Source organism: Labrus mixtus, chromosome 3 (assembly GCF_963584025.1).
Source record: "Labrus mixtus chromosome 3, fLabMix1.1, whole genome shotgun sequence".
In the NCBI taxonomy this organism is placed as follows: Eukaryota; Metazoa; Chordata; class Actinopteri; order Labriformes; family Labridae; genus Labrus; species Labrus mixtus.
This window is the reverse complement of record NC_083614.1, coordinates 14,238,157-14,299,104: the sequence shown is the minus strand read 5'-3', so window position 1 is coordinate 14,299,104 and position 60,948 is coordinate 14,238,157. Positions and strand designations below refer to the sequence as shown.

General features: G+C 39.5%; 4 protein-coding genes across 14 annotated transcripts; 3 read left to right on the top strand and 1 right to left on the bottom strand.

The window, feature by feature from the left end:
• Positions 1 to 250: 250 nt before the first annotated feature.
• On the bottom strand, positions 251 to 10,476 carry atcaya (ATCAY kinesin light chain interacting caytaxin a). 5 transcript variants are annotated; one of them, XM_061032832.1, is made up of 13 exons: positions 9,492 to 10,476; positions 7,863 to 7,962; positions 5,818 to 5,876; positions 5,457 to 5,702; positions 5,059 to 5,232; positions 4,773 to 4,875; positions 4,457 to 4,588; positions 4,080 to 4,166; positions 3,603 to 3,752; positions 3,354 to 3,389; positions 3,145 to 3,216; positions 2,959 to 3,017; positions 251 to 608 (listed from the first exon to the last, which is right to left on the bottom strand). In XM_061032832.1, the coding sequence occupies exons 2-12, from the start codon at positions 7,937 to 7,939 to the stop codon at positions 2,984 to 2,986; spliced, it is 1,170 nt and encodes a 389-aa protein (XP_060888815.1). In that variant the 5' UTR covers positions 7,940 to 7,962; positions 9,492 to 10,476; the 3' UTR covers positions 251 to 608; positions 2,959 to 2,983. The 5 variants fall into 5 exon arrangements, with proteins under 5 accessions (XP_060888815.1, XP_060888799.1, XP_060888822.1 ...); XM_061032816.1 differs by having other exon boundaries at positions 251 to 612; positions 9,492 to 10,471; XM_061032839.1 differs by having other exon boundaries at positions 251 to 612; positions 3,603 to 3,701; positions 9,492 to 10,458.
• Positions 10,477 to 11,126: 650 nt separating this feature from the next.
• Positions 11,127 to 31,587, top strand: zfr2 (zinc finger RNA binding protein 2). Of its 6 annotated transcripts, none has more exons than XM_061032804.1 (19): positions 11,127 to 11,282; positions 14,003 to 14,243; positions 15,116 to 15,230; positions 15,778 to 16,005; positions 17,020 to 17,360; positions 17,656 to 17,844; positions 18,947 to 19,187; positions 19,981 to 20,168; positions 20,749 to 20,868; positions 22,004 to 22,161; positions 22,741 to 22,867; positions 22,963 to 23,171; positions 23,900 to 24,068; positions 24,955 to 25,129; positions 27,829 to 27,917; positions 28,534 to 28,629; positions 29,131 to 29,242; positions 29,496 to 29,593; positions 29,880 to 31,587. In XM_061032804.1, exons 1-19 carry the CDS (start codon positions 11,230 to 11,232, stop codon positions 30,051 to 30,053), a joined length of 3,123 nt encoding a protein of 1,040 aa, XP_060888787.1. In that variant the 5' UTR covers positions 11,127 to 11,229; the 3' UTR covers positions 30,054 to 31,587. The 6 variants fall into 6 exon arrangements, with proteins under 6 accessions (XP_060888787.1, XP_060888777.1, XP_060888750.1 ...); XM_061032794.1 differs by having other exon boundaries at positions 15,113 to 15,230; XM_061032767.1 differs by having other exon boundaries at positions 14,003 to 14,258.
• A 198-nt stretch (positions 31,588 to 31,785) lies between these two features.
• On the top strand, positions 31,786 to 45,016 carry matk (megakaryocyte-associated tyrosine kinase). 2 transcript variants are annotated; one of them, XM_061032746.1, is made up of 13 exons: positions 31,786 to 32,009; positions 32,278 to 32,307; positions 32,987 to 33,100; positions 33,215 to 33,327; positions 33,726 to 33,945; positions 36,719 to 36,812; positions 36,918 to 36,983; positions 37,540 to 37,639; positions 37,851 to 37,935; positions 41,810 to 41,883; positions 41,986 to 42,181; positions 42,588 to 42,674; positions 44,306 to 45,016. In XM_061032746.1, the coding sequence occupies exons 2-13, from the start codon at positions 32,299 to 32,301 to the stop codon at positions 44,531 to 44,533; spliced, it is 1,386 nt and encodes a 461-aa protein (XP_060888729.1). In that variant the 5' UTR covers positions 31,786 to 32,009; positions 32,278 to 32,298; the 3' UTR covers positions 44,534 to 45,016. The 2 variants fall into 2 exon arrangements, with proteins under 2 accessions (XP_060888729.1, XP_060888721.1); XM_061032738.1 differs by having other exon boundaries at positions 31,788 to 32,009; positions 33,212 to 33,327.
• Positions 45,017 to 50,502: 5,486 nt separating this feature from the next.
• Positions 50,503 to 57,851, top strand: rx1 (retinal homeobox gene 1). The gene is made up of 4 exons (XM_061032727.1): positions 50,503 to 51,912; positions 52,825 to 53,143; positions 55,700 to 55,953; positions 56,994 to 57,851. The coding sequence occupies exons 2-4, from the start codon at positions 52,840 to 52,842 to the stop codon at positions 57,516 to 57,518; spliced, it is 1,083 nt and encodes a 360-aa protein (XP_060888710.1). The 5' UTR covers positions 50,503 to 51,912; positions 52,825 to 52,839; the 3' UTR covers positions 57,519 to 57,851.
• Positions 57,852 to 60,948: the final 3,097 nt, after the last annotated feature.

Genomic DNA, 60,948 nt, shown 5'->3' with positions numbered 1-60,948 from the left:
GTAATGTTGCTCTTCGATATCCATGGACTCGCATCGTTTAAATCTTTTATACATATGTACACGTCACTAACATAAGGCTGAAACCTTTAAGTCTAAAATGGTCAGATTTTTATCACATCCTGAATTTGGGTGCAAAACCCAACCTGTTTTTCAATTATTTGAGTATATTTGTTTGATATTAAAAAAGTACAACTGTAACATTTGATCAACTAAAAGTAAAGCCCCTAGTTTTTCTAATTTAGTTTAGTTTAAATAGTTCCATCCAACAACGCTAAAATCAAAGGCCTCTGAAAAGTGTTTCATTGTGGGGTACACTAACATTTTTGTTAAAGTCCTTGCCTTGGCTCTTGATGATGAAATATTACAGTATGAACACATACACAGAGCAACTTAAAGCTGCCAACAGTTTCCATGGTGACATACTTCTTGTAACAGAGCAGTAAACCTCTGACAGGAAGGAAGAAGTAGAATAAGCGATCACCATCTTGATCAGTAGTAATGACAACACTAATTGTCAATTGGATGCTGGTAAAACAAGGAAGCACGTGTTGACTTGTTGGACCACTTCTTTGAATCTGTTTCTGTGAAAGGGTTCATGATCCATGCGTCTGTCTGAAGAGAGGGAATATTTTCAGGATTGGTAAAGTATATAACATGACAATAAAAACATGTTGTTGATCATTGAACTTGAACTGATAATTCAAAGAAACTATATATGTGCAACGTTGTCTCTGCCTGGTGCAAAATGGTCTCCAAGCAGTTTTCTGCACCAATTCTTAAAGGGATACTTCACCCATTTGCATTAAGCTTTGTATCATTAGAAACCTGGTAGTATTTTTGAATGGTCGTGCATCCCGCCCTCATTTTCCCTGAGATGGGAAATCTTTGTATTTCTAAGTCTGAAAAGGAGCTTCCAGTGACGCAAAATGACGATTTTTGCGTCATTGGAAGCTGTTGCGGTTAGCGGTGTGAAACTACAACGCTAGTTCCTCATATTTTAAACCACTGAAGCTACAGACCAATCACAGATCAGTAGGTGGGAACTAACTCCCAGAATCTAAACTAAACGTCCGCCATATTGCTTTGAAGCTATGCTAACAGGCTCTATGGAGAAAGCTGATGATGGCGAAAAAATATAAATATAGCGGCGAGACGGCTGCTGCCAACAGGCTGGTCTTGTGTCTTGGCTGCTGCCGCCGCTGGCTGCCCTGGCCGCCCTGGCCGAGAAACAAAACCAGCCTGTTGGCAGCAACCGTCTCGCGGCTATATTGCTATATTGTTGGACGCCGCCGGCCACTGCCAGCTCTGCTAGCCGCCAGGGCCGCAAGCTGCCGCTAGCCGCCCCTGGAGAAACTGTAACGATCGAATTTCCCTCTGGGATTAATAAAGTATTTCTGATTCTGATTCTGAACTAGAGGACCTTAGTGGGAGTGGCCTGCGGTGCTGTGCATTCTGGGATTTGGTGTCTTTCATCCACATGAGCCAAAAAGACACTTTCTGCCCTTTCACGGCCAAGAAGGCACCAACTTCAAAATTTATTTCACATTTCTACAACATATATGACCCAATGTCAATACAGATTCATGTTTCAACAGGTGAAGTATCCCTTTAAGGGTTTAAAAGCATTAACGTTTTGAATTTGTATTCCTATTTTTAATAAACACAATTTGTATACATTTTTGTCAAAAAGTGATCTCTTTTTCAATATCTTTTTAAAAAATGAATCACACATACAATCCGCCTTTAAAGTCCTTGAAATATAATAAATGCCGAAGTCAAAACCTGCCTGATGTGGATTGAATGTTTAATGAATTGAAGCAGACGCAGAGTCAGATTGATTCTGATCCCTTTCATCAAAGTCAAAGTCTTAGTTTGCCTTTTTGTCTGTGACTGTTATTGTAGAATATCATTGCTGTTTGAGTCCTATGATCATTATTAGAGGCTGACAGCTTTCCAGTTCCACTGTGCTTCTGTTACTAACCCTCTGCAAGCTGCCTTCAACCAGCTCATGAATTATGTTGGTCATCAACTCTCTGGCTCTGAAGGGTGCTGCTGGTATCAAATACTTACACTATATGTTTTATGAAGATATAATTTAACAATAAACCTTAGTCACAGTTTTCTCATTTGAACCGGTCAATTAACAGTGCAAAGTATTTGTTATCAGCTTCTTCTTTATAGAAAACAGTTTTTTAATAAAATCTTGGTTTGTTGGTAGAATCACTGTTACAGTTAATACGGGACTCTTGTATAATAAGGTCAGAAGAGTAATAACGTAAAGAGAAGGGAAGCTACTCCAAAAGGCTCAGAACTGATATTCTTCCTGACAACGGGGGACTATCAAGTCGATGAATGTGAGACAGGATTTAAATGAAAGTTTGAAAAGATTCCAGTTCAAACCTCTTACATGTACCTACAGACAAATCCGTTTCTTTATATTCAAGGTGTCTGCTCCTCTGATAATAGAAGAGTTTTTGTCTTCTTAGGTCTTTGTGCTCACACAAATGTGATGGATCTTTTTGCAGTGAATTCTACTTTAAACATTGCTGCACATGCAGACTTCTTTTTATTAACTGACAGGATAGCTTCCTTTTCCTCTATGAACCCGCACAGTCTTTTAAATAAGTTACTTATTATGTTTGTTTAAGGTAATAAATATGTTGTAGTATTTCTTATCACTCAATACCAGTACATTGCTTTATAAAGCATGTTAATGACACAAGTTAATGTAACAAAGGATTCATTTTTACTTGTGTAATTCTTTAGCATAGTTTATTTATTTACTTGTTTATTTAACATGGACATACAGTAACTTTGGTACTGTAACTTTTAACCATGCACAAGTCCCAGATGCACTGTTTTTAGGATTAATAGCAAAATGCTCATTTGCATCACCTGTCCACAGGAGACAAATACACATTAAGACACCAATAAGAAATACAAAGGTATTGATATTACCTTTAGCTGCAAAGCTCGGTCCTCCTCATAATCCTTGATCTGCTATCACAGACTTCGGCCTGAAAATAAAAATAAAATAGTAGAAACTTAATTGAGAACTTTTTTAAGTTGAAATGATGTCAATGTGTAAAAAAAAAAAAAGATTAATAAACTAGAATTGTATTAAAATAAAGGGCATACTTTTACCTCTCTGACTTTTTAATTGGCTGCTGTGGTACTGACTGCTGCTGTTCCTGCTGTCTGCACTCCTGCTCCATCCTACACACACACACACACACACACACACACACACACACACACACACACAATCTATTGGCATGTAGTGGAACTATATAGTGGTAGTAGTGAATTTAATGCATAATCAAATTTAGAGAAGAAATAAAAATGTACTTTACCTTTCCTTGCGTGCTTTAATCCTCTCGTCGTCAAATCTGAAAATAATTTATCATGTCAGATCTTCAGTTAATCCTTCCATCCAGGTAAGAACTTAAGTACTCATCTTCACATTTTCTCAGACACATCAGAAGTCACATTAGATTTGTTCTTCTGGGATAGACTAACATGAATAATCCTATTTATTTAATGCAGCAGATTTGGGGTCAGCGCTGCAGCTGTGTCTCCATCTAGTGGTCAGAGATACTTACTGCACCACACACTCAGGAACATGGACGTGCTCCATGGGAACGATTTCTGCCAGTTCATCCAGACTGTGGACGTACTGGATCTTATTCATGAACTTCACACTGCAGAAGGTGACAGGGCGACAACAACAACAACACAAACACTGTAACAGTCTGTAAGTCACAGATGTCACAGTGATACGTACAATATTATACTTTAATGAAACTTTTCTATAGGATGCTTTCTTTCACATACAAATAAATCAGAATTTTAATCATAGCTCCTTGTATAAAAGGATCAGATGTTGTTTGATTAAATGCTGAGCACTAATAAGGCAAATATGAAATCAGAGTCGGGAAAAAGTGCCCAAAGGGTCAATACAAAATCAAAAATGAATGCATTTAAAGAGCAAATATATGACACAACAAAACCTGGTCTTCATCAGTTATCTGATGTTCTCTCAAATGTATATGATGGATATAAAAAAATTACAATATTACCTGATAAAGGGCCTAGAAATAGCTAGGACAGTGCGTATGAACCAAGTGGGATGAGCGATGACCAAAGACTTCAGGTTCTTCCTTAATCTGCCATCACAACACAACACGAAACAAAACGGCCATCCACAGTTTAGTAAGTATTGTTCACAACTTCAGCTTCAGCTAAAATGCGTTAACTACTATTAAAATAACAATTCTACAGTTCTGCTGTGTATGAAGCCTGTGAGTCTTCCACTGACTGACAGCAAGTGACATATCTATCCATTTTATGTTCGTCAGCATTTGCATTCAGAAATTAAACTAGCAATGCAGATTCTAATTCATGTTCAACATGTCACATGTTTGAGTAGTTTCTACACTGTTTCTCCTTTTCTCACCTTCTGTCAATCATTTGGTAACATTTCTTTAGCCAGCTGATCCCGGGCATCTTATTCCGTGGCGTGCCTCCGTTCATGTAGATGATCAGGTAATCTTCGGCAACCAGCATCTCCAGACTGCTCACCACATACCTGAATGAAAGGGGACAGTGTCATTGATGGACTGTGAGACAACAGACGAGGACACAGACATGTAAAAATAATGTGGAACCAAGACAACATGATCCAGATGTTCCTAATAATTACAAATGAGCAGTATGATAAGTTATCTAATTATCTATCCTATCAAACTAAATGTCAGCAGTGGCACACTCACAGGAAGAGGTTTTCCATGATATAGTGGTAGTCTGGACAGCTGCTGTCAGGAAGGTAACAGGCAGAGAAAACAATAATGGCATTGAGGCCCTCTCCATAATAACCTGACGGGAAAGAGTTTATGTCCGTGTTAGATAATGCGTCAGACCATTAACAGCAACAACAATAAAGACGAGATGCTATTTATGACCTCTTTAAATGAAGGCTGGTCTTATTGTCTGTTTGACTTAAAAATAGTATGACAAAGGTTGTTTATTTTGTAGGTTGATCCAGGTCCCTTCACTGACCTCCATGTGTGATGACCCGCATGTACGGTCTAATGACTTGCATGTCAATACGATGCTCCTGCTCCCCGATGATCACCGTCCTCCAGAGACGACCACTGTTTGCATTTCCGTCCTCATCAGCTTGTCCTGAGCCAGCACCAGGACCTGCTTTGGCTGAGGCCACAGGTGTGTCATCTGAACAGCCACGGAGACAGATTAGGTTATTAACTGTATCCTGAAATATTTATCACACTGCATATTGCTGGTACCAAGGAAGAGTGACAATTAACATTAAGGATTAGGACTGGACTGTGTTTAAAAAACGATTAAAAGTCAGTGCTGTGGCTTACCATTATGAGAAATAAAAGATTAGAAATAATCTGCAATAATCGGTCATGCTGTTGCATTGAACAACTTGCCTTCCCACTCCAGCTCATTGCCATTGGTGATGAACTCCAGCGAGTCCGTCTCGTCAGGGGTATCAATGTCATCAACATTTATGTCCAGGTCATCAGGCGTATCCAGGAAGTCATCTGACAGCAAAGAACCCTCACTCTGGTCCAGTGAGAGGTTCATCTCAGGGGCAACCAAAGTACGCCGTTTTCGGTGGGATGAGGAGACACCGCCTCCTCCGGGTGGGCTCATGTTCAGTGTGTTAGAGGGGGCTGCAGCAAGACCAGTGGACGAAAACAGTTTAGGAAACTAAGCGTGTAAATGTCGTTAAATGAGGAAATTATGATCTAACCCTTATTTGACCCTTTATTCCACTCTGTTACTTACATGCCCTGTCGTCCGTGAGACCACAGGAGGGATCCATGTCTCCGTACTCTGGTAGTGGTCTAGAGGTAAACATACACAGATAAGCTTTCATTACATATAGAGTATAACATACAAATAAAGCCATTCAAATTTTTTCCAGGATCGATACGTTTGGGTTATCAGCAAATACAATAGATTTTTTTTTTCAGTTTAGACACTGCACAGACATAACGTCATATAATTATAAACAGTTTGGGACCTAGCACTGAACCTTCTGGAACCTTGTTTTACCATAAGTAGCCTTATGGTAAAATGCAACACAGTGATAAGGATGATGCTCAACGGACCAGTCAAAGTGTGGGTGTTGTCAATGATCTGCATAAGCACTGAAAAGAGGGGCACACAGAGAAGGATGGAGATGGTAATTAACTTCTCTCTGGGGAGAGATGAAGATTACAGGGCTGCCAGGCAGAGGACCTCGATGGGAGAAGAAAAGAGGGGTGATAACAGAGAAGAGGGAGGAAATCTAGTCTGCATACTGAAAAAATGGTAAAGCTATTAACACGCTGCCTGTTTTTTACTGCACATAAGGAGGAGCAGAAAGGATGTAAGAAATATGTGTGCTAATCAGTGTTTCTTTTAAGATGCACATTAGATGCTTTTACTTGCATGTTTGCGTTGTTTTTTTGTTTACAACACCTGAAAAAGAAACCCAAAAACTTGAAACCACATTTGACCTCTTAATGGGTAAAAATCCAAAGGGCACATAAAGCCCAAACACAGTATCTTAGCTGCATTTATGTGAAAGCCAACTCCCATCAAGAGGAGGACAGTTCGTGATAGTGTGTGTGCCTCTACTGAGCCAACAACACTGGCTTAAGCCCCAAGACACAGGCACTGATGAACAGCTCGACCCGTTCCCCTGGGGACGCCTGCAGTGTTTACTGGTGCAACACTCCTTTATAAGAAAGGAAGCCCTTTTTATATACATTACAGATTAATGGATTTATTTATTCTCTTAACAGAGACATAATAATCTTCTTTGACTGTATTAAGACTACATTTTCCTTTAGCTACAAACATATCAGGATGAAGCAGTGATGCTTACCTTCAGGAAATAGCAAACAGATGATTCAGCTGAGCTTTATAACCTCACACACCTTTGCATTTGGTTTGCCAACTCATCCCCTGAATTCTCAGCTGATAACAAACAGAGAGTCCAGAGCAGAGCATCTCTTGCAGACTACCTTAATAACCCATTTGCTGCGCCTCTGTCTGTCTTTAACCAAAACCTGCCTCCATTTTCCTAGCGATGCTCTGTTGTTGATCTGCGACTGCTGTAGCGTCACATGACGTAGCCTGAGACCGTTTACAGACTGAGCTGCACCTGCTCCCTGGCTTCCTGCCTCCCAATCCGACAGAGGAGGAGGGAGGAGGAAAAGGGGGAGGAGGGAGCAGAGTACCGAGTGTCATCACACCTCTTTCCTGCTCTTTTTCTGCCCATCAAGCTCAGCATCTTCAGGATTAACTTCACACAATTTAACTAACGTTTTTTCCCCCCTACATTTATCTTTCTCACGATTACACGTCTGTCTCTGGGGAATTATCGATATCGAAGCTTTCTTATTATAGAGCGTCTCATTGTGCTCAAAATGCTACACATTAAAGTGATAATTAGCAAAACCTTAAGACACAAAGCAAATCACTGCTAAAGCTTTTAAAGAAGAACTGAAGCCTTTCATAAAGTTAGGTAAAATAAAAATAGTGCCAATATTACATACATGATTAATGATTCTGTTATAAATTCTGCCCAGAAAAACATGTAGCAGAAGTTATCCACTTCAGATGTTTGGCATTTAAAATTCAAATTGATTTTTAATTTGAGGTATTTATGCATAAACTAAAATGTGCTGCAGTGCATAAACAAGAACATGCCCTGTAGCTGGAGGCAACACACAGCTCCAGAGATGCATCCTTTTTTTTGAAAGATGTGTCACAGTACTTACATTTAAAAATCAACCAACTAGTTTAGATGATGATTACAAAGAAAAATATGTTTACTTCACCTGGGGAAGTCTTCATCCTGCCACTCGTCTTTTACCTCCATGTTCTCCATTCGTAGCGTCGCCTCGGTGGTGCCCATCCCTCAGAGAGGAGAGCCGGGGCCTGGAGGTATGAGCAGAACATTTATTAATGAAAAGCAACAACAACAGAGGAATATTGTCAAAAAGTCAGTGCACTTACTAGACGAACACTTCCATGGCCGCACTAAAGAAACACATGCCATCATCCTAGGAGGTATCATTTTCATCACAATTTGGGGGCTGCTGATCACATGGTTTTTATCCCCTTGCCCGGTGAAGCACATGTGAGAGGCATGTGACTGACTCGGACAGAGCTCACTTTCTGAGCTCAGATTTCTTTCAAGTGTAATATTATTTCCATATTCCTCTCGGGTGGAATTCAGGAGGCCAATGAGTCGGATGACATGTGGACCTAATCTCCCCCATTGATCCCTAATCCCACTGCTGCTTTTTTGATGTCTACTCACACTGATGCTTTATGTAACTGATTATATTATAAGACAAATGTCTAATTCATTTGTTTGTGCCAAAGAGATTGGAAACCATTTTTAATCTGATTAATGCCTAGAATACAATGACTGTATAATAAATGGTGGCATTACGATGGACTCCACTCAACTGCTCCTCTAAATTATAGGATTTTACACTCACTCATTATTGCAACACACAAAAAAACTGAAGCTGGTGGCTGCAAAACTGCATGGGAGAATCATTTTTTCCACTAATACTGTTTTCTTTTTTGCTCTCCAGTCACGTCTAAAAATCCACATTGATGGTTGACAGAGGATTCAAATGTTTTGTCTAAGGTTTCACTTCAAAGCAGAGATGCAAAGTGTTTGTCAAAAGAATATACAAAAAACAACAAACCTAGTGTGATCCTTACACTCTTGCCGGCAATGCAAAATGTTCCTCAAAGTAAGATGAGAATCAACATGAGCTACTGCTATAATTACAAGAAGGAGTATAGTGGCTTTGGTGGTTTTGGCAGCAACACTTGTGGCTGAGTATGAACAAGCAGACAACCAAGCCTCACAGAGGAAATCATTTTTATATGACACATGATTGTAACATGGAGCCAAACCCACGATCACATAACTTAATTGTTTGTAGCAGGTCCTATCAGATTCCACTTTGACAACATCCTTGAAAAATAAAACATCAGAATGCTGCACTATGTCAGATAAGCACGACGGATGAGAAGAATACAAATAAATAATCATCATTTTACAGACAGTGGGGTTCTATCTTTCTCAACTCATGTGTGACAAGCAACATTAATAAATGTAACGGTGAGTGATAATGTTCCTATTAAGCTTTGTATAAAAAAAGACCCTGTTCCTCTCCTGGTATTGTGGCTTCCATGTCAGCCTAAAATTACATATATAGGCTACAACATGAATCCCTACCAAATGTGCAGCACCTCACCTTCACAGAGTAAAATGTCCCCAAAGCCTTTCTAGGTCACCCAAAATGGACGAGCCAATCCACAAACCAGAACTGATTCCACATGTAACTGTACTATCAAATGTGCATCAAATCTGTCTGAGGTGTCTCGCTTGTGCATAGAGCAGAATGTAAATGCATGCATGTTAAGTCAGGGAATATACTCACATGGGCTACGTGAGATCCTACAACCTCTTGCTTATCTGCGTCCTTCCCCCTCCTCCTCCTCAGTCAAAGACGCAAAGTATCTCGTGGAGAAGGTGCTGATCCCCCTCACTAACAGCAAACAGGGTTCAGGCTGAAATATCCCTCCTCATTCGCATGCACACACACTTGTGCACAGACACAGTCATACAGTGTCCCCAATGTCAGCGGCTAGCCAGCAGCAGGTGTCTGAAGACAGGCAGCACCTCTGTGCTGAACCCCCTCTCCTCTCCTCCGCCTCTGGCCATGAACCGTTGTTGGTGAAAGACTGGCCGTGAAGAGTGAGCCGGCAGCCTGCCTCTCCACTCCTACGTCCACACCACAGAGACACAAAATTCCTTTAACCAAAATGCATCTGCTCTGGCACCGTGATCTCCCTCCCCCTATCTCCCATTTTCTCTGCTTGCAGCTCCAAATGCATTTTGAGTGACTCTTTCCACTTCCACGCATCAAATCAAACCCTTTTTCAATTTCCCTCTGTATCCAATTCTCTCTTTGGAGAAAGCCTTTATATCCCTTCAGCAACTTCAGAAAAATAAGCCCAAGTCTATGTGTCCCTCACTCCATTAGACAGTCCTGCTGTTGTTTCAGTGGTCCTCTATGTGGCTGCTGTTCCCTGGCAACAGCATCTCTCTCTCTCTCTCTCTCTCCATCCACAGCTTCACCCCTCCTTCTCTGCCTCCTCATCCCAGCCTTCTCTACAACCTACCCACTATACCCCAACTCTCAACACACATATAAAATATCTAATTTCTAAGTTCACATGCGCCCAACCATATTATCACCCCTGCTCAGTTTTCAGCATCAAATATACAATTTCTGTTCCACACATAATTAGGTCCTGGTAGCTGTGCTAATCCTACAAGCTGCAGTAGTAATTCTATTCGGGTTAATTATTTTATCTGACGTTTTTATCCCTCTTAATATTTACAGCCTAATTTCCCCTCGGCCGTTCTCAGTTTTGTTCTGCCCTTGGGTTGACGCCTTATAATTCAAGGTCGTTTTTGTAAGCTATTTGCAATATTAAGATTTCCAGACACTTAGTGGACAACGGCCTGCCTCCTTCACTGACTGACTGACTGACTGCCTGGTAGTTGGGTTAACATAAACCAGTATCTTCAAAATCAGTGTAAGCGTGACTGACACACGCAGCATTCCGCAGAAACCGCAGGTAAATAAATTACACGCGAAGCAAGAGCATGCTCTGTAGCATACCTCCGCTTCCGCGTAAACATCGTTTACGATAGTTTCTTCCCAACTGAAGAGCTAAATACAACACAAAACTCTCCCTTGCTTTGTTCTATCCTTTGTTTGTTTTATTGTTAATTCTGAACTCTGCATTTACACTTTGCATAATGTTTCAATTGTTATTTTTGTCTCACAAGCAAAACAGCGTCCTTCTCTTAGACGCTTGTATTTCCACTGCGCATGCGTTAAATGTCATGCAGAATAACAATAATAGCATGGAAATAAATGTATGACAAAAAATGTTTAAATCAGTCGGCATAATACGCTTAAATATAAATTCCTGGTTGTGTGTATAGCGCACTCAGTACGTGTGTTAAATGTGTGTGTGTCGTTCGCAGTTCCGGTGTCTCAGACGACTGTTTCCATTGGCTGCAGTAAAGCAGTGAACTATCTTGACCGTCAGGTTTTCACTGCTGTCTGTCTGCCAGTGCTGTGCTGTACTGGTGATGCCAAGATGGCTGCAAGCAACTATTTCGGCTTCACACATGGTGCCGGCCCGCAGTACAGGTAATTCCGGTGTTGTGGGTTGATGTCAGCGTGTGTTATGGGGGCATATATATCAGTCGCTGGTGTAATGTGGTAGAGATTAAGTCACTGGAGCGGTGTCACTGCGTAGCGGGTTAGCTTGTCCCGCTAGTTCTTTCAGCTAACGTTAGCTAGCTGAGCTTTGCAGGCCAACGCTGATTGACATTAGGTTACCCCGGTACGGTCAAAAGGCTGATATTACCGGGTCTTACGGTAAGAATAAACAAACAACAAATGTTAGTGTTTGAAAGTGTCATGCTGCTGGTTTGGACTGTCTGGGTGCAGCTGTTGTGGGTGAGATTGCAGCCGGTGTTTAGGATTAATGGTCATGATCAAGCTTTACTGAAGGTCCAGTGTCTCTCAATTAGTGCTTCTGCATGTTTAATAACCTGATGCTACCACAAGAGAAGCCTACCAACATGCTTTTATGAAGGAAGAGAATAATAATAACTCTGGTCACCTTGTACAATCTTGCAAAGGTTGGTGTTTTTGTCAATGGTGTGTGACAGACAGGTAAACCATAAAACATTTTATCAGATATAATTAACATTTCTTTTAAGCTTAATGAGCACTATTGTAGTTAATGAAGTCTGAAAGGTTTCCGCTTTTGTGAGTTGTTGTTTTGGTATGTTGGCAATCATTCAAACCAGCAATCCTGACAAACAGGACTGGTCTGTTTCCTCTACACCACATATTCCTTCATGTATATCTCTGTGCATGTTTCACCCAGTTTCACCAAAGTCTATTCTTCTAATGATTTGAATTAGTCTCAGGCAGGCAAAAAAAATAAAATAATTCAACACAGTCAAATAAGTTAATGATATTAATAATAACTTTATTTATAAAGCGCTTTAAATCAAAGTGCTGTACAAAGCAATACAGTTAAAATACAGGAAAAAACATACAGAGAAATCATGACTCATACTCAACAGTAAACAGATGGGTCTTTAACTTTAAAAACCTCAACAGAACAAGCCTGCCTAATGTCCAGAGGTAAACTGTTCCAAAGTGTCGGTGCACGGAAAGGTCTTTCTGACCTTTGGGACACTCAGAAGACCCGTATTTTATATTATGTATATATATATATATATTAAGCTACATTCAGTACAGATTGGGTTTTCGCGGTGTCATATGATGCTGACTATAAGCAGGATCACTTCATGGTGGAGGACAAGGGCAACCGACCTCCACTTGCAGCAAATCCAGTGCAGCAAATCCAAAAAAACGTGCTTAATTCAAAAGCAGATGCAAAAGTCCAAAACAAATGCTATGACGGAAATGTGCTGTAAATGAAGGAATGTGCTTCAAAAAGCAGAAATAACAGCATTAACATCAAACACGCTGCTGCTAATACTTAAGTAGTACACAATGAAAAATAAATCTACTCAGAAAACATCGGCATTAAGTGAAATACTTCAATGAAAGTGCTCCAAGCACTCCGTTGAACAGTTTATTATTGAAGTGGGAGACGAGTGGGAAGACGCTTCTACTACCAAAGTCTATACTTCTTCTGATATGAAGTTATCTTAATCCTTAAATCCTGATTGAAAAAAAAATCGACATTGTCAAATTAGTCAGTGATTTGGTACATACAGTACAGAGACGTTTCATTGTCATGATGCTCACTTTTAACAGGATTACCTACGGTGGCTGACGAGGGTAACCCACCTGCAACAGCAGAGAGGACATACATACAGGAATAACGTTCAGCAAATTCAGTGTAACAGTTTATAACAAATTAGTTTTATATAGTGCTTTTCTAGAAACTCAAAGATGCTTTGACAAGGGAAAAAACAACTTCAATATCACTTCTATAGTACACATAGATGACAGAAATACCCAGATATTTAATTACAGTACCTTTTGATATTTTTTTAATAATGTGTAAATTTATTTTGTATTGGTTAAGAACAAACTGACCTCAAAATGTGTTTAACCAACATTGTTTAGTCAAGTGGGCCTTTGTTCACCGCAAATCCCGGTATGGTGGTATCCACAGCGTCTCCTCATGAGATGGGCTTCATTCATTACATTGGACATAATCGATTTCAGGATTTTCTGAATCCATATTGAATTGGGATAAAAAAAAATATTTTAATGCATTGATGAATCGATGTATTGATATTAAAAACTTGATATCCAGTATTGCATAGCCCCAATATGATTCATTCACAGGGCATGACAAATAAAACCTAGTGACGCTACGAATCCCTTCACTTCAACTTTCAAATTTGTTGTTATGAGACTATGATTTCATCAACTATTGGATGGATTAGCAGTGAAATTTAGTAGATGGTAAAACTAGTCATGTCTTGCTTATTATTGAGTGCTTACTTTGGCATTTCCCTGACTTTTTAAGCTGTCAAACATTAGCATTTAGTTAAAGCACATCTCTAATTTATTGAAATATTACAGAGCCACTATGGTAGTTTTTGTTTGAAATTACAGAATTTTAATATCAGGATCAATCAGAAAGGACACTGGATTCTTGTTGAAGTAGGGTAGAGCAGTAAAGACTTTTGGTTTGTTTTTGACTTTTATTAATGTGAATTGATTTACCCAAAGTAAAGACTCAGGAAGTCCCCACACACAAGACATCTGACTTCTCTAAAGTTTAATGTTGTTCATGAAGTTCCTATGACAGCAGTTCTAAAGTTTACCTTCTTGTTTCACTTAACTTCTTCTCCTCTCTTCTTCATCAGTACTCAGCCTCCCCCGGCCTATTCCCATCCCTCCACAGCCAGTTACAGCGTCCAGCAGGCTCCGGCTGTTGCTCATGCTGTGACTGCCTCCTACTCTCCAGCTCCTGTCCAGGCAGCCAGGCCTGTGGTCTCTGCCCCTTACCCTGCCTATCAGAGCCACCAGGCCCCCCCGGATTATGCCTACAGGCAGCCAGACCCCCCCGCACCACCGCAGCCAACCACCACCCCACAGACGTACCAGGTATACTCGGACACGGTCAGTCTGCTTTCTGATTTTTTATTCTCGTCTTGCATGATTTGGTTGTTTTGGATTTAATGTATGTTGTTTTGAGTCATTTAATACTCAAGATTCTTAGCCAAAAAAAAAACAAGCAGACAACAAGGCCTGCCCCTTTTCCACCAGCTTTCAAAAACATTGTGTAATTTTTCCCTAAACAAGCACAGCACATGTCACTCCACTGTTCATCTCCCTCCACTGGCTACCAGTTACTGCTTGCATCAAATTTAAAACCCTGCTGCTCGCTTACAAAGCCTAAACTAACTCATCCAGGTCTACACTCCCTCCCGCCCACCACGTTCTGCCAATGTAAGGCATCTGATCCAACCTTCACAACAGCTCCCTACGTCTCTCACTCTTCTCCTCTCTCACCCTTGATAGTGGAACAAACTACCAAACTCCACTCAACCTGTAGAGTACCTTTGCACCTTTAAGAAAAAAAGCTGATGCTTGATGATGACGATATGTTTTTTGTGCTGATTAGAACTGTCAAGAGCAGCTGTCGATGTTGTTGATGATGATATATTAACTTTGATGAAAAAACAAACAACTGTACTTTGCCTCTGTGCAGTGCGTGTCAGCGCCGTGTGTCCGATCAGACGTAAGCTGTTCATTTGCACTTACTGACGTTGTTTCCTCCTCTCTAGATCTTGCTTGTGTACTTGCACTCTGATGTATGTCGCTTTGGACAAAAGCGTCTGCTAAATGAATCGTAGAATTGTAGAAACAACAATGTTTTCCATCTTATGTAAATGATGCTATCAGATCAGACACAGTGGCTATAATGAAAACTATGTTTCTTTACCACTGTTTACCAATGCTTCTAACACCAGCAGGACAACTACAGCTATGGGCGCCCTGCAGCTGTCACTACCTATGACAATAAACAGTACTACCAGACGAGTATAGCACCGGCTCAGAGGACACCCACAGAGAATTACTACCAGACAGGTGAGTTCGTTTATTGTTACTCTAATGACTTTATGTCAGGGCTAAGTCATGAAGGATTTTACATATCAAGTTTGTCTTCAAGTCTTGGGGAGTGCTGCTTCACAGGGGCCTATTTAAAATCTGATAACTTGCCGTGAGTGATGTCACGAGGCGGCATCCTTATGTCTACTTGAGGCTATTAGTTTGAGACTACATTATCAGCCGCTACTAGCATAAGACACCAAATATCTCTGACCCATGGATTGTTTATAAGAAGTGAGCGTAACCTCTTGGTTTCAGATGTGAAGCCCACACAGAACTGTTTTAAAGCTGCATTCTTTCTCATGGCCAGCAGGAGGCGACTGCAATGGGTCTGAAGCAGATTAAAAGACTTAATCGGTATATTATATAGTGGCGAAACAAGGCATGGATCATTTGTGTTGCTTTTGTCCCCTTTTTTAGTCGTCTCTGCTCGAATTCAAACTGTGAGAGTGTCTTAAGAAGTCGTGTGTCCATGTTTCTGCTTAATCATGACTCATCTCTCTCTACCCACAATGTTGTGTTTCAGTAGGGGTAAAGAGTGCTTACAGTCCAGCTCCTTCCACTGTGTACAACCAACCTCCTCCTCCCCAGAGGCAGGTAACAGCACTTAAACCTCTGGTTCCCTCCAGCCCTGTTTCCACCAGCTATAACATCTACCCAGTGTCCACCAGTGTCCAGCAGCCTCCCACACCCATTTCATCATACACCCTTGGATCCTCCTTTGGATCCACTGTTTCTGCCACCACCTATTCAGGTAATGTTTGTTAAGACAAAAGATAAAATGGATTACTAGTCATCAAAAAAATAAAAAAAATTTGTGACCAATATGCTTACTATACAAACTATATTAGATACTGTATGTGTTTATAGAGGTGTCATGTGACTGGCACAAAAGATCAGGAAAGTGGTTGCCACCATTGATCAATCTGTGGAGCTACAGCAGAGGCTTGTTCAATGACAATCTCTTCAGAATGACACAGGTTTACATCACCTGACAAGCGCAGAAAAACGGAGATATTATGATCAACTGCAGGTTTTGAGCACTTGTAACCACTTATACCGCAGGGTTTTATTTGTCAAATGGGATACTTTAGAAGTACAACCCAGGCTTGTCTCCTCATCAGTTAGTGATTCCAATTGAACAACAACCTTCTTTTGTTAAAAAAAACAACAAAAAAACAAAACTGGTTAAAATATGTCGGAGGCAACTTAGACTGGCAATCTAATCTCTCTGTAGCGTGCAGCAGTAGGAAGCATTTCTTGCCCTATATTCTCCTGCAACGCTGCTTCAGTATAAGTAGACTTATGTATGAAATAATCTCAATTTTTGTTGCATAGTTACTTGCACACAGTAGTTGATGCATTACTTCTTTATATTGGTTGTGCTTAAGGTCCAAGGGTGGTACAAAATGTTTTTCTAAGAACTTGCTAACACGGTGGCTTACAGAGTTTGTAGGTTAACCACTAAAGCAGGCAGGGATACTTCTAACATGCACAGCAGAAGCTCTTTGAGTTAACTTCTATGAACTCTGAACTGGACAGTTCTTGCCCCTGGCATCATTTTATTTAGTTAGGATAAGGGTGAAGGAGTTTGCAGATTGATGCCTTACTGGAGTTAAATTTGGAGTTGCTTATTACTTGCTTGATGCTGTTTCAAAGACCATGTTAGGAATGTGCTTCTTGGTGCAGCTTATTGCCTCATGGCTGCTGGCTGTTTGAGTTTGACCCACATCTTATGTGCTCTCTCTCTTCTCTCTCTCTCCCTTAGGCATTAGCTACTCCACTTATGACTCAACTGGCTACACCTCCACCTCCACCCCCTCCTATTACCAGCCGGCCCAGCAGACTCTCACCCAGCCGCAGCCTCCACCTCAACAGCCACAGCAGCCACAACAGCCTCAACCCCAGCCCCCCATCCAGCTCCCACCCAAGCAGCTCACAAGCTCTTCCTGGAGCAATTCAGGCAGCAACATGGTGACAGCTCCAGCTGTGAACACCTACAAAAAGCCAATGTTTCACCAAAACAAGCTGCAGAAGCCTAAAGGGCCCCCTAAACAACCCCAGCTCCATTACTGTGACATTTGCAAGATCAGCTGTGCAGGCCCTCAGGTAGGATCATTTTATTTAGTTTCTAAAAGGCTTTTGATATAAAAGCTTTATTATGTTGTGAAGTAGAAAAAAGTCCACAGAAAATACAATATTAACCTTTAGGTGCAGAATACAACATTTTATTGTCAATGCAAACATTCAACATACTTGCATAGTTGGTTGACATTGTTAAGTATATGATATTGTCTGTTTGGATTTTATTTCATTGAGTCCCATCTCATCAGAAAAATAATGAAACGTAACACATTCATTAGTTTTTGGGAGTGTACTAACTGGTTTTCATTTACCACATTAGACGTATCGGGAGCACCTTGAGGGCCAGAAACATAAGAAAAAGGAGGCAGCTCTGAAATCTGGGGGTCAGGCGGGTCCAAGTAATGGTCCACGAGGAGTTCAGACTCAGTTACGCTGTGAGTTATGTGATGTCTCCTGCACCGGAGTGGACGCCTACGCCGCCCACATCCGTGGGGCCAAACACCAGAAGGTTAGTTCTGCTATGATCCTTTTATATTTAAAGGGATACTTCACCCATGGAAACATGAATCTGTATTGACATTGGGTCATATATGTTGTAGAAATGTGAAATACATTTTGAAGTTGGTGCCTTCTTGGCCGAGAAAAAGCAGAAAGTGTCTTTTTGGCTCATGTGGATGAAAGACACCAAATCCCAGAGTGCACAGCACCGCAGGCCACTCCCACTAAGGTCAGGTTTACAGACATATTTATTTCAACACATAAGGCCGTTTCCTCAACTGATGCCGAGATTTCTTCCTGAAGGAATTGGTATCTTGGAAATTCCTGGCAGAAAACAGACTCTATGTCTGTGTCCATAGGCAAACAGTGAGAGCACCGATACTACCAGTCCGCCCCGGTTCCTCGTCCTCACCGCAGCCGCCGACAGGCAGGCCTTATGTCTCGGCTGCTGGCGGCCAGGGCCCCTGCGGCCAGCGGCGGCAGCAGCCAAGACACAAGACCGGCCTGTCGGCAGCAGTCGTCTCGCCGCTGTATTTATATTTTTTCGCCATTATCAGCTTTCTCCATTGAGCCTGTTAGCATAGCTTCCAAGCAATATGGCAGACGTTTAGTTTCGATTCTGGGAGTGAGGTCCCACCCACTGATCTGTGATTGGTCTGTAGCTTCAGTGGTTTAAAATATGAGGAACTAGCGTTGTAGTTTCACACCGCTAACCGCAACAGCTTCCAATGACGCAAAATGACGATTTTTGCGTCATTTCCTTTTCAGACTTCAAAATACAAAGATTTCCCATCTCAGGGGGAAATGAGGGCGGGATGCACGGCCATTCAAAAATACTACCAGGTTTCTAATGATACAAAGCTTAATGCAAATGGGTGAAGTATCCCTTTAAGTGTTTCAATACTTATTTAAGAAAATACTGGCAGTCGTAGATGCTATTGTCGTAACATGATTTCTGTATTCGACAGGATTTTAGTGTCCTCATGTAATGTTCCTTCTGAGCTGTCAAGCCTTGGAACAAAATCCCACCCAAGAGATTTGTGGTGGGATTAAGTATCAGATGCCTTAAATGGTTGAGTCTGCTATTGTGTGTCTTCTTTAAACATGGAAAGGTGGTGAAACTTCACACCAAGCTGGGAAAACCTATACCTTCAACTGAGCCAGTGCTGGTGAATTCTGCTCCAGTTGTCACAACCTCGACAGCTGGCAAACCTCAAGTCTCCACGTCCACTCCTTCCTCTGTATCAACCACTACAACTCCCAGTGTGACCCCCAAACAGGTGGCTGTAAATACCACGACCAAAACAACAGCACCAGTCAGGAAACCAGCTCCATCCAAAATAACTGTCATTTGTAAGTCCACTCGTGTCTTTTCAGATGACAAGGCATGCTTTTTTTTACCCATATAGTATTAAATAACTGCTGTTCAATGACCCATCAGATGTAAATGTTGACATTAATGTACTACTTACCCACCCTGTATGTTTAAATTACAACGCAACTTATTTTTTAGTTAGGTTTGATTTACTTCAGACATACTGTATATCTTATGACAAAGTGTTTCTCCACCTTAGAAATAAGGTTCTGCTGAACAGTTGCAAGGTGAAAGGTTTACCCTGGTGCTAAACTTCAGTGATGTGCCGGTTTGTTTGAACAAGATTAAGTAGGCGCTGTTCATCCTCTACTTAGGTCATCACCAAATGGCAGACCCTGGTACAAATCCGCTCCCAGGTTTATTTTGATGAGCGCACTTACAGTGCAGCATATGATGCTTTTGATGTTAGTCTATTGTCAACGCCGCAGCTTTGCTTGCCTTTTCGGTTGTTGACTGCTTGCAGACACTCATATAATTAATGAGCTCCTTCAAAATATACGGTACTGGAACACTTGAATCAATCAATTGATGATTGAGGCTGGAGGATACAGTGTATCAGTTATTCTTAAATTAAAGCAATCTTATCTTAAAGAAACGGGAGGGGGGGACTGTTAAAATTGTATGCCTTTAAGTTAAAAATTAATGTTTTTTTGACAGTATTTATTTAAGTGCCTGAAAGATCTCTTCATCAACCTTTGGAATATGATACAAGAGAGAAATTACAAATACTTTTTGTTCTCTCTAATCTGTTTAATTGTGTCTGCCGTCTAGCCAATAAGCCTGCCAGCGCTCCTGTGGCTGCAGTGACGGCAGCACCAGCTGTGGTCGTTGTGGCTGCCAAGGTGGAGGAGCCCATGCAACAGTCAGCTCAGAAGTTAGAGCCTCAGAGTGACGACGAGGATGGTGACAGAGCTGGCCAGGGAGACATCCAGCCAGTGGGACACGACTATGTAGAGGAGGTAAGAAAAAAAAAAAGGGTGTCATATAAATTGATACATAGACAAATTAATTACTATAACTACAGTATCAGAGGAATGTAGCTTAATAAGCAGATACAAATACTTGTTGCACATTATGATTTAATAATGGTTGAGTTAATCATACAGGGCTTTCACAGTTGCAGAAAATTCATTAGTTCATTACTATAGAAACATTTTGTTTGATCGTTACATGCTTTGTTTAGGGGTTTCCTTTTTTTAAAAATGAGTCTACAACTGTGTCTTTATAGTATCACAGCTGATATTTTAAAGACGTTTGTGCAAAGTTCTTTAAATGAATACAGTCCTGTAGTTTGTAAAGCATTTTCCTCACAGAAGCTTGGTCTCTTACATTTTTAAAAACACATGTATACTGTATTTCCATTTGACCCAGTGGACTAGTTTTGATCAAGATTTTATTTATTTATTATTCAAGTATCAAGAATAATTCTGACAAGGACTAAATTGTAGTCATTTATTAAGTATTCTGTATTTATAGTTAGAGTATGAGATCATTTATGTTGTGTTAGTTGTCTGTATCTGAACAGTCTGTGTGTCTCAGGTTCGTAATGATGATGGCAAGGTGATCCGCTTCCACTGTAAACTGTGTGAGTGCAGCTTCAACGACCCCAACGCTAAAGACATGCACCTGAAAGGAAGGAGGCACCGACTGCAGTACAAAGTAAGAGAGTAGAAACATCAGTGGTGCATATTTTTAAAGATTTTGTATTTTAAAAAGCAACAAATGTCCGACTGTGTTCTTGTCCACAGTATCATTCAAATAGTATAGACATACACAAAGGTTGCTCTGCCTTTTCTCAGCACACATTCTGTGTTTTTGCTAATTAAGTGAAACACACAAACCAGGTGTCCTCAGTTACATATGTATATCTTTTTTTCAAATGATTACACTTGATTCAACTATTTATTTACCAGAGTTCACACATGCTTACAATTTAACCAAAGCTCACAAAATATATTTTTAACAGCTACATTCAGACAGTAAATCATGTTGTCAATTAAAGGATAGAAGTGTGTTATTGACCTTATGATGCACAAAGTTTACAGTGAAGGAGATTGTCTTAAGGGGCCCTGCAATGTTAAACTAGGTGTTAAACTCTGCAGCCCTTAAGAGCTGTGTATGGAAGCACTGGGGTGAGAACTCAGATGCTCACAGCAAAGTGATTTACAGCCCAATCAATGATATCCCACCACTCTACTGATCAGCAGAATGCAGCAATATGCCGATTTATTCTGTCATTTACCAGCAAAGCCAGGAAGTCTTTTTTAATTGCAAGCTAGTTAACATAGATTTTAAAAAATCATGAAAAATTCTTTAAAAAATTGCTTTGTAGGGGCGCAGATGGCCTAGTGGTCAGGTCTTGCCCCATGTACAGAGGCAAAAGTCCTGCAAGCAGGAAGCCCAGGTTCAAGTTCAAGTCTACTGTATCCACTGTCTTATAGATAAGGCATAAAGCCCCCTAAAATAATTATTGTAAAAAAAATTGCTTTGTGGCAATTTTACGAGGAAGGACATTGAATGAGAAAACAGTAGCTGAGAGAATGACTGGCTTGTCCCTGAAGGTTGTCATTTTTTGAGTTTGTAAATTGATCTGTTTATTGTCTTTTTAATGTCGTCATAAGGGGTAAATATACTAACTTTGAATTGATGAAAGCCAAGATCTAAAGGTCATACTTTTTTTTAACCAGATTGGAAATTGCCTGAGAATCAGCAGGTTCATATGTGAACTGACTTTCACTAAAGTCTTGCTAAATAACCCTGATATTTTTTTGTCTTTCTTTCTATGTCTCTTTAGAAGAAAGTAAACCCAGAGCTACCTGTGGAAATTAAGCCCAGTAACCGAGCGAGGAAGCTGCAGGAGAGCAAGCTGAAGAAGCAGAAGCAGAAAGCAGTGCTGAAGAGGCAGAGAGACGACGAGCAGCGCTGGCACATTGAGATGAGGTTAGACTCATGGTAAAAGTTATTAAACTACGTTTTATGTCAAGGTAATATTAGTAAAGAGGGAATCATAAAAACAGACTATCTGACTGTCTGCATGTACAGATGGATGTTCAAGGAAATTCATGCCTCATTTAAAAGGCTCCTTTCCTTTTTTCCTACCTTTTTCTGACCCCGCTCCATCACAAGGGCTCTTCCATCAACAACAATATACATTCTCTCAACAGCCTGAGGAAATTCATATGAATTGAGTCACTTGAGGATTTTATCATGGAATCTGCACAGACATATTTAAGGCCCCTGATGTAAATTTCTACATGTTCATGATATTTTTCACCCTCAGGTCCTCTAATTGAACTTTTGTGTTACAAGTAGTAATGCAATTCTTGGTAACACTGGATTCAACTCAGCTTTTGACACAGAGCCTACGGATGATAATAATAATAATTTTCTATGATCAAAGGTAGATTAGAGTAAATGTTTTTGTCATTTGCTCTTTAATGAAGTAATGTGTACTTTTAATGACAGCCATAACATTTCCCTGTGGAACTAAATGACTTGATGTAAAAGATGAAGCCTCCCCTTCTCCTGCAGGAGATATGAGGAGGATATGTACTGGAGGAGGATGGAGGAGGAGCAGATGTACTGGGGGGAGCAGAGACGCAGGATGGCACCTCCACCGCTGATGAGCCGGCCTGGTATGCCGGTGCCCCCTCTACTGGTGAGCCATGCAGCTGCAGTGTTTGATATGTTTAGAATCCTGAAAGACATTGAAAGTCACTTTAACAAATCATTTGTTCCCACTTTTCCCTGAAGACATGTGTGCGTCGACCAGACTCTCCTGATGACCGTCACATCATGGCTAAACATTCAACCATTTACCCCGTGGAGGACGAGCTGCAGGCTGTTCAGAGGATCGTCTCTCACTCTGAAAGAGCACTTAAACTGGTGTCAGACTCCCTGCTGGATAAGGAGACACCAGTTGTTGCCCCTGCTGCCGCCACTGAAGGAGGAGATGAAAAAGGGTAAAGAGTGCAATTGAGCAGAAAATTCACATTTTCATCAAGGAATGCTGGAAAATACAAGTTAGTTGAAGCTTTAGGATAACTTGAGCTGCACTTAAAATCAGGACACATTATACAGACAACGTACATGTAATGGAAACTGAAACCATTATTGAAGGCAAACAGGTAACACCTTAAAGAAGCCTTTTCAAGTGTTTTTCTTTGGAGGTGCTGTGGTTTTCAGCTGAAAAGCTCTGGTTGTGTCATGTTGCTATGTTCGTACATATCCTCAGAGGTTTCCTTTTTCTCCTCTAAAGCACATAAGAGGTGATGGAGCTGCATGTTTATGAAATCATCACAATTAGTGGTTAAAGAAACACGTTTGCAGAGTACTATGATTTATTTTTCTTTGTTGTGAGTGACAGTCAAGAGTATCTTAATCAAAAGAGAACATTTTCAACTCCCCCAAAAAAACAAAAAAAAACTAAAACATGTTGTATGGACTTGACGCTCTGTCTAACTACTGGTGCTCTGGAGTGTAAAAACATGATGCAAGAAAATGAAGCATGTCTGTGGAAAACACACTTTTAATTCTGTTTGTCAACCAAACGCTTTATCCTATGAAAAGGCAAATGATCACATATCAGTTGTAGAATATTCACCTAGTCGCCTCAACAGGCACTCAAATATTAGGCAGACTGTAAAATCAGTCCTTCATGTCTTTAATTTGGCCTCTTCCCTCTTGACAGTTTAGAGAACTCAGCACGGCTGCTTAAAGGCGTGATGCGGGTGGGAATTCTGGCCAAAGGCCTCCTGCTCCGCGGGGACAGAAACGTTGAGCTTATCCTGCTGACTGCCAAGAAACCCACCATCTCTTTACTGAAGAACATCGCAAAACAGCTGCCCAATGAGCTTGAGGTAAGAAAACCTCCCCCGTTACAAACTGTTGATTTAAGGCATTGGTTGAGGTTGAGGGGTGGAAGAATAAAGGTAAACTGCGATCACAACACGTTATGTTTTATCTTAAACTATTAGAGGATTTCCTGGCGATTGGATCTTAAAGTGTCAATATAACCCAATACAAGGAGAAACACCTTTCTTTGCTAGTTTAGGCATTAAACTGTTTTTGTAAAATATCATCATTGCAGCTGCTGTAGATTTGTTTTTAAGTAAATCATTTTTTATCTGCTGCTTTATGATTTGTGTCACAAGATCCAGATAAGAACTTTCCCCTCTGACGCTAAACAACCCAAATACCAAACCAGAAAACTCCCCTGCCAAATCACATGACATCCTCAAAAAGCAGCTCATTTGTCTTTAGTGACCATGAACGTCTGTCCTCCACAGCCAGACACACTTCTTAAAGATATGGTGGGACCTAGAGACAAAACACTGCTAGCATTTAAGGCCAACAAAAGGTTGTGATGTGTTGTGATTCCTAACTCTTCCTCCCTCCAGCATTAGCTGTAATGAATGTTTGATTAAAGGTGCTTTTGACTGATCTTTAGATTCACTGCCTGGTTATGACACCTGAATCCTACAGAGTGAGATGGGGCTCCTCTTCCTTAACTGCCCCTTTACTTCCTAGATATCACAATTAATAAGACATAATGCATTATGGAGAAATATATATTCATGTTAATGTCACGACCCCATTTGAATTAGAGAAATAAATTGCACAACCAAAAGATTTTAAAAAAAAAGAACAGTATTGCCCCCACTTCCTTGTCATACAAGGCTAGTCTTTGCCCACACACCCTCCTCCTCTGTAGTGAGTAATCCCAAGTGTCCTTTTAACTGGCAGACTTTTTCTGAAGATCAGTATGAGGTGCAGGCTCACCCCGAGGAGGCGAACATCGTGATATTTTCAAGCAAGGAGCCCAAAATGCAGGTGACCATTTCTCTCACCTCGCCGCTGATGAGGGAGGACACTGCTGCTGAGAAGGACAAGCAGGCAGGAGGAAAATCGGCTGAGAAAGGTTAGAGAAGCCAAAGCTTTCAGTACCAGACAACAAAATGTAAGCAATGTGTCTAATACACCTATATATACATATATAGATATATATATATACCCTTTGCTCCGCCCTTCCACTCAGTTACAGCCTAAATTTTAGGCCGAAAAGCTTCAAAATGAGACGTGGGACTTTTAACCAAGCCCACTCTAAAGTTTTTTTTTTTTCTTTAAGCCCTGAAATAAAACTTAACACGCATTCATTTGTCCCACTCCTTTCATTTCCCCCATTTCCTGCACTCACAATAGTCCCCAATTTCTTTATTTCTGTTACCACAACATGGGAACCAAAAGCCGGGCTCTCCGACCTTTCTGTGCCATGAGGGTGTGTGTTTATCTGGTGAACACATGCTCAGATCAAACCTTTGAGAAGCTTTGAGAATAAACTGAAGTGATAATCAGTGTTCAGATAATGCCCAGGGATGAACCTGCTTCAAATGGTGTCAGTTTCTGCTTCTTTATTAGACCGTTGAGAAAAGTTTTTTTTAAATGTGTGGCCATGAAACCTGCGAGGGGATTTTGAGGTCCAGAGACTTCCATTCCCTCGTTTGTCATCCCTGCATCATTTGTGGCATTATCAGTGATAAGGTGTTGGAGTGTCATTTTATTGCCTCACAATGATCTGTTTTTTTTTAAAGAATAAGATCCCCAGTCATGACTTCCCCTGCCATGTACCAGTCAAGATCATTGTATGTTGCAAGCACTCCTCTGCCTGCTCCAATAACTGTTCGTATTTTAATGTGTTTTTCACATTTGGAAAACATGTTAGAAATGTTTTCTGTGGCCTTTGTGTTTTATTTTTTCAAATTTTGTTTGGGTTTGTTGATCAATTCCCCTAATTCTGTATCAGCAGACCTAGGCAAGCCAGTGGCTAACCTGAAGACCACACTTGTTCACATACCACTAAGAACAGAGCATTTAAAGAACCAGGCTGCCCATTTTTGTTCACCTTTTCCAGAGACGGAAACCCTGTTCCTCTCCATCATCTGAGGGACTCGGGTGCTTCCAGCTCTAAGAGGCATGATAAATATGGGTATTTGATTCTCAGTGGTATGGTAGTGTAGACTTCACAATATGGCTTTGTTTTTCTCATGTATTTGCCGTGTAAGAAAGCTAACGTCATCTGTTGTTGCTACAGCTCTAGTGAACAAAGAAGTGTGGAAAGCCCCAGGGCTGATCTGGTGAAATATGAGCTCATCGCAGTCATGAGTGACCACGTTGATGTTTATGACAAACCTGTCATTTGTCATCTTTGTAAATGTGTCTTACATCTTTTTCAGTTACTGAATATCTGAATCCAACAAAAAAAGGAGCAATATGTGCTTTTTTGTTCTTTACAAAATAACTTTTTATTCTCTCTAACGGAGTACATCTTAAGCTTTTGTCTTCTTCTTTAAGAGACTTTATTGCGCTTCACTTGGTTTGCATTTGAAACTTTATATTTGATTTGCTTGGCATGTTTCCTTAGTTCCTGATGAGAAAAGAAACCATTATCTATTAATTCAAAGTAGAATTGATGGAAATAATCATGCTAATGATTGAGACAAACCCGAAGGTATTTAGGCATAAAATATTTAAAAATTGTGGAAAAGTATGTTCTAGGATCTAAAACCTCCTTTTTTTTTGTCAGTCAAATGCAAAAGAGAGGAAATCCACAACACTCAGTTTGACTTTAAGCATATTCTAAATGTGAATAGCTTTACATTTTTACTGAATAAATGATACAACTTTTTAAAGTTTTTAATGCAAAGAGAAAGTGGACAAACGGTCTAAACATGGGTCCTGAACAGGGTAACTGTTAAAACATAGTTTAGAAATGTTTGGAGTGAAGAGCCTGAATACAGTAAGAGGAAGCATGTTTCACTGAGCCGGATTGAAGGAGGGTAGATATACTCATATTATGAAGGAGTAAGGAAAACAGACCATATGAAGAACAACCGTCATGAAAGATAAGGAGCCCCTTTTCCATCCATGCCACAAAAAATATAGGACAGTATTTTGATCTGTCTTGGATCTTTTAGAGGCAAAGAGAAAGTGTGCACACTTCTCCTTTTAAAAATTCAACGAGGTTCATAGCCTTTAATAAAAAAAAGTCTTTTCACCTCTCACAGCAGACATTCTGACTTGTCATTAAGGATTTATGAGCCCCCATTTCAGGCCTTAAAATAGACCATGAATGTTTCTCAGGGCCTTCATAGATGTAATAATGCTTTAAGTCACACATTAGGGAAATCTTGTTTGATAAGTCAAAAGGTTAGCTAATGTAAGTATTCTCGTGATGTTGCACAAATATGTATGTGGTTTATTCACTGTTCTGAACACCATGGATTTCCTTCTTGATTTTGCACTTTTCTTTGACTCTTAAATAAACACACAAGTGAATGTCATCTTTGTCCTCTCAGCACCTGTAAAAACATAAAAACACTCAGTTTTTCTTATTGAATGGTGAAATGTGTGGTCCCCTTCTGATGTTCCCCATAAACTAGAAGTGTGAAAGAAGCCGTACTATGTTAGGTTATAAGAGATAAACACCAGCATCCAGAGTTATAGAATTCCATCCCTGATTGGTTTCTCTACATAAACCACAAAACGTAAATGAATTGCTGTGATCTGATTTAGCATTAGTGGGACTGTAACTCATGAGCTAGTAAATGTTATCTCCACCAGGTGTGGCTGAGAAGGACCCTCCTGATCTTTTGAACAAGAGAAAATGTCTGGAGAACCTGGCAGCTCTCCGTCACGCCAAATGGTTTCAGGTAAGTGCATCGATATAACTTGAGCTCCTTCCTGTTTGTGACACCGCAGCAGAGGTTGTTCTGCAGAAAGAGGTACTTTTCCTCTTTTTGCGAACAGTCACAACCTGAGATGATTTAGTAGTCTTACCTTCTGTTTACCAGCATGAGGGCGAGCACATGTGTAACTAAGAACTTAAACAATGACTTGGCTGACAAACACGAAATGGAATGCAGCCTTTAACAAAGTTATTGGTAACAGTGTGCTTTCCAATTGTGACCTATCTACTATTAATTGATGCCGTGTTTGATAAAGGCTGCAGCTTGTTCTGTCATGTTGGGTTTGTCTTTCATTTAGTTGTTAGTTGTAAACACGGAGGAAGTCAGGTAACAGAAGCAGCTAATCATTAACCATCGCCATGATGAGAACATTGTTTTTGATTTAACATTTTGTATTAATCCCAATCTAAAACAAGAATTGATTTGAGTTATTTTGATGAAGGTAACTTTGAATAGCCACCTTGATACCACTCATGAGATAGATTGAATGTGAGACTTTTGTCACACGGACCGTCCATTCCACAGAAATGCCCTCTACATGATGTGTAATGTGGGTTTTTTTTGTTCTTCATTTCTGAAGGCTCGTGCCAACGGGCTGCAGTCATGTGTGATCATCATTCGAGTGCTGAGAGATTTATGTCAGCGCGTTCCCACCTGGGGGAAGCTGCCTGGCTGGGTGAGTTCTTTCAGCTGTCTATCACAACTCATTCACTTTTTATTTATTCTGGTGTAGTATATCTGATGAATTGTGACCTGCTGAGGGACTGCAGATGTAAACTAGCTCTAAGCTAACTCTTGTTACGATGCATCAAATGGCAACATTTATGTTTAATATTGTACATGGTCCCTTTTACAAATAAAGTTAAATAAATAAATCCTATGGCTAATGAGGTTTTATAAATTATCATGCCACATTTGCAAGGTTGTTGCCCTTCAAGTGGAACTTTAAACTTCTTTTGAGCGTGACTTTCTTTCAGTCAGCTCTATAAGACAAAAATACCATCAAAATTATATTTACAATCATTCATTACGTTTAAGTTTTTAAATCAACGCTTTATCGGTTTCTTGTATGAGAAGAAATCAGAACATTTGACCAGGAGTAACATGCCATCAAGACATCGGATGGTAGAGAGTGTTGTCTTCTGTTTCAGTGTGTGCTCTGTCTGTGTGTCTGCAGGCCATGGAGCTGCTGGTGGAGAAAGTGATCAGCAGTGCTACGGGCCCACTCAGTCCAGGAGAGGCCATGCGCAGAGTCCTGGAATGCATCTCCACAGGAATCTTGTTACCAGGTCAAATCTACATGTTTACAAGATGTGAAGTACAGTACTTTTCAGGATCTTTCCAGCTGATGAATGCCATGTGTCCATACGGAATTTGTATTACTTTGACGTCAATATTTGTTTTCTTTTACACTTTCTGATTTGTCAATTCAATAAAAACTTGTATGGAACTTGAATTAAACACCTTTTTCCTGCCTCTGATACAATAACTCCTTCATATCACTTGTGCTTTTTTAACATCTTTCTCCTCCCATCCCTTTAGATGGACCAGGGTTGACGGACCCCTGTGAGAAAGAGCAAACGGATGCTTTGGAAAGCATGATGCTTCAAGCCCGAGAGGACATAACTGCCAGCGCTCAGGTAAACATGCAGTGCACTTTAAGCCCTGGCTGCTGAAAATTGTAGCTTCTGAGTCCGTTATAAATGATGATACACTTTCATGCTGTGGTTGAAGACAGAAATGGAAAGGTTGAGCTGAGCTACTGTGTGCTAATGTTATTTCTGTAACCAACACTACAAACCCAAAATACACCTCCCTCTTGTTTCCTGTCTTTATTATTATTTGTCATGTTGAGGTGTAAAAGACAAAAAAGGATTCCTAACACTTCAAATGTCCATTTGTCTCTCCTGTTTGCTTTGATTTCAGCATGCTCTGCGGCTGCTCGCTTTCCGTCAGATCCACAAAGTTCTGGGCATGGAGTCACTGCCGGCGTCTAAGGCCAGCGCTCGAAACCGCAAACGTCGACGGGACGGCAGTGACACCGGCGAGGGGGAGGGGGAGGGAAAGAAAGACAAGAAGGAAGAAGCAGAAGATGCTTGACCTCTGCCTCCAGAGCAGATTAGTTTAGAGACTGGCAGAATGTCACATGTTTCAACTTTTCCTATCTTGAAAACAATCTTAACACGCAGCTATACACATATGACATATAACTGACTGTATACTGTAAGCTACATGTCTGCTGTTGAATATAGAGGAATCATGTGTCAGAGGAAGAGACTGAAGAGTAAGATTCTAGACTGCAAACCCCCTCCCCTGTATACGTATAGTAACTCCCTGCAGAAATAGCATCTTTAAAGAGTGCAGACAAAACTGGCTCAGTAAACAAATCTTAAAACAAACCGATTTGCACACTAACTACTGACCAGAGATCGTCATCGTGTTCTGTGGTTTTAAAGCCTTCAGTTAAATCAACAGCACCTTAAGCTTTGTTACCCAACTTTTCTCTTTGAAAAGTTTGAACCTGGCTGCTCTTCAGGCCACTTCAGTTCAACCATCACACAGTTGAGTCAGGACTCACTGAACTAACATTGGTGCATGAGATTTATACACTGAAATGTGTTTTTTTTTTTTTTTTTTAGTTGTTTATTTTTTTTAAATATGAGAGATGGTTCATGTTTTGAAACTGTGAGAGAGATCAGAGGAGACGGACTATTTAGGATTTACACACATAAAGTACTGTGATGTTTATAGTGCCTAAGATGACACATAAATGATACAATAGTGTGTTGCTGTGAGTGAACCTTTAAAAAAAAAAAGAAGCATTTCCTGAACTCTTCTTCGCTTCCACTACTAAAGTCGCCTGTATTAATGTTTCAACATTTTGCTTAATATATTTTGAAAACTTGAAGAAGATGAGTTGAAAAGAGAAAGCCAAAAGCCCTGCACCTAAAAAAAAAAAAAATTAAGGCAATGCTAAAATAACTTAATTTTAAACTTATCCCTTAAAAGACAACACTGTTATTTGTGGGAAACGGAGTTCACACTGGAGCGTAGATGTGTCTCTGAAGAGAGGGGTCTTATGTTGCACAGTTTGTAGCATGCTGATGGAATGAAGCACTTAAGAAATGACAATGTTACTGTATGCAGCCATACTTTTATCATTCAGATAATATAATGCCTAGTAATCTTTTTTTCTTCCAGAGTATGGCTAGCAGAAGAAAGAAGCTTTAGTTTGAATCATAAGACTGAATATCTACTGTCATGATCAAGTAGTCCTTTGACCTTCTTCCTTGTGCCTGCGTCATGTTTTTGTGTAACAAAGAATAAGAGGAACAATACTGAGTGAATATTGTCATGACCTTTATTATTACACAAAGATGTGGGTCAGCGAAGGGACTGATGCACAACTCTTTTGGCTTAAAAGTGAGACAGTTATTGTGCAGTTTTTTTTGTTGTTAGATTTTTCATTTACCGAGAGTATCATATATAAGTACTGCTTATTTTATTTCTGAAGTATGTTGCAAACTGTTGTGTATTTTTAAAAGGAAAAGTGAGAGCGTTGCTGTCCTATCATTTGAATGTCTTTGTAGTGTTGCCTACAGTTAAAAGGAGATATTAAAACCCTTTTAAGCCACTTTTTTTCTCTTGTCTGTGATCTGTCTGTGTCCCTGAATATTTAACTCCATTCAAAAAATGTTTATTGGGCTAAATACAGAGAAAGAAGCCACACAGCGTAACTTCTTGCGTAGCCTCATGAAATATGGACAGTCTGTCAGGAAGTGAGCTGACTGTCCATATCTGTCACCAGAGCTGCAGAGCATGTCTGCGTGATGAACAGCTCCAGAATCGGTTCCTGTTTTTTTTTTGTTTTTTTTATCATTTTATGATTATTTGTGTAGACAAAGTGTCACAGCGGAGAGATACGAAGAGGACGTGGTAACTGCTGATGGTCTGAGGTCGCTGTAGTGTTTTTTTTTTTTCACGGCTTAAAATATTTTCGTACCCGGCTGTCCTGAAGAGGAAAAGGCTGTCCACATCTGTCCACAGAAGCTGCAGGTACTGAAACATTTATGTCGATAAAAAAAAAAAAAAGCAGACAGCACAAGGTGTCTTCCTCTGTCGTTTACTTTTAATTAATGCGACAGGAGCAGCCATGTACAAAAGCAACCTTCGTAAACGCTAACATCGTTTGCCTTTTACGACCCTTGTTATTCCTCGACAGCTGAAACTCAGGCATTCGTGTGACAGTATGTGCAGGCTACTCACAATGTTGTAGCAGCTATTTGACATTGTTCATTGACATTTTCTCCTCTATTTAACACAGAATCACCGCCCAGCCCTTCTCATGGCAGAGGTATGTATCCTACTGGGACTCACTGCAGCTGTGTGTGAATAATGAAGAAGTGTGCTTTAAAATGCATCAATATAAGGAGCTTAATCAAGTCCAATTACCTTTGATTAAAAGGCTATTCAACGATTTACAAAAACACGACATATTACTAGAATTATTTAAAAAACTGAATCAACTAGCCTACCAGGCAAAATGTCACATTTTTGTATTTTTCTATCTTTACCAATCTTTGGTGTTTTTTTTGAAGGAAATGTGAAGACATTGGTCTACAACAAAAACTCAATGTTTTCCAATATTTTCCTTCATGATGATGTCTCCTCTGATTCTACAGTTATGGAACTTAAAAACACTGAAAGCTAACATTTTTCTAACTTAAACATCACACTTTCTGCTGGCACCACATTTTTGTGTTTTTTTTGTTAACATAGTATTTTCCCTTTGTCAGTTGATATTTGGTGGGCTTCTGTAGGGTATTGTATAGGTACTGGCTGTCTGATATCACATTGTAGGCAGTAGCTTGCTGGATGTTCATACGATTCGTATTAGATACTGGGAAGTTTTGCACCAACACTGAAATATAGTACATTTTTTTGAATACAAATGATGTGTTGTTTAGCCTAGCCATTTCAGGCGTTCACAGATGTTACAGTGTTGTCTTATTAATTGTCCTGCACTGCTGCAGATGAGCTGGGCTGCTGGTACTCAGTGTGTCGCTAAAGGAGACCACAGAAAACCAAAATCTGGAGAGCTAGCGTACCACAAAGGAGACATCCTCACCATAGTTGACACCAGCACGGTACTGTCATGCACGAAAGGAGCTACACACAGTTTTTGATTAAATCTTCATGCAGCAGCAAAGAGTATTTTTTCCATCATATGACACATGACTATGATTTCTCTCTCCTAGAAGAAGGGATGTTACGTGGTCAAACACAACAGCACAGGAGAGGAGGGACTGATCAATTCTGCCAATGTGCGTGAAAGAGAGGCTCTACGTGTGGATCCCAACCTCAGCCTCATGCCGTACGTCCCTTCTGAATTTGACACTTTTTTCTTTGACCTGGACACTTTACCAAGCATCATTTTTGTCCTCACCACAGTAGGATGCACCAGTTTCCATAAGCACACATGTCACAGTGATGTGAAGGCTCAGGCGTTTCTATTTTTAGCTGTTGCTTTGGTCAATCTAAAAATATATAAAAAAAGTCCTGTGACCACACAGTGTGGGCTCATGTGTGACCAGCACACAAACATTGTCACAGGATGTATCCCCTTGCTTTTTTTCTGGTGTGAAATCCAATCATGTTTCCATCTCATTACTATTTAAACAATTATCTGTACAAATGTTCAGACCGGTGTTCATCAGTACAGTTTTTTATGTGTTTGTTTTTGGGATTGACCCCTGTACTTTATTTCAACAGCTGGTTTCACGGGAAGATCTCAGGTCCAGACGCGGTGTGTAAGCTGCAGCCAGCAGAGGACGGTTTGTTCCTCGTTCGAGAGTCCATCCGCCATCCAGGCGACTACGTCCTGTGTGTGAGTGTCTCTGGAAAGGTCGTCCACTACCGGGTGATCTACAAGGACAACAAGCTGACCATCGACAACACGCAGTACTTCTACAACCTCATCGACATGATAGAGGTAAGAGGCTCCTGGTTTGATTCTGTAGCCAGGACAGGATCCAGGTTTTTCTTCATACATATCTGTCAGGAGTTTTGACAGGTACATGATCAAACTAAAGGATAATATCACAAAAAGAAGGGAAATGCTTAACTGCTCATAATGACGATACTAACATGCTAATGTTCAGCCGGCTATGTTGTTCACTGTTGTATTTGAGCTAATGCACTCCATATAAGAAGCCGTTAGTTTTTAGAGTAGTCTTTTGAGGACTCAAGTTTGGCATTCCAGCTGTCACCATCTTGTTTGTTTTTTTAAAGTCCAGATATGAACATATTTGGACCAGAAATATATTGTGCCTCACAAGTAACAATCTCAACTCAATTCATCTTTTACCTAGCACGCTTAAGACATAAAAACCAAGCAGCAACCTCCAGTCTTGAAAAATGAAGCCAATGCGGAAGTGCAAAATCCTGCAGTTTGTTGAATGTCCACTTGAGGTTGGCTCCAGGAACCCTGGAAGTCACATAAACACAACAGGCAAAAAAAGCTGTTTTAACAGCCCCCTGTTGTAACAGATGGCCGACGTCAATCAGGCTTTGTTCATCAATATTTAAAGTCTATTATAAAAACATTCGACCAAAATTGCTTCACAAAACGTGCTTCACAGAACAGACAAATAACAGGAATCGAAAGAGATTAAAAAGAAGGAAGTTAATAAAATAATAAAAAATATCAAATCTATTAAGAAAGATGAAAATATCTAAAGTCAATACGAAAGGAAAAATAGCAGTAATTAAAAAAACATGGCAAAAAGTTGAATAAGACAAAATAAAAAACGGAGATAAAAAATGATGGGTTGTAAAGTGACTCTAATTAAAAGCCAGAATTTTAAAAAAAGTAGGTCTTCAGTTTACTTTAAAAAGCGTCTAGAAAGCTCGCTGTTTGGATGTCCAGAGGCAGTGACATGTTGGACATTCAAAAGGGAAGCATTCGAGAACCTGAGTGAACTCGTTGGAACATAAAAAGGAAAGAAGATCAGAGATGTATTGAGGAGCAAGGCCATTTAAGCTTAAAAAACTGTTACAAGTACTAAACAATAAATTCTAAAAGAAACAGTGAGCCAGTGCAGAGTTTTTAAAAGTGAAGTTCTGTGATCATATTTGGGTGTTTTTCGTTAGAATTCTGACTGCAGCGTGATAAAAAGGTCATACTTTTGCAATATTTCTGAGATGAAAAAAAGATGTACGGTACTTGTGCCTCTTTTAAACTGAGGATCAACATTTAAATCATTATCTAAAATCACTTCCAAGTTTGTAATGTGTGTTTTAATTTGCCTTGAGGGATACCATAATAAAACCACGAGTCTCTGACACACAAGCACGGAGGCTGACGTAGAACTGTTTGTTCAAAAGATAAGAGCTGAACCAGTCTAAAATTTAATTGTATTACATGCTGTGCTGAGGTCTAATAGAGGAGGACTGCCACATTGCTTTTTATCTACAATCATTCTGATGTCATTCACTACTTTTGATTTTGATTTTGATATACTTTATTATATGAAATTCGGTTTACACTCTGTTATTTATAGGGACATGCTTCTCACACATAGGCCCGAATCACACGCATGCACAAACAGGACCTGTGGACATGCATTGGTGGAGTGATGTCAGAGCAGTTGGGGGTTCGGTGCCTTGCTCAAGGTCACCTCGGCAGTGCTCGGGTAGTGCCCTGGCACCTCTCCAGCTACCAACTTACTTTAAGTAGAGCAGTCTCTGTGCTGTGGTTAGTTCTATATTCAGTCTCATGGTGGAGTTGGAGAAAAAGTCAGAGGAGCACAACAGTGTGTAGGACCCTTTCAGGGACCATCAATTCTTGTAACAGAGTTCATGGCGGTTTTATGTATGCTGCATTTCTGGCCTCTGTTTCTGTGTTCCCCCAAAACCCCTTACACATAACTGGCATCTGTACAAATGTGTATAATTCACAAGTCGTCATGAATTTTAGGTGGAAATGTCTTTAAGAAATAGCCCACAAAGAGAACATGTTTTATAGAGCTTTGAATGTCCGACACGGTCACAGAGACCGGTTCAGGCAAACGCATGAAGGACATCCCTTTTATGGTTTGTGGTGTGGGTGGTTGGGTGTGGCGGGCCGCCCCCCTAATATAATGGTAGGGGAAACACTGGATGTGTGTGTGTGAGAGAGATGCATTAAAAGCTTTCCCGTTGTAGGCAATGGGGTAGACTTCATGGTATTGCCAGCTCTTTCAGGAACATCTTATCAGCGAGACACAGATGGTCTGAAGGCCTGAGTCCGAGCATTGGACTAACCCCAGAGAGGATAAAAATGTTGTACTGATGACAGACAGCTGACTGAAAATACAGACTGATGTGTCAGTGTACAACAGTTCAACATGTACTGAAGCAATGAGTTTTGAGATCTTATACTGATGTCAACAAATAAATGTCATCACATTCTGTGGCCTCTGAAGCTAAATATAAGTTCACTTTTTTTCACACTTTCTTTGGTAAAGCCACAGTGCTAATAAGACATTCTGAGTACTGTAGAGTTGTTCTTTGAGGGCTCATTCACATTTAACTCATACTTAATATAGCTACAGTGAATAACACTGTTATGTTCGGTAAAAAACCTGAATAGCATAAAAAAATAGTTCTAGAGGAAAAGTAGCATGCCAAAGCTAGTACAGATACATAACAACACCGGCTATTAAAAAACACAATGTGTCATAAAAACACCACCTTCAGACATCGTTGTTTTCTTTGTTTTGCAGTTCTTCTCAAAGAACAAAGGCTCCATTGCTACAACTCTTCTGAAGCCCAAACAGAAACAAGGGACCAAGTCGGCGGAGGTGGAGCTGTCTAAAAGTAAGTGTGACGTCAAGGATTGCTGCACACATGGCATTTTAAAGACACATTTAAGTGTGTGACGGTGTGTGTGAGGTTTACTGTAGTGCTCGTGTCTCTCTCCAGCTGGATGGCTGCTGGACATTTCAAACCTCACACTGGGAGAAAATATAGGAGAAGGGGAGTTTGGTGGTGAGCTTTCTCTGATTTTAAAACTTCTTATTTTCAGCCCCTCTTTGTATTTTTTGTTTTATTTTTGCACAACCTAGGCCTAACTGAAAATACATTCACATAGCATTGTGCCCACTTAAAAGAAAAGAAAATGCAACAGGCTGAATCCTGCTTTACAGCCTGTCTCTGCCAGAGGTTTTCTTTTAGACCATTGTCTTAAAAATTCACAACTGAACATGGAAAGTTTACACCTTAAAGGGTGCAATGGGGTTAGGAAACATTCATAAAGAGAAAGTGAATACTGAGTAAGGTGGTAGGCAATAAAAGAAAGAAAATCTCATCATATTCTCACTCATTTGCTCTAAAAAGTCAGATACAGTTTGACTGTAAGGTTAAATGGACTTGTATTGCTACTACTGTTATATTATGTATTTCTATCTATCCATCATTTGTGGGTTAATCTGATGTAGCTCTGAGCAATGGCAGCTTATTTTTTTTATTACCATATCCATATTGTTATCCAGTCACGTAGTAGCATTAATAGGACTGCATCCTGACGTGTGACTCTCATCCTCAGCTGTGTATGAAGGAGAGTACATGGGCCAGAGGGTGGCAGTGAAGACTATTAAATGTGATGTCACAGCTCAGGCCTTCCTGCAGGAAACCACAGTCATGACGTGAGGCCAAGATTTGCTCAATTCACATGTTCATTGTGTCAGAAAAAAACAAACAGCTTTTAGTGAGTTTAATCCATAGAAAAAAATGAACTCCCTCAGTTTGAAAGTTATCATATCATTGGTAATTAAATAGCTATGTTGTAACTTGTTCAGAGGTTTATTTCTGCTGTCAGTTTTTTCTTTTTTTAAAATAAAGCTTCACTTCTTACAGGAAGCTGCAGCATAAAAACCTGGTGCGATTGTTGGGCGTCATTCTGCACAAAGGGCTTCACATTGTCACAGAGCTCATGACTAAGGTACAGGAGGCAACGTTTTCATCAGTGAAACTTGTTTTAATAACAACCAGCAATAAGGAGTCAGGCATCTCATTGTGTTTCATATTTAATCAGAAATAGCAAATAGTTAGTGGAACAAGTTTCTCTATGGGGTTTTTTAAATTGCTAATGTTTTTTACTCGCTTGGTGATCAAGTAATGTGTTAAACCTCAGAATAAGTAGGTCAGTGGTCCCGCTGCTGGTTTTCATGGCCTGTGTTTATTTGTCAGTGTGTAAAGGGAAGTATATTTACTTATCATCTTTTACTCCCTCATTTGTTTATACCTGACCGTTTTTATAACAGGCTTTGTGACTACTTTGCCTAATTTAACATCAGGCGATTAGTAGAGGAACAAACCCCCCAAAAAGGCTTTAGTTTTCAAGATACCCCTACCCGAGGTAGAACAAAGCACGACCATATTTTTTCATAACTTGAACATGTCTAGTTTATGAAACGGATTGTTGTATAAAAATATTTTACTGCAAAATAACTTTTTTTGGATGTTTTATGCACCTTACCAAAAAACGAAAATAGGTAAAATTAGGGCTTCTCCAAAAAGGACAGCTCTAGCCTTATCACATGTATCTCTGGGAATCAGAATCAGAATTTCACCAAATTTGGACAGGATGTTCACAGATAGTTATTAGTTACATTTATGCAAAGTTTTTATCAATACCATTTTCAATTTTGGAATTTTTCACACTTGAACACACATGTAGTTTAGGCGGAAATTGAAAATTGAAACAAAAATTCAAAAGGTATGTATATCAAAGTCTGTCATTTTTTAAGTAAGGACACCAAACATTAAAATATGCCATTTTTATCTTCTTTAGACTGTTATCTCAACATAAAAGCAAGTTATTTGACTTTTCACTTGACCCTATGCTGTCACCAGCCCCTAACAGGAAACTAGTGCAGCCAGGATTTCAGGGCGACCTGGTACAATGGGGCCCTATGGATGTGTATGTGGGAGGAGGTGGCCACAAACAATTGATTAAGACTTAACAACAAGACACAATATAATTGTATTCTGTAATATATATATAATTAAACATTTTATAGTTATTCCTAATACATTTTGTCTCACATTTTCTATCTTACATATGATTTATATGATGACACTCAGAGTCAACCCGCTGCTTTCAACAATATTGTCACCTATGACATTGTTTCTATTTCATTCTAAAAAAGTAAAGCATTGTCTTGACATCAGTTGTGAAATATTAATGAACTTAAAAACAGTATTGATATATATAACCTTGAATTCTTAGAAATTAAATATACTTCATATAGTCTATTTGTATATCGGCTATACAGCCTGTTGTAGTTTTTTTTATGTATTTCAGTCATATAAAAATGGTGTGTAGTCACCATATCTCCTGCTTTTAAGAAGAACCCTAGTTACTCCAGAGGATACACTGGATGAAGGGATAGTTTTTATAATACCCTAAGTATGATAAAGTGTTAAAAAAAGCTACAATAGCTATTTTTATTGAATGATTTATCAGGCAACCAATGGAGCTGGGATACAAAACAATTCTTATGATGGGGTAAATGTGTGTGAGGTGAATGAGGATAACAATCATGCAAAGATGTTTATGAGAAACTTCTTATACACTTATTTTACCTCATTATATATAATGACATTTGATTTTAAATGCTAATTACAAAGGATGATTTCCACTTAAGACAATATGGCTGTGAACCTGAGAGCTTAACACCGTACAACTAAAAACCTTTGTGTCACACTAAGCATTCCCTAGAGACAAAGTTTGACCTCTTATCTCTTCGCTGATCTTGTCCTGTGCTTGTGTAATTTGTGTTTACTGATGAAAAATCTATTTCTGCCAAGTTTGAACCGTCAAATGTATCCCTAACTCTGAATCTTGGCTGTAGAAAATGACACCAACCCGCTGAAAGCAGTAACGAATAAGAATAACTTCACAGAAGAAAATATATTCTATCTTAAGGTCTTGTTTGCTTTTGTAAACCATTTCACGATATCAGTATAAGTTTAAGTGAGCTCCATAACCAACCAAAACAATCCTCCTAGGAGCTTTAAGAAAACAATTGCTGCAGAAAATAACCATCAACAAGGTCAACCAACCAAACAAAGACAACATAACCAAATCAAGACACCACAACCAAATCAAGACACCACAACCAAATCAAGGCACCACAACCAAAGACAACACAACCAAATCAAGACACCACAACCAAAGACAACACAACCAAAGACAACACAACCAAATCAAGACATCACAACCAAAGACAACACAACCAAATCAAGACAACACAACCAAAGACATCACAACCAAAGACAACACAACCAAAGACAACACAACCAAATCAAGACAACACAACTAAATCAAGACACCACAACCAAAGACAACACAACCAAATCAAGACACCATAACCAAATCAAGACACCATAACTAAATCAAGACACCATAACTAAATCAAGACACCACAACCAAATCAAGACACCATAACCAAATCAAGACACCATAACCAAATCAAGACACCACAACCAAATCAAGACACCATAACCAAATCAAGACACCACAACCAAATCAAGACACCATAACCAAATCAAGACACCATAACTAAATCAAGACACCACAACCAAATCAAGACACCACAACCAAATCAAGACACCATAACCAAATCAAGACACCATAACTAAATCAAGACACCACAACCAAATCAAGACACCATAACCAAATCAAGACACCATAACTAAATCAAGACACCATAACCAAAGACAACACAACCAAATCAAGACAACATAACCAAATCAAGACACCACAACCAAATCAAGACACCATAACCAAAGACAACACAACCAAATCAAGACAACATATCCAAATCAAGACACCATAACCAAATCAAGACACCACAACCAAATCAAGACACCACAACCAAATCAAGACACCATAACCAAAGACAACACAACCAAATCAAGACAACATAACCAAATCAAGACACCATAACCAAATCAAGACAACATAACCAAATCAAGACACCATAACCAAATCAAGACACCATAACCAAAGACAACACAACCAAATCAAGACAACATAACCAAATCAAGACAACACAACCAAATCAAGACACCATAACCAAATCAAGACACCACAACCAAATCAAGACACCATAACCAAATCAAGACACCACAACCAAATCAAGACACCATAACCAAATCAAGACACCATAACCAAAGACAACACAACCAAAGACAACACAACCAAATCAAGACAACACAACCAAATCAAGACATCATAACTAAATCAAGACACCACAACCAAATCAAGCTCTTTCAAGTCCCTTTTGGAGAAGCCCTAATTTGACCTATTTTTGTTTTTTGGTAAGATGCATAAAACATCCAAAAATAGTTATTTTGCAGTAAAATATTTTTATACAACTATCCGTTTCATAAACTAGACATGTTCAAGTTATGAAAAAATATGGTTGTGCTTTGTTCTACCTCAGGTAGGGGGTCAACTTCTACTATATGTTATGCTGCCGCTACAAGAATCTAATGATGCAGTGGTATGCTAACAATGGCATTGCAGCTTTCAAGAATCAGAGTCCTTCTTCCTCTCCTGGTTAATGACATTAGGCAAAATGCCAGAAGCTTATTGTGTTTTCTGGTTCTCTGTTGTGGTATATTACCACTTAAGGGTGACGTTTTAAAGCACAAAATAACTGCTCAAGCCCTAGATTAACACATTTGCAAATATGCTGCAGCATCAAAAAGTTACCCCTTGCTTGTTAAGTGTTATGTTTCTCGTAATCTATCTGAAATATCTTCTAATAGAACCGCATTCAAATGTTTATTATTCTTTGTTTTAGGGAAACCTTGTTAACTTTCTCAGGACGAGAGGACGTTCAGTCGTAAACTCAGTTCAGCTTCTTCGCTTTGCTCTGTGAGTTCAAACTTCAGACACAGTTGCTGTGTGTGTTTAACAGTTAACAGTCCAAAATACATCTGAGCATTGTTTGTCTGTGTCACCTGTGCATGTTACCAGCGATGTGTGTGAGGGGATGGGGTACCTGGAATCGAAGAAGTTAGTGCACAGAGACTTGGCAGCTCGTAATGTGTTGGTTGCTGACGACAGCGTGGCCAAGGTCAGTGACTTTGGCTTGACCAAGTTGGACCTGAAGGAACCAGATAACGTCAAACTGCCCATCAAATGGACCGCCCCCGAAGCTCTGAAGAAAGAGGTCAGTTTAAAGCTGCTGTGTTACTAATCTTTAACCTGGGATTTTGTTGTTGTCATATTAGTTTATACTTCATCCTGATCTGCCATGGTGATTTAACACAATTATTAGGGATTTCAAATAAATACTTAAGCAGCTTATTGAGTCAGTTAGAGGGTTAACACGTTTTAGAAATTACTCTTCTAATGGCTGTCTATTAAAGAGAATTACTTCCCTATGATTATCAATATAACTATTTTTCTTTTGTTATTTACATTTTTACAACTTCTGATCTTATGTCAACTCCTGCACTTTTAGTAAAGCATGATACATCACACATTTCTATACATGTTAACATTTTTAATGTATGCAAATATATTTAAAAATGTAAAATGTTATATTCATATTTACATTTGCTCCCATTATGAAGAAATTCTCCACAAAGTCGGATGTTTGGAGTTATGGTGTTCTCCTATGGGAGATCTTCTCTTACGGACGTCAACCTTACCCAAAGATGGTATGTATGATATCTGCATTACATTGTTATACTATTATAAGGTGTTTTTTTTTTATGTTTTTGTGTTTATATGGTTGTATCACTAGGTTTCACACATTCGTTTCTGATATCTCAGTTACAATATAATGTGTGATGAAGCAGTAGTTAGACATTTTGGAAAATAGACAGCTGTGCCCTCTTGTCAAGAGTTATTAGTCTGTAGGCTAAAAGAACAGCCTAAAAAAGAGTTACTATAAGGAGGTATATATCACTCTATAGTGTATTTTAGTTAAATATGGAGCTACAGTCAGAAGACAATTAGCTTGGCTAAGTATCAACAACTGAAATGTTGAAATGACAAGTTGATTTTTGACTATTTCTTGCCCTGGGACCATTTCATGGAGTCATAACTAAATTCATCTTCTTATCCAACTTCCAGCCATAACGCAAAAAACTGCATCTGCTCCAAAACTATTCTTACAAATCAATCTTCTGTCGGTTATCGTCTCAAGGGTTAGGGTGAGGGTTACTTAAAGTAAGTAAGCAATCCAAGCCTTCAATCTAGTCTGTTGTCTCTCCAAGATTAGAAGAAATAAAGCTGAGTTGGAGAAAGGACACCTGCATGATAAGACAAGCAAGAGTTTCAAGCTGGTTACGAACGTCTGTTTCCATGCCATGTCGTGATCTGTGTCTCTAGTGGGTGGTAGAGTGGAAAACTGCCTGGTGGTCAGATTCGCCACTAGGTCATCATCTCCAACGACTTAGTGTGTCTGAGCAGGAAACCAATCAGGTCACTGACATCATGAGAGTACGTCAGTGTGGATAGAGGTTTAGCAGAGAGGAGGAGCTAAAAAAAACTCCACTGTTCATGCACATCGTGATAGGAAGAATAGAAATTAACTTATTGTTGTAAGTAATTAATTAATCTACTTAATGGGAGGAAATGGACACTGTGCCATACAGGTCCACGTCAGATCAGGTAGGTGTATGCTGTAACAGAGTTTGACGTCACGAGAAGCCGGATCATGTTGACACTGTGACAGTGACACTGTCTAAAGAGCAGAAACTAGGCTACTTAAACACAGCTCTAGATGTAACGGCAGACTTTCTCAGCAGGTCATCTCTGCTGAGGTGATTTGTGTCTTGGCTGATGGTTCGGTGAGGACAGGAGGATCAGGCAGTATTATTCGAGCGGACAATTAGTCCCGCACTCAAGCTCTGCATTCGTCTTTTGCACCTTTCATCAGGTGGCATCCATTTAATGCAGATGATTACCTCCTAATTACAGCCTGTTTAACACATACGCAGGCTAATTTATGTTGGCCCGGTAATTAGTTATCCGCTGGCAGAGAGAGCGAAGAGACGGCCAAAGTTCAGTTCTATTTATCCTGCTAGAAGAAGATTTAGCGTGTTGTATGTCTCATGGAGATCGCCATGAAGTCTAGGACGTCCTACCGCATCAGGTCAACTTTAAAACTATGCAAGCCAAGTTGTATGTTTCTAATTCAACTCACTAACTTAGATTTGTTTTGAATATTCAACGCATCTATCAGTATTCACTATAAATCAGTTTGTACAACAAACTAATGTCACCACACTTTCCACTTCTTCCTCACTGATCTCCATCCCCTCTATCTCTTCTGCTTATTTAGTCCCTGAAAGAGGTGAAGGAGAGGGTGGAGGGGGGCTATCGTATGGAGGCTCCAGAGGACTGCCCCCCTGGTGTATACTCCTTGATGAGGATTTGCTGGAAGCAGGAGCCTCGCAGAAGACCCACTTTCCACAAACTAAGAGAGAAACTTGAACAAGAGACAGGTGACCTCAGCCTGGACACGGGGTCTGAGTGCCGGGAGGGGATCTGGTCCGGATCTGGATGCTGATCTCAGTATGGACTCTTAAACTCACAATGGTGGAAATACAGTGTAACTTCACACACATTTTAAAACACCACTTTTTCGGTGTGCATCCCACAAAAAGGAGAAGGATTGTGGATAGCATTTGTAAAATAAATATTTAACTTTGGCACCAGACACCAGAACACTTGTATCGTCCTTTCCTCTTTTTTCAATGCGTTCTTACAATCTGTTCCCTGATTGATGTGTCATATTTTCACACCCTTTGTACTTTACTAGCTGGGTGTTACACACTGCCAGAGAGTTTGGACACCCAGAGAGGTTTTCAACACAACAACTAAAAAAACTAGTAACAATAATAACTTTATAGTATTTATTTGTATAGCACTGTAAAAACACAAAGTGCCAGAAGGAGCATAGATCAACCAACAACAACAAAACCCCAACAGTTAAAGAACCCAGACAACAACCTGACCAACAACAGAACCCAAACATCATCAGGAACACAAAAATCTGGGACTAAACTACTTATCAAGAAATTTCTTCACAAATATGTGTTCATAAAGGTGTCTTGTAACACATGTAAAGAGATTTAAATTAAACTTATATAGGAAAATATGTGAGCTACTCAAAATTGTGGTACCCAGGACCTTGTAGTTGAAAATGTTAACCTCTGCCTTAGGTTGCTCATGAGGGGTCAAACTAGTTTTTCAGGATTCTGAATCTATTGCAAAAATTTGTTTTGCACAAAAACCATTCCATGGTGGAAAAACTGCCACGCCCACTTTTACATGTATATTTAAAAGTGGCTTCATTTGTTGATTTCAATATCTCGAATACTAGTTAAAAAGATTAGTGCTCTTTTTTGTCAAAAGTCTCAGGGGCCCAGGTCTGAGTCCTCTCCAATCTATACATCAGTGTTCAGAGGCTGTTTGTGAAGCTAATTACAACATGAGGCAATATCCTGCATACAGCCACACAGTAACCTTGAAAAAAAAATACATATATCAAACAAAAGTATTGCATGTGAACTAAAAGCCAAACCATTTCTCTAGGTCAAACTGAACTATAAATTCCAATGACTATGGGAAATGTAGTGTATTTTGAATCAGTTCCATTTCCACCATCCTGCTGCTGTAAATTCACTCTGGAGCATCAAACATACATGTGCATGAAAGGAAAAAGGTCTTTCTTGAATTTAATCACAGATCAGATAATCTGATTGTATCCAGCGTTAATGCTCAGCGTTATGCCAGAGACACACAGCTTAATATGAAAAATACTAAATGTTATTGCTGGTATACAGAGAGCAAAGAATGCATTTAAATACTTAGAAGCATATTGCTTGTGTGCAGAAAATATTTGGCAGTTCATTTCTTGCAGATTCTGTGTTTAATCTGCCAGAGCGACGAAGTCAAAGAGGAACTTTAGTAGGAATCTGGTTTCACTGATCTAGTCCTCTAGAGTGAAAGCCTCGTACCACCTTTGACACTTTGACTGTCACCATACTGGTAACCATTAGCTTGGGGAAGATTTTGATTGATTGATTCATATTTCATTAGTTACGTAATATCTATGGGAAACACGGCATATGAATACTTTCTCTTCCCTCCTTTATTTGGATTTGAGATTATAGGAGGGACTTTGTATTAGTCAGTGTCCTCTTGGGATCTTTTAGGGTATTGGCAAGTACAAAATGTTTTCTGATTTCCTTGTCTAAAGGGAAAGAGGGTTTTGACTGCAGATGATTGTTTTACATTTACTAAACTACCTGAACTACTCGTAACAAAATATGTGAATTTCAGCTGCTTTTCATTTAAATTGAATTGAAGGTTCATCTTTCTGATAAGAATAATACAAATTCTGTTCAAAGTGAACCCTTCTTTTTTTTGGACTGCTGTCACGTCATAACACAAAATTAAAGATGTCATTTGTAAGCCTGGTATTTGTCTCTGTCCCGGGAGGCTGACCACAAATTGAGGTTTGATCCTCCATCTCTTGTTTTCACACAGTGCAAGCCTGTTCAATCTGCTCTTTTTTTTTTTCTAACGGGATGAGCTGCAATTTTCTGCACAAGGTTTCATAAGGGAACCACATGTTAAAAAAGATAAAAGATTTGCTGTTCTTAATAGAGTAAGAGTTGTGCCTCATTGAGTAAAGCATTTCTTTCTCTAAATATCAGCAGTTGTTGTCATGCTGTTCGGTAAAAAAATATTTTTTTAACACTATCCAGAAAAGCCTCCTAGATTTGTAATTGTACAAATCTGTATTAACTTGAATCCCTGGAATGTGAATGAAGAATGAACCATGGCGCAGAGTTCCTACAATAGGCATTGTGAGCTGACTGACTGGTAATTGTCAACCAGAAGATAAAGACTTGTTATCACCCATATATACTGTATATTTATATATTTATACCTATAAATACACTAATAGTATATTTATTTATATATAGATGATAAACGTGTATACACTATATCCCCCTTGATGGCACACATTTTAACATGTTTAATAATTGTGGCGTGTGGGGAAATATTGAAGGGGCTGCAGGTTTTTTTAAATTTTAGTATTGAGGGGCAGTATTGGGGCTTTGTTAACATATCTAGATCTTGGTCATACATACATGGTGACTAGTTGACTTTGACTGCCAGCTTCAATATTTGCTGTCTTTGAATGACGTTTTATAGCTTTATAGGCTCTGTCATCGCCATGTGATAGAGTTCAGTGTGTAGGTGCATGTCTTCTCTGAATCTTCTAGTGTGTTCAGTCTTAATGTTACTGTCTTGCTATTTTAATGTTATCCCAGGTTCAGGAAAATCCCAAGTGTATAAATAGCAGTAAATAAAAACTGTAACTACCTACAGCATGCTACAGCAGCAGTTGGCAGCAACACAGGTTTACGTAATCAAGAGGTACTTTGAGGTCAGGATCTAAGTACCTTACTACATAGGTTTATCATTGCTTACACAGTGCTGTAGACCTAAAGTAATGGGTAGGTCTGGGTTGATATAAATGTCACAATAACACTAGCAGCTCTTTCATGTTCACAATTGGATTTGCTTAGTTTACCAACTCTAATCAACTATAATGTTGGCTGATAGTCCTTTTAAAAGTTCTCTGTTGTTTGCTAAACGAGAAAATACATTTAGGAAAACATTAAGGGTCCAGGGCATATGTGAATCTGACAACTGTAGCTTAGAATCTGCTACCGGTATCCTTGTAAAAGTCATGTGCCACACCGTGATAAAAGCCTGAACTTTTACATTAATGTTAGCTTATTATATTGAATAGTATCATACAGATGAACAGCTATCATAAAGTTGCATTCATGTCACAGTCAAGCCAACTGAGTTGGAAAACCATCAACTTCCTGGTTATGATTTTAATAAAGAGGTATTGCCATTTAAACATCTAATACAGTATCTTCCAGTTACTGAATATGTAAACAAACCACTGAAAAAAATGGCAATCTACTATCCCTGGAAGTAGACTCTACTAGCAACAGAACAATTTGAAAAATCATTTTTAGGGGCGGAACCTTAAGAACCTTAATTAGGGGCGGGATGGCAATTTGCTCACTTTTGAAGCCAGCCTCAAGTGGCCACTTAGGAAACTGCACTTTTTGGCACTTACTGTAGGAATTGACCGGATGCAGCCAATTATATTATATTGCTTCTATTTCAGTGTTTTACCTCGTTTGTAACACTTAGCATTTAAATGTTAAATGAGCTAATGTCAAGTTCATGTAACTCTGATGTGATAGCAGATCCAAAATCATTCATATCAGCTGCAGGCCATCTTGGCTGTTTATGGTAATGCCTCTATGGTACAGCCCTAATTATGACCCCATATAAGATCAACTGTTGTGAAGGGCCCAACGTGATTCAGGGTAGATGCAAATCTGTCTGAGCAGGAAACAGACCAAAGCAAATAAAACACAAGTCACACGTTTCATTATTGTCATTTTAGCCATACACAATTGCACAGTGGGGTGGAAAATGTTTTATCCAGGAAAATGATGCAACATAAAAGAGGAAGAAACACAAGGAAAATATAGTGCAGTTAAAAACAGATGAAGCATCAGAGGTAGTGTATAACGTACAAAAAGTGTGCAGATCTATCTGTTTCCTAGGCAAGCAGTAGTTTATATCCCAATGAAATCCAAACAATAAGACTAAAAAATCACATGTTCTAAAGGGCTTTATACTTTTTGTGTGGGTCCAAAATACTGCCCAGGTATGTACCACTGCACAATTAGTGTTTCAGTGTGTGTGCGTGTGTGTGCGTGATTTTGCATGACAGAGAATCACATGAATTTGCTTTCCCTGTCACACCACCAACTCACCCCTTCTCTGCCTCTCTCTCTCTCTCTCTCTCTCTCTCTCTCTCTCTCTCTCTCTCTCTCTGCCTCTCCCCTTCCCCCTTCCCCCTTTCTCCCTCCCCCCTCTCTCCCCTCCACCCACAGTAAGCTGACACTGTGCATTTACACGTTAGCTGCTTTTACCTCTAATAGGATCAGAGGGACTTACATTGTCATCTGATAAAACTAAGAAGCTTGATAACTACACTGCCCCTGCTTAACAAATTTATGCTCAATTAGGGTAACAGAGAAACAATGGAAGGACAAAAATGTATTAACAAAATTGTGAGGGATAATCGAGACCCTTCAATTGCCGGCACTGAGAGTCATTTTGAGTTAACGGTGACTCTAATGGGAATTAAGGAAATGTTTGTTATTGAGCAACATGTAGTTCAGCATCAATTAAATCAGTTATTTTTTATATTTGATGTATCGGTTTTTAAATTAATATACACTTTTATAGATTGTTTCTATATATTCCATATATTTTCTTTTTGATTGCACCTTTCTAACAGGTTAAACATTTCCAGATGTCTTTTTCATCTTTTTATAAATGTTAGCTTGAACATGTTTTTTTTTTTAAATCATGTTAATAAATATGATATCATAATTTTTTCCTTACTTATTCAAATCCTCAGATAACACATGTAGGCGGAACCCTTACTTACAGTGGTTTCCAAGACAACCACACAGTACATACAATTGACACACAAGATGGTAGAAAGAGGAGTAGGCTGAGACAAGGTCAACATGAGAATTAGCTTTAATTTTCAGGACTATAAGTTTACTCTGAATACATTCATGCAACATTGTCCTGAAGTGGTTTAAGAGTTGGTACACATTTGAACTCGGGTGGTGTCTTTAGCTATGGATGTATAAGCTTTATTGGGGGGTAATGGAAACTGTCAAGTTGACACTAACGGCACATTAAGGGGATGAATTTAATTCATTTTTGAATCATGGATTTATATATACAACATAACAAATTTATAGAAATGTAAGAATGAACATACTGTATGTACTTAACGCATTACATTTTTTCTGCTCTCTTTTTTTAAAATACAAAATCACGTTCTCTCTGGAACAAAAGGACTTAGAGTAAATACATTGTCTGATATAACATGTTTCTTTAGCTGTAGCTATGTGTGAGGTCACAGGAAATCTCTTTAGCGTCTTTGGTGTCGTGGCAGATTTCTGTGACACTAAGCTGAGGTGAACTCCGATCTGCACAGGCAACATTGATTTTGATCTAACGACAGACACAGCCTGCTGTACACAAAGAATAAACAACCACAATTACACATTACACAGTCATGACTTTGTTTTTGTTTAGGAGTTTGTTTTAGTCGACATTTACCCATAAGTAACCTTAAAGTCTATTTATCATCATGTCCTATGTAGCTTAATTGACAAAGGCAAAAAAAGTATCAATGCAACTCTGCAACAGGAGGTTTGACTCTACATCTTTCTGACCTCACGTGCTTTTTATATTCTTGAGATCTGCCATTAAATCCAGCCAACAACCTTATTGGCTCTGTTACATCATGATCTTCTCTGCCCGACTTCTTTAACATTATCTACATCACTTCTTTAACATTATCAGTAACAGTATGAAATGATCGCCAAGAACGCAACACTTTAAATCTGTAAAATTAAATAGTACATTAGTTTAATAATTTTTAAATAATTTTAAATTTGATCAAATAATCTTAAGCCTCCATATTATCAGCCTGCTTTGGTTCTGCACTAATGAAGAATAATTTATTTCATGCAAGCTCGACTGAGTTATATTGACATTTGAATATTGTCTAACTGATGACCCCTGAAGAGAATTAACATAAACATAATGGTGTTGTTCATGTAAACTAAGTATCCCACAAAATCAACAGGTGAAAGTCTATATACAGACTAGTAGACCTAAGCAGTATTTCCGACAACGTTTTTTTTGTGTAGAATAACATATCGTTCAAATTTGCCTGAGATGTTAATCAAAAAGCTTATAACTTAATAACTCAGTTCAAGATTTGTAAAAGGTTTAAAAGTATGTGTTTACTTGTTGGATTTCTACTGTTGCAAAGTAAGCAGCTGAGGCTAGCTTCTACTTTATTTCCTTTAGTTTGCTACAGTCTATAAACAACACAAGTTACATGTATTTTATGGCAGATCTGTAATAAATGTGTTTTTGTAACGAGACGTCCCTTAGAAAGAAAATTTAACCCACACAGATCACATGTAGAAAAGTCACTCTTAAAGAAATATTTGGGGTAAATTTTAAATCTGTTTTTTGTAAATGAAATAATACAGGTTTTGAGGTGATATTTGTTTAAATATTTATGATTGAAAAGCTTTTTCATTCAGTTGTATGTGTCAACACAAGTGTCAACTTGTAACATGTAAATACTCTTTATGCTAATAGTTTTGACCCCATGTCTAACCATTTCTAAGTTTACTTTTTTCCATTTATAATTCCACATAATGTGGGTTTTTCTGTGAGCTCAGTGAAAACTTTCAGCTTGTCTTTTGTCTCTAAAACAATACTTTTATGAAAGAAAGTCCTGTCCGGGCTTCATTAGCATGGACCTCCTCCTGTGGGGCTGAATGGAAATGACATTTAAAACAATCACTTGTGCAGAAAACAGCTGCTAATCACCCTTAAAGGGGAAGGATTCCAATTAATAACCCTCTCCTAATCCCCTCGTTTCACCTCCTACGCCCCCTCAGCCCCGTCCACCTCTCCCTCTCTCTCTTTCTCGTCTTCCACTGTCCTCCCTGAGCACGAGTGCATGGCATCTGATCAGTGCTGTTGAGCCTCCTTTTTCAACAAGGTTGCATGGTTTAGAAGCACATTATTGGACTGCTTTCTGAGTTTTTCTGTCAGGACTGTTTTACTACATAGAGACATCTTTGTGAGAGATGAGAGGAAAGCAGAGCCGGCTGAGTGACTGCGAGCAGAGCACACTGCAGCGCTGGGAAGAGTGAAGTTTGAAGGAACAGGTGGAGCACTGGCATCAGCAACTTTATTACTTCAACATATAACCTCTAAAAGGTGAGCTCCAACACTGTACTGTTGTATTCCTGTCATGCCATTCAGTGACACTCAACCTAACTATTTTACTTAATTGGCAACTAAAGATGTGTTGGTCCGAAAGATAGTGGTGTGATCACTGTGCACCAAATAACAAAACTATGATACTTTAAAAACTTTGTTTTAATCAACAGCCAATAAAGTGAGTCCCTTACATTTGCTCTTTTACACACGTCTGAAGATGTACCGACTTTAATTTAAGCGGGACATCTTTTATATGGTTTTCCATTTCTTTGCCAGCATATCTTTACTAAACAACACACAAACTTAAATTAATGTAAAGTAACATGCACTACTTCTATCAAAAAGTTAAGCAACCTGTAAATACATTACTGTGTAATTCCTAAAAATAGCACACTGTTTATGCACCATTTAATCATATTGTGTTTTGACTGAAATAAGAATTATTTCATGAGTTTGTAAGTACAAGCAGGAAGCGTTTTCAGTACAGTAACAAGTTAGTGTGAGGTATTTTGATTCTGTTTGACTATTCTGATATTTTGTTTGACTTTTATTTACTTTGACAGAGAATCAAAGTATGGCTAACTTTTTCTTTTTTTACAGAATCTGAGAAAATGGAATGCAAATAGATTTTTCTTTGCTGATTATTCTTATACTAAATTAACAATATGAGGCTATTAGCTTTGATAATTAAAAAATAAGGCAGTTTCCCTCAGCACACTCTCCTGTGTGTATTATAGCGTTCCAAGTGGAGGGGCCGTCTCTGGACTCCCTGAGTGTCTGCAGAGGATAAGCTGGTTTAGATGTAAGAAGGTACTTGGGTTCAGTTATCCAAGGATCCCCAGGTGATCTCTGACCTGTCCTGCACCCTTAGACCTTCACTTAAACCCTTTTTTTCCCTTCTGGTCACAGTGCCCAGACGCTCGAATGCATTTATCACTGGATACCATGAGCATGGTGGACGACAGCTGCCTCTCACCCAGCAACTTCCACGAGATGGGGAAAGGTGGGGGCATTGCTGCGGGGGGCCGCGTCCACAGCATTGATGTCATTCTAGGTTTCAGCAAAGACCAGGACCCCCTGCTCAGCCCCGCCGGGGGCCCGCGGCCCCATAAAGTGGACATAGATGGCCTGGCAGAGCCTGGGAAGCAGCAGGAGCCCCAGTCACACCCAACATACAGCGGGCACCTTTCCTCTCTGAGAAATGGGGGCACAGAGCAGCAGTATCATGGTAAGTCTGACTGCTGAAGCTGGGAATGCAGGTTTCCAACCTGGCAACATTTTCAACTGTAGTGTACCCCATTTTTAGGGTGGAGTATTTTTCAGTTCGGATCTTGTTTGATGATAAGGTTTTATGAATCATACAAAATTATCAAGGTTAATGATTTTACAGCAGCAGCATTGCTCCTAGGATCGAGCTCTGCATTCAGAATTTCCTGAATAAGAGGAGAAAGGGTTGATTTTTGCTGTTCTGAAGTCAGGATATTGATGCTCTTTAGCACACAGAATAAATCTTAACTGACACCTGAGCATAAAGATACCTGGCTACCAATGAAAGTTTGAGTTTAATAATCAAAACAAAACATGTTCAAGAGCCAAACTGAGCTTTTCATCTCAAAAAAGTTTTAATTGGTATAAAGATCATGCATTAAAGACACAGCATGCAGTAAAAAAAAAAACTCTCTCTTAACTTTAAAAACAGTTTCTGAATTGTGTCAACTTTAAAAACAATCATGCAAATAGATACAATATGATTCTTTATTTTCATTGTAGAGCTCTGTTTTAAAAAACTATAATAATGTATCATCTTATAGGTTCTGTATCACAGCACATCTAAACCTGGGAATGGATAAAGTTTTGAAATCAGACAAACTTTGTTTGTCAAGACAAGTGAAACGATCATCAATAATCTGTTGGAAATTACACAGTTACAGCACCAGAGGATCATGTGTTTCAGTGCAGCATTTCTATACAGTTCATGTTGCACGCTGTTGCCCTGTAGAGCTCTTGCATTAACAGAGTGGGCTGAGATTGAGAGATAAATCACAGAACAAGATGGTGGAGGGGCTTTATGTCCCCAAACCCAATCCCATCCCCTTGCGGAATTCCCCTAATCTTCTCTTCTGTGCAGATTAGATTTTACAGTAGTTCATTCGGGTGTTATTGTTATCGTCCCCGTCTCAGAGTCAAATTCATCCCGTTTAATCTGAAGCTATTTTCACATGCAGGATCAGGCAGGTGGTTGATGATTTTGTTTTGTGTCAGAAATAATAAAAATGACATTTCCATGAACACAAGATGGATATACCTCCAATTCAAACTCAGACGCTGGATCCAGCGGAAGGGGGAAGGGGGGGGGAAGGGGCATTAGTTTCCTTTGATTAACGTACATCAACACTAATGACATCATTCTTTTGTGTGTAACTATCCTGTGAAGTCAGCCCATGTTTCTTCCTGAATGAGCAACTTTTCTGTGTTTGGTGTCAGTCAAACCCCCCTCCCCTCTCTGTGCTGAGACGTTCTGCCGGCTGATAAACAGTGGGCAGCCTTCAGACCAGCGGCTGTGATGGTCTGACAGGCCCAGAGCTGGTCACTGAACCAGACCTGACCTCTGCCTTTGTCCGAGCCTGGCCTTTGTCATAGCTGCTTAATGAGAGGTGGATAAATGAACCCCTAAAAAAACTGCGCTGCCTCTGCTTCTGCTCCCGTTTGTCAGTTGAACGACCCCCTCCTTTATCTCCATTGACACATCTCCGTTACAGACACAAGCTCACAGTTACGTTTTTGTACAGTTTTTGCTTTAACTGGAACAGTAACAGGGAGCCGAACGTATGTTAAATAGAAATGTTTGGTCAAGATATCTTCCTTTTAAAAGCTGTAGCAGGTTTAATTAGATGATTTAATATTCACATGTATAATGAGAAAACCGGGAAGCGTATAGTGATGAACCTTCAGTCAGGTGGAGAATAGAGCAGCTGAGGAGAGAAATCCCAAACAACCCAAATGAATATGTATGGAGGCTGATTGAGGTCTGCTCCTGGCAGACATAAACTCTTTTCAAGAAGCTGCCTCACAGGAGCTGCTGATCTGATCGATCTTTGGACTTTACTTATTTGATTATCTGCTGGATCTCTACTCAGCTCAATGTTTTTATACTTTTTTTGTATTTCTCTGTTAATGAAAATGGTATACAAACATATAATGGTATATTAGAGATTCAGAGGAGATAAGGAGGAAGTCTGGAGGGAAATAGTTAATTGTGAGGCGTGGCAATTGCAGTGAAACTCCTGTCAGTGGTGAGGGGTTGCAGACATGTTAATGTTTTATGTATACTCTCTTAGAAATAGACAAATATATGAAAAATAGCGAGAATTTGTATAGCAGTTTCGGTTCCCTGTCAATAAGACCGTAAGAAACTGCTTCAGTAAGTAATGTAATTGGCATGATTTATGGATCTTTTTGTGGGTACTTTAAATGTGGAGAAGATAAACAATGGAAACAACTTCCTTAAATCCGATTAGGAATGTTTTTGAGCTTCATAGAAAGTTCAGGGGATTGCTTGCTTCACTGACCTACAGTAGCCTATTGTTGCAGGTGTCAAACTAATGTCTGCTCTACTGGAAAGAGGGAACTACATTCTTCATTTGAACTCCCCATTCTTCTTAGGTCTTTCTTATAATCTGTTGTTGATGTTGTTTGATTCGAAATGTCTGATGTAAAAGAAATGGTCAAAACATATGTAAAGGAAACGTACAAGCCCGATTCATTTCTCTTGTGTTGTGAACAGATACTGGCCTTTTCACAAACAAGTGTGACGAGGAGCTGAGTGAGCTGAGGAAGAGTGTAGAGAGCGATGAAGGCAAGTCACCAGAGTCATGCAAAGACGATCAGCCCAAGAAGAAGCACAGACGCAACCGCACCACCTTCACCACCTACCAGCTGCATGAGCTCGAGCGTGCCTTTGAGAAATCCCACTACCCGGACGTGTACAGCAGGGAGGAGCTCGCCATGAAAGTCAACCTCCCAGAAGTCCGAGTTCAGGTAGGAGGAGCCACAACATGAGTCATGAAAAACAAGTTTTCTTAAAGCTAGATATAGGGGTTGCCGGTAGCTTGGTGGTTATGTTGCACACCCCATGTGCTGTGGCTATAGTCCCCTTTACAGCAGCGGTGGCCACGAATCCGACCTCGGCCCTTTGCTGCATGTCACCCCCCTCTCTCTCCTCCCAACACTTCCTGTCTCTCTTCAGCTGTCCTATCCAATAAAGGAAAAATGTCCCAAAAATATCTAAAAAAATAAAAAAAGGCTTGATGTTTTAGCACAGTTGAATACTTAGACACCTACATAACAAGGTGCTGGTCAATCTTAAGAGTTAAACTGTTGTTTTTTTACCAAAAGCTCAAGCGCTGTCTAGGAAAACAGAGGATCTCTAAGCCTTTGGCTCGTCAGTATACAGGTTAGGAGATTGAACATGACAGTTACAGGAGTACGGTTTGTGTTCCCGACTGTAAAAGCACATGTTGACAACGTCACATAGAGCAATAATGAAATACAGGTGCAGTTTTTAGATTGACATTTTTTTATTTTAGAGGAAAAAACCAGACCAAGATTTGGACAAAATGCCATGTTTAAGATTTTCCAGGTTAGCTGTTAGATGGTGAAATAAAGCTCTAAACCAATCAAACATTTGTGCAACTCAATGTTAGCACCACATCCACTTTTAGTCATTTTGTGGAGCTTTTAGCCACATGCTGTGGCTTTCATCAATGATTTAAAGGTTGCTATGTAAGTTCATTTTAATGTTCGATTCAGAGATCTTTTACAGTTGAATGATGAATAATAACAACTTTTATAGGGTGCAGATGGCCTAGTGATGATGTCATGCCTCATGTACGGAGGCCAAAGTCCTTCAAGCGTACGGCCCGGGTTCAAGTCCGCCCAATCATGTCATTCCCCTCTCTCTTTCCTACTCTATCCACTGTCCTTTCAAATAAAGACAAAAAGCCAGAAATAAATCTAAAAAGTGGATAATTCATAATTGTTGCTCGTATTCAGGTGATTTCCATGATTATGTTCCACAGGTCTGGTTTCAAAACCGCAGAGCTAAATGGCGTCGGCAGGAAAAGATGGACGCCAGCACCATGAAACTACATGACTCGCCAATGCTCTCCTTTAATCGCTCGGCGCCCGTACACACCAGCATGGGTCCGATGACCAACCCCCTCCCCCTGGACCCATGGCTGTCCTCTCCCCTGTCCAGCGCTACACCAGTCCACAGCATCCCAGGCTTCATGGGTCCATCTCAAGGCCTCCAGCCGAGCTACCCCAGCCACAGCTTCCTCAACTCCAGCCCTCATCCTCCTCATCCTCCTCATCCTCACCCTCACCCTCACTCTCACCCTCACTCTCACTCTCACTCACATCCTCACCCCTCTATGGGTCAGGGAATGCAGAGTATGGCTCCTCCGCCCTACCAGTGTCCTGCACCGTACCCTGACAAATATCCACTGGAGGACGTGGATCAGCGCAGCTCGAGTATCGCTGCACTCAGAATGAAAGCCAAGGAACACATCCAGTCTATGGACAAGACCTGGCAACCTATGTGACGAAACAAATAAAGCATGTTTAACAAAGATGTGGATGACACTGGAAAAGAGAGACTTGACGTTGTTTCAACTGTTCAGGGTAACACTTAACTAAAATGCTGGAAAATGACAGTGACCTTTCTGTTACCCACAAAGAAAGGACATGGACGTGTTTGAACTTTGAAAACTGAGGACTTTCTTTGGACTTTCTCTCTATTTTGTTTTTCTCATCTCAAGGACTAAAAGCAAACGATTGAACTCTACAGCCATTCGTTCTCCCTTCTGTCTCTAGGTGTTTAATCCTGCCTGGGTTGCTGTAAAGGCAAATGTTTTCTAAGTGGCCATTGTTCTAATTACAAATTCCGCCACAGGATCACGATATTTCTTTTCTGATCTGTCACAGTAGAGGAATGCTTAGATGTTGATCAATATTCACAGTTTGTCTCGTGACAAAGGCAGGTCCAGAATTTTTTTTTTTTTTAAATGTTACTCTTTAAAGATGAGCAAACAAAAAAATCCCCTTTTCCTGGGGATTCTAATATTTCTTTGCTGTCATTTCTGTCAACAATTGATAATCAAGTTAGACAAAGCACCTGCTATTAAGCAGTCCATTTTCACTTCTCCTTTCTGTTTTTTCCCACTCCGTTTGTGTTTTTACTAATTAATCCAATTGTCGCATTTTCATGGGTCAGCTGGTTAGTCTCCCACTTGAGAGTCAAGACTCCTTTTAATGTGAAAGCAGCTTTTTTTTTTTTTTTTTTAAATCAAGGCATACAGATACATAACAATGTCTCTGACTGCATATCGTGTTAATCTGTTGTTTTATATAAGCCGTGTCACCGTGCTCAGCTAATCTCCCAGCTACACTATGATCAACAATGCTTCTTGCCGGCTGCTGTTTCGCTGAGATAAACTGTTTAACTGGAAGTTGAGGACTGCAGAGGACCAGTGAGGCCTGCTGTCATTGGAAGAAACCTTTTTTTGATATTGAGGTGAGACACTGTAGAATAGATCAGAGATATGATGGCACCTTCTAAGTGGCCCACAGCTGAGAATAAACCAAAAATAATTCTGCACAATTATGATACACAATTATCTGATTTGTGCTGAGATGCTTTAAAGGAGGGTGGAGAGAGAAGGAAGGAAGGATAAAAGAAAGATAGAAAGAAAGACGGGTTGAGCAGAGTAACCCTCTTTTTGCTTGAGTGGCTGTTGGAGGAGAAGACCTGTTGGCAGCTCACTGTTGGGTGACTGCGTGTACGTGCAGGGCAGCAGAAAGAGCCCTGTGTGATGCGTCACCCCACATAGTTTAGTCTTTGTTCGGCACAATTGATCCAAGTGTATCCTCTTTGTTTGAAACTGAAGGGGGTTTTGGGGGGTAGGGGGCACTGCACTAAAGTGCAGGCTGCACTAAATAGGCCCTTGTAACCATTTTGTCATTGAAGGTTTTTTTTTGTCTCAATCAAAGGAGGAGAAACATGGGTTGTAGCTGTTGATGTTTAGTGACACAGTATCGGTCTTTAACCATCTGTTATAGAGTCAAGCTCTGATTGTTTTTTAAACTTAACCATGGTGTGTTCAATAATGGCAGTACAGCTGGATACATTTGTATTTGGTTAAGCATACAGATTACATCTCACATACAAACTATGAACAGGAAGAGAAATAGTCTAACGCTACATGTTAACTTTTTTTGACTGTTGTGGAAAAAGAGGGAGAGAAAGTCCTTGATGTAAAGTGCAATTTCAGAATAACTTTTATTTTTTTATCTTCTTTGAACAACTACTGTCCCCTTAACTGCCCTTTCGTATGGTATGATATTTCACGTAAATATGATGTGAAAGTTGTGTCAACGGTTAATCATGTATCCACACTGAGAACAACAGCAGCAACACAAGTATAAAATCATTTCTGGTTCAGTTAAAAATCAAATGTTATACTGCTTACAGAGTTAGAAACGCAGTTTGATATCTGCTGCTCGTCATGTGTCCTCATGTTTTGTAAAGTTGTTGGTTAGTGATGTTTAGCCTTCCTATTGGACAATGCCAGGACCTCATATGAGAATTACCTTTCAAGTACAGAGCGTCCTTAGGATATTACATACATGTGATTTGGGACCAATAAAAAGCCAAAGGTTAGAAAATGGACATATGCACTAGAAGTTTAACGTTTTTTTTTTGTTGTTTTTTTTTTATGTGAAAATGTACAGTGTGTTTTTTTCTTTTTCTTGAATGGCTGTTTTGCTTCATATGTGTTGTAGTAATATCTGTGCTGTAGTGATTTCTTTCTTTTTTGCGTAAATTGTTTTTGGATCATTGATGTCCGTGTTCTGGAAAAAAAAAGAAGATCAAGATCTACTGAAAATAAATATAGTTTGATAGAATATGTTTCCCACTTTCTCTCTGCAGTGCTTTCATGTTGACCTGTGCACTCATTCCCACACAGTCAGTGCTTTTTTTTTCTTACCCCACTAAGTCTAAAGAGCAATCCAAGATTACTACAGTATAATCGTTATCATCTGACATACATGGGCAGACCTTTTTCTTTCTTTTCCTGTAACACTAGTGCCCTGTCTCTCTCTGTCGTATAAGGGCTCTTTCTTTCTCTAGTTTTTTTTTTTTTTTTTTACCCCTCCCGATCCTCTCTGCTGTTCCATGGTTTGGTGGCAAGGTGCCAGCCTGTTAGGAAGATGAGACTCCAATCAATCAGGGCTTTCCAGGGGGGCCTCTGACCACAAGGCCCGGCTCCCTAATTGCCCCCAGGCAGAGAGGCAGGCAGGCAACTCAGCCGCTGCAACACATGTTCACAGAGGGACCGGTGCCGCTGTGCGAGCTGGCCTCCTCAGTGTGTGAATCACTTTCCTAGACAGATGGAGGCCTGCATGGACCCAAGTACAGGGGGCATATGGGAAGGCCAGTGGATATAACAGAGTAATGTTGATTTTTTTAACATCTTTTAAATCCTACACAGAAGTTCTAAGTTACTGCATTACACTCACTCAATTGGTTTATGCCTGGCATGAGGAGTATTACATCTATAGCTAAGCTCCTGGTTTTCTAAAAAGAAGACTTGTTCATCTTTACAGATCCAGACAGCAATTTAAACACAATTAACACCATAATCCTCAAAGACCTTTTTTTAATGATGTGGATGAAAACATTTTATCTTTAGCAGAATAAACACAATTTTTAACCCATTTGCTTAATTATGATTATTTTTCTAATGAAAATTCAACCAGTATTTCTTAAATCCATGTGTGAAATTTGTTTCATTAGTTGAAAAACTATTTTTGATATATTCTATTTATTTTATACTTTTTGACAGAAGAATCTGTTCTCTGTTTAATGAACAAAAAACACAGGGACGGGAGTGATTTCACATCTCAGGGCCGGAATGCAGTATAATTGAATTTATTATAATGGATGTACTATTAAAAAATGATTATAATTCA

What these genes read in the sequence shown, in the direction of transcription:
- atcaya (XM_061032832.1), bottom strand. Translation starts at nt 7,939, where the DNA reads ATGGGCACCACCGAGGCGACGCTACGAATGGAGAACATGGAGGTAAAA. An exon ending in CAGGATGAAGACTTCCCCAG is followed by an intron (nt 5,877 to 7,862) that starts GTGAAGTAAACA and finishes GTTTACCTCTAG; the next exon opens with ACCACTACCAGAGTACGGAG. An exon ending in TACCAAATGATTGACAGAAG is followed by an intron (nt 4,167 to 4,456) that starts GTGAGAAAAGGA and finishes TTGTGATGGCAG; the next exon opens with ATTAAGGAAGAACCTGAAGT.
- zfr2 (XM_061032760.1), top strand. Translation starts at nt 11,230, where the DNA reads ATGGCTGCAAGCAACTATTTCGGCTTCACACATGGTGCCGGCCCGCAG. An exon ending in AGCTGCCCAATGAGCTTGAG is followed by an intron (nt 24,069 to 24,954) that starts GTAAGAAAACCT and finishes TTTAACTGGCAG; the next exon opens with ACTTTTTCTGAAGATCAGTA. An exon ending in ACATAACTGCCAGCGCTCAG is followed by an intron (nt 29,594 to 29,879) that starts GTAAACATGCAG and finishes CTTTGATTTCAG; the next exon opens with CATGCTCTGCGGCTGCTCGC.
- matk (XM_061032738.1), top strand. An exon ending in GGAGGTGGAGCTGTCTAAAA is followed by an intron (nt 36,813 to 36,917) that starts GTAAGTGTGACG and finishes GTCTCTCTCCAG; the next exon opens with CTGGATGGCTGCTGGACATT. An exon ending in AGGAGAAGGGGAGTTTGGTG is followed by an intron (nt 36,984 to 37,539) that starts GTGAGCTTTCTC and finishes TCTCATCCTCAG; the next exon opens with CTGTGTATGAAGGAGAGTAC.
- rx1 (XM_061032727.1), top strand. Translation starts at nt 52,840, where the DNA reads ATGCATTTATCACTGGATACCATGAGCATGGTGGACGACAGCTGCCTC. An exon ending in CACAGAGCAGCAGTATCATG is followed by an intron (nt 53,144 to 55,699) that starts GTAAGTCTGACT and finishes TGTTGTGAACAG; the next exon opens with ATACTGGCCTTTTCACAAAC. An exon ending in TCCCAGAAGTCCGAGTTCAG is followed by an intron (nt 55,954 to 56,993) that starts GTAGGAGGAGCC and finishes TATGTTCCACAG; the next exon opens with GTCTGGTTTCAAAACCGCAG.